Raw genomic sequence first — 67,908 nt, forward strand, 5'->3', positions numbered from 1 at the left:
TTAATAGATTTTAAAGGGAAAATTAATTGCATTCCCGCCTGTTTAATGTGCGACACAACACAACGGTCCAGCACGACGGCGGCGTCTAACGCACAAAATTAAATTAAATTTTCGACAAACGATACATTTTCGCTAAAATGTTGATGTTGCATTTGACAAACGGCAATTATGACTTTGACTTGCATGATGATTTAATTTAATTTAATAATTTTTTTTTCTAAATATTTGGAGCACGATGTTGTCAAAATTAATTTTTAAAGACACTTTTTTTCGCTAGTTTTGAGGCAAATAAAATGTTCGACACACTTTCACATTAAAAAAAATTGAAGACGAGGGAAAAATTACTTGAATTCATGTGTGAAAACGAAAATTACTTTGCAACAATAACTCTCGCCATGCAAGCGAGCGATGTGGGAATTGCCAAGAAAAATTTGTAATAAAAAGTGTCTAAAATGCTATTTTATCATCCTCGGCATGGCATGTCGTCGTACATTTTGCTGTAATTCATTTTCTATTTAATTTCCTCTTGAATTTTTTCTTGTAAAATTTAATAAAATATTGTAATCGCCGCACATGTCTCGTCGTGCCGTGTACTTTGATCTTGCATTCACTTCCTCTTTTTCGTGTCGCGGCGACATTTCTCGTTCACTAGTTGAACATTTTTTTTTCGTTGATGTGAAATAAAGTTGTGTGTTGTAGAAATGCACCTGTCTATTAATATTAATTTTATTTTTAAACAGATTTTTCTAAACGGTGTGTCACGCTATAAATAACAGAACAATCAGTCGTGAACAGGCCAGATGCAAAATATTCAAAACATTTTCCGAACGTAAATATTTATTATTGGCAAAAAAAAAAGTTGAAGCTAATCACTTTTCAATAGATTCTTTTTGCGTTACGCACGAAATTTTCTATTTTTGTTTGTGAAACCAAAAAAATTAAAGAAAATGAAGAATTTTCGGTTAAAAGAATTTTTGTTTATATTTTTTCGTAATTAATTTATTTAAGCAAAAAATTAAGAAAAATGGAAAATTTGCTGCCTTTCATTTAAAATTACGATTAAATATTTGGCTTTTCACTCCAGTGAATAAAAATAAAAAGTTTGTAACGAAAATGCTTTTTTTCTTCGAGCTTTATTTTCGCTGTGTTTTCATTCTGTCTGGATTGTTTGCGTTTCTTGTTATTTTAATCCCTCTTCGATTTGTCTTGAACAGATGTAAGAAATCAATAATAGCGATTATAGTGACGCATTTAGGAATGTCGAGGATGTTATTTCAGTTTCTTGCTTGATTAAAGCTTTAAGTTGTATTTTCAGTAAAAATAACTCAGAAAATAAAATTAAATATAATTTAAAGGGAAAAAATTTGATTTTTGACAAAATTCTGAAATATTTTTATGAATTTTTACTCAAAAGAAGTATTTTTTGGAAAAACCTTAATTTGGAGCAATTTTATAGTTTTGATTAAAAAATTATAAAGAAAAGATTATAAAAATTAAAAAAATCATTTAAAAATAAATATAAAAAATTTATTTAAAATAAATTTTTATTTTATTAAAAATAAATTTAATTTATTTTAATTTAATTAATTAATTAATTATAATAATATTAATTGATTAATTAATTTAATTTATTTTTAATTATTTTTATTATTTAAAAATTATTTAATTATAATTTTATATTTTTATTTTATTTTATTTAAATTTTTTTTTAATTTTAATTTATTTTTAATTTTTATTAAATTATTTAAATGTAAGCAATAAAATTTAAGTCATTAAATGAGGCCAAAAAAATTTTTTTATTTAAATTTCTTTAAGCGTTAAATTTAAGATAATTTTTTTATTATAATTTCAGAAAAATCTATGAACAGAAATTATTTTCTTTACAAATTTGAATTTTTTTTAATTTATTATTTTTTTAATAATATTTTATTTTTGCAAAAAGCAGCTAAAATTTCGCAAAAATGTATTTTTTTACTCTGAGTAATTTTAAAAAAATAATTTAAATAAATTTAATTACCTAATCAAAAATTAATTTTTAATTTAAATTGCATTACAAAATTCTATTTTTATAAAATTTAACAAATTTTTATTTTAAATTAAAAAATCTTTTATTTTAGATTTATTTTATAATTTTTCCAGAACTCTCTCAATTTTTTACAATTTTTGGTCTAAAATTTAATTTTTCTTCAATTTCTACACAAAAAATAAAAAAAATGCTAGACTCTTCCATTCAACTTGTAGCTCTTCATTTTCTCTCCTGTCCATTCTTCCCATCTTTTTTATCATTTCATTTCCATACAAAAAAAAATTTAAAACTTCCTCCATTAATATATTAAAACAATTAAATAAATATGAAACTTTATCCAGCTCATAAATTTTCAAATAATTTGCTGCTGCACACGCACTTCACTGCAACTCGACAGAATACCGACAAACAGACACATAAACCATAATAAATGATGTCATTATTTAACGCAAACTAATAATAATAATAATAATTAAAACGACAACAATAAAAATAAATTCAATGTCGATATCAACATTTTGTGCGTTTGTTGCGTCATTTTCTCTCTCTCTCCAAAATTTGCATGAAACTCAATAAATAATGACTTCATTTATTCCACGCATCAATTAATGTCAAATATTTGCAAATATGTATGAGTGGGTTTATGTTCGATGGATAAACTTTTGGCTTTCAATTTCACATGATGATGATGATGAGATATTCAAATTTTGATTAAATTTCTCATGAAATGTCATCGATGATGATAATTTTATTACAGAATTTGTGGAATTTGGGATTAAAATTTATTTGCCAGGCGTCTCCATCGAAAATAAATTCACGGAAATGAGCTAAAAAATTGGCTTCTGTTTTTTCAGTTTTTTAATTGGATTTAAAATAAAAAGTTTTTTTTTGCACGGAAAGGGAAAAATAACAAAAATTAATCTCATTTTCATGGATTTTTAAACTTTTTTATGTAATCTCCATTCCAGGTAAAATCCATAAAAAGTTTACAAAATGAGAAAAATACTTGAACAAATAATGTGTTGTTATTGTGCGATTGAATTATTCCTCCTGGAATTGCTTTCACAAGAACTTTATTTATATGTTTTCCGAGCAACAACAACGGCAACAACAGACAGAGAGGAATTTATTGAATTCAAGTGATAAATGTACGGAGACACGTCGACTGTAAATGAGGATAAATCAAGTGATTTCTTGATTTTTATTTTTTTTTTCTTCGGTCATTTTGTAAATTTTTTTTATTATTTTAGGATTTTTTTTTGGAGTCTGAAAAAGGTGAAAAGAAACATGATCTAAAAGTGTTTGTTACAAAAATAACATTTCTGACCTTTTGACAAGAATTTGAGCACGACCTTTTTCGATTGTTTAAGGTATTTATGTTCACATGGGAGGGTGATGGGCATCCTCGCAGACACATGTTTCTTGGCGTTTGAATTTATTTCTTGTACAAAGTGGATTTTTTTCTCGACAATGAAAGGGAAATATCAGGAAAGGTTGTTGCTACGATTTTTCATTAACGTGGAATGAACTTTCGTTTTTTTTTTGTATGAGAGATATTTATTTGAATGTAATACAAAATTTCAATTTTTTATGAAATTAAATAAAAGGTTATTTTTTTGCTTTTTTGCCAAAGTTAATTTATGCAAAGGTCAAGGTTTATTATTTCTTTAGAAAAAAATTAATTTTTTTTTTGTTAATGTTCAAAATAATGTCTTTTTTTGTAATTTTGTTTTATTTTTATTTAAATTGTTGTAAATTATAATTTTATTTAAATAAAATTGTAATTTTTTAATAAAAACTGACAAATTCAAAAATAATAAAAGTTATTTAATTAATAAAAAATAAAATAAATAATTAAATAATAAAATTAATTATTAATTAATTATTTAATCATGAAAAATAAATTATTTTATATTTTTAATTATTAAATTCATTTAAAAATTAATTAATTAAAAAATTAAATTAAGTTTTTAAATAAAATTAAAAACTTGTACTTAAAAATTAATTCAAAATAAATAAAAATAAAAAAAAAATGTTTGTCAAAATATGATCATAAATGGCAGTGATTGGAACAATAATATTGTCAATACAATATATTGCCATAAATAAATTATTGTTTAAAAAATATATGGACAATAAATTATTGTTTAATTAAAATACCGACCATAAATAATTTTTCAATATATATATGGGCAATATATTGTAATATTATTCAAAAAAATGTTTTTTTTAAACTGAAAATTTATTAATTCACAAAATTTGACAACCAATTTTACATTTTTTTCCTTTAAAATTACAAAATCATGAAATGTGATTGTAAAAATGTGAATATTATTACAAATCTTTTAACAAAAAATCAAATTTTAGTTGAAAACTTACAAAAAATAAGAAAATTTTCAACAATATATGGCAATATATTGCAATAAATAAATTATTGGGTGAAAATATTATGGACAATAAATAATTGCCGAGAAAAATTATGGAAAATAAATAATTGTCGAGGAAAAATATGGAAAATAAATTATTGTCGAAAATATTTTTTCACAATAAATAAACAATAATATTGTTCCAATCCCTGATAAATGGGAAGAAAACCATTTAAATTCAAAAAGTTGCAGTAAAAAAAGCATGAAATTTATTTTTAAAAAATTAAAATATTTTTTTTTCTTCTTTAAAAATACACAAAATTTTTTTATTTTGGTTTCAATTAATTAATTAATTGGTCCAAGGTTAGCATCATGATTTTGAAAGGACCTCAGTCTTCGTCTCGGCTCTATTTATTTTTTAATTTAAATTTATTTTATTATTATATTTTAAAAATTTTAATTATTTATATAATTAATTATTAATTTATTTTTTTAAATATTTTCTCAAATATTGCTTGAAAATTTGATTAATTTCTTTTCAAAATTTATTTAATTTTTTTTATCATAAAAATAAACGAACTCTAAATTGAATTAAAAAGAATTGACAAATTTATAAAATATTTGATTGTCACCATTCACACCTTTCACAACGAAAAAATTAATATTATGAATTTCCGACCCATTTTTTCCATTCACCTTGAATTTGCATCAATCAACCTCAAATATTTTCCGTGTCATCAAACAATGGATCAACACTCGTGAAAAATGATCCAAACCTGACCCACTTCAACCTTTCTTCTCGTTTTTCTCCCAAAAAAAAGAAAGAAAGAAAAACTTTCCGCACCAATAGTTTCTTCGTCTCGCATAAAATCGAACTCATTCTTCCATCAAATTGAACAAGGATCATTAAGCTCTCCTTACCTTTTTTCCGCTGTGATTTTGCAGCCTATTATGTTGAGGAGATCTTTTGTTCGATGGTGTCACTTGGTTATCACGTGTTAGTTTCTTGATCCTTATTTTTCAATTCAGACAGCCCGAATTCAATTTTACGACCGAATTTTATGTGGTTTTGATAATAAAATATTTATTGCTGCTGTTGTCTAGCTTTTATCGTCTTTTACTCTTTTTTTGGCTTTTCATGCAATAAATCTAAATTTTTAATAAATAAAATTAATCAAAAAAAAAATTTAATCCTTTTTCTGGATAAAATCCATTTGTGTGACTTCTAATGGAATTGAACTTTGATACTTTTCTCGAGACGACAAAACTTTTCGAAAATGCACAAAAGAATAACAATCAACTTTTATTGTATTATTTCTGACACAGAAACCGCACTAGACACATAATGATCGAGATATTCAATGCATCTGTTGTTTGTTCGCATCAGCTTCGACAATGAATGTGTTCTCATAATCATTGGCAATTAGGCAAATCCAAGCCAGCGTCGAACAAGCAGACACTGATAAATGGATCGAAACGACACGAAGGAGATGAATTGGTTTCAATGTAAAATTATTTTTGATAGCTTTGGGCTGTTTTGATGCAAAATATTTACCAAAAGTATTCAAAGGAGTATTTGGTACAAAATAAAGGCAGAGAGATACCGACTCACGCAAACAAAGACCAAACATTGTGAATTTTTGCACATTTAAAGTGAGTAGGTGTCTGTGGGATGATAATACTTTAAGTATTTATTGAAACAGGAGAAAAATGTTGAAAATGCTTTAAAGAGGAGATTTTCCTTAAAATTGTTTAGAAAAAAATTTTTTCAAAGGATTTGAGTTACTTAATTTTTTTAATAAAAATTCTTCTTAAAATAGAAAAAAAAATGTGAAAATATCAATTGAGAATAAGTCAAATTTAATTATTTTATTTTTTTAATATAAATTTTTCATGATTATTTTTCCTTCAGGAAAAGCTTTAAAAAAATGAGTTATGCTGATTTTTTTTTTTAAATTATAGAAAATTATTCATGAGACATGACACAATAACAAATATTAATAAAAACTAAGATTTATGATAATTTTTTTACAAAAATCGTAATTTTCTAAGCATTTTGACCTGAAAACTTTTTAATAAGAATTGAAATTCTAAAATTTTTTATAAAAAATTTTTAAAAAATTAGAAGTAAATTAAAAATAATAATTTAATTAAAAAAATTCATTTTAATTATTTTTTTTAAATTTTTTTAAATAAATAAAAATTGAATTAGTTTTTTTATTATTATTGATTTTCATTAAAAATTTTTTTATTTTAATAAACAAAATAAATAATAAATTAAAATTAATTTTTTTTTAAAAAATCATTTTGACCTGAAAAGTTTTTTATGAGAATTGAAATTTTATTTTTTTTTTATAAAAAAATTTTTTTGTACTATTTTTTAACAAATTTAATTTCCGAATAATTTGAAAATCATTTTTATGTCATAAATTAATTATTTTAATTTATTATTTATTTTGTTTATTTAATAAAATAAAAATTTTTTAATGAAAATCAATATTTGTAAATTAAAAAAAAATAATTTAATTTTTTATTTATTTATTAAATTATAAAAAAATAATTAAAATTAATATTTTTAATTAAATTATTATTTTTAACTTACTTTTTATTTTTTAATATTTTTTTATAAAAAAAAAATTTAGAATTTTAATTCTTATAAAAAACTTTTCAGGTTAAAATGCTTAGAAAATTACGATTTTTTAAATAAATTATCATAAATTTTAGTTTTTATTAATGTTTGTTATGTATCATGTCTCATGAATAATTTTCTATTTTTTATTTTTTAAAAACTTTTTATTTAAATTATATTTGAAAATTTTTTCCTAACCTCGTCTCAGCGTTGCAAGGCATAAAATCTTCTGTATGACTTCAAATTTCTAATCAAGTTTAAAATGGTTTAAAGAAAAATATAAAATTTTATTAATAAAAGCCGTATTTCATGAAATTTCGTTAAACCTTCAAATAAAATCTCACAAATAACTTCATAAAAATCCAATAAAACACGAAAACCTCTTCAAAAATTCAATTTTTATCGCCTTTCAAAGAGCATTTCCGTCTTCTATTGAAATTTCTTCAGAAAATCAAATCAAACGCTTGAGTTTGCTATCAATTCCATATGTCATAATATAACAACAACAACACGACTCGTAGAAAAAAAAAACATTTCTAACTCATGATAAAATTTGCTGACGATTCGAAATCGGAGACGACGTTTGTTTGATTTTTCGATCGACAAAAGTTTTGTGTGTTTGTCTTGCATTGAATGCCAGAAATCTGCCAAAGTTTATTAGCTCAGATGGATATTTTATCTCGATGGAGACGGTTGGCACAGAAACTTTTCTTTTGTCTTGAGATTTAGTCTTTTGTGTCTTTTCATGCAAGTTTTGTCGTACAAATTGAAGAGATAACAATCTTTATTCAATTCAATTCAATAAAAAGCCAGTCGAAGAAGTAATCACATAACGTACTTTTTATTGCTGTGTAACGAAGATAAACTTTTTGTGTTACATTTACTCGAACTGTGCACTCATTCACACGTTAAGAATTTTATTTTCTTATTTTTTCTCTTGTTTATTCAGTAATTTGTAATTTTTTTTTCGTGTTCAAACAAAACATTTAATTTTATTAATATAATACTGTGTAAGGAACAATTTCGTTCTGTGTGTGTCGCTTTATTAAATATTCACTCGACGGGAGAAGTAAAAGTCTCTCTGACAGCGCGTGAGATTCCGAAACGTCCGTGTCTGATAAGAAGTCGTAATCAACTGAAAAGTAAGACAGCTGGTACTGCTAGTATTAGTTTTTTTGAGGTAGGTTGTGTGTACGACGGACGTTGCGGCGTGTAGTGAAGTAAGAATCTTTCGTGTGTACGAGAGAATCGAGATAATTTTGGTGACATGCGCAATAAAATGTGGTGCTGTGTGTGGCGAAAGACGTTCTGAATAGCTTTGCTGGGATACAAGAGATATTGGCGCGACTTTTGTACGGGAGTCTGTGTCGTGTGGATCTCTCTCGCGAACGTTCGGTGGGTGATGTTTTTTGACTGCAGTCCTGGTTTTGTGAGAAAGGATGTGGATGGAAATCTCTTGTGAATTGTTTTTGGAAGATCTTTTGGCGAATTAGGGAGTGAACAAGTGATTTTTTGTTTTATTTTTGACAGATGTCATTTTTGACGTTTAAATGTGTCAAAATTTGATAAAAATTATTGAAATTTGTAAAATTTGACATCTGTCAAAAGTGACGTTAATTTGACAAAATGTCAAGTTTTAGATTTTTTGACCAAAAAGGGAATTAATAAGAGATTTTTTGATTTTTTCGTGAGATTTTGTCTTTAATTTTTTTTTATTTTGACAGATGTCAAACTTGATGTCAATTTTTTGAAGTTCAAATATTTTTTCAAGTTTTAGAATAAAATTTTTTTCTCAAAATTTGTTCGAAATTTGAATTAAAAATGAAAAAGTTGACATCTGTCAAAACTTAAAAATGTCAAATTTTCTTTAAAAATTTTAAGAATTTTTTAAAATTTTTGAGAATTTTTTAAAAATTTTGAAAATTCTTTAAAAGTAATTTTTAAATAGTAAATACAAAATATTTCTGAAAAATTTTGTTAATTTTTACAATTTTACAAAAAAAAAATTTTTTTTTCAATAAAAAAAAACTAATTTATTAAAAAAATAAAATTTAATTTATTAAATTTTAATTAAATTTTACAATTACAAAAAAAAATTTTTCAAAAATTTATGAAAATGTCAAAAGAATTTTTATTTTTTTTCTAAATGTTCTAAGTTTTAAAATGTTCGTTACAAATACATGAAATTCTTAAATTTTAGTTCAAAATAAAATTTTAACTTTCAACATGAATTTCTTTAAAAAAAAAAATAAAAAATCGAATTTAAAAAAAATTAAATTCAATAATTCGTTGTTCTAAAGAATACTTCTAATGTCAAAAAATCATTGAATATTTAAAATGTTTGTCCTTAAAAATCAAAATTTTTTTTATCTAAAATTCACACAAATGACAAATTTTTCTTAAAAATAATAAAAGTTTCTTCAAAATTTGTCTTAAAATTTAAAATTACTTAAAATTTTTGATTTCATAACCACGTGACCAATTCAAATCAACGCGCCTTTTTTCTTGAATCAGCGTATGGCGATTTTCATTATCACTTTCATTCGTCTCATCCTCTTAAAATTTGTAAACAATCAAATCAATATACGGGTTCTTCGAAAATCTTCAAAATACTCAAGAATCCCGCCGAATCTCCATCAAAATTTAACAAAAATCAATCTGTGACTAATCTCACAGCAAATTTTAATCTAAAAATCGTGCAATAATTTGAATTTTCATCAAAAATCTTCATAAAAATGTCTCCCGATCCTCCCACAATCGACTCTGACTCACCCATCCGCTGTGCAAACAACCTTCAACATCCCGCCACAAGCGACGAATCCGAAGACAATGAAGAACAAAATCATCACGAGGGCTACGAACCGCTAAATATGAACGAAAATCTCGTCGACAACACGGATAATTCGCTGATGGATGTCGATGATGACGACGTTGAAGCACCAAATAGACCTCAAAGCTCCTTCACTGCTGGATTGGACATGATGGATGAGATTCAAGACTTGAATGTCGGTTGCAAAGCAGAGGAAGAACCAATTAGCGTAGAAGCGGAAGTGATGGCGGAAGTGTGGAATCAACCGCGACCCGCAGAACTGAACTTCGAATTAGACGTGAATAGCCAAGAATTGATAAAATCCGTGATGAGTAGTATTCAGTTGCCTTCATTGGCGGCACCAACATGGGCTGCGGGCTTGTCAGACACAGATTTGAAGGACACGGTGCTGCAAAAGCTGCGAAAAAGAAATTCTGGACCAAAAACGGGTCAAAGCTCGAAATCGAAACAAGATTAGGACTAAATAAGAACAAATTTTGAATTTAATCGACGTACATTCTATATCACAAGACGCTTAGGACATTAAATAAAGAGTTATGATAAGATTTTCTGCGCTTTTTGTAGAATTTTATCACAAAAACTTTTCAAATTGAGATCGAGCAGCAACTTTTCGTCAGACATTTGCTTCAAAACTGCTGAAATTCGGTCCAAATCGTACTTTAAATGGCTCTCGTCGAAGACAAATTCATCGCAACTCGTTGAAATTTCGTCATTTTCCAACATTTTTGCTCTTTTTTCAACGATATGCGAGAGAATTTTCAAAAATCCCTCATAATCCATGCCAAAAAGACTCTTCACCATTACTTGACATTGCTGATCAAAGCCTTCCATGTCGCTACAATCACTAATTTCCTTCCGACAACTCTCTTCACATGCCTTTAACGCATCATAAATAGCTTTTAAGTTGGCTCCATTGAACCAATTATGATTAATTGACACCGTATCGACTTCATTGGTGACTTGGTGATGCCAATTGCTGGGCACAAAAATCGCATTTCCCGTTTCTTGCGTCACAACAAAGTATTTAACGTTTTTTTCCCTCAAAATTTCCACGTCAATCGTGAATGGGAGACTTCCGAACTTGTCTTTGAGCTTTTTTTCCTCGCCGGGCGGCACAAAAATCCAAGTTTTCCTCCCAAAGATATTCACAGACCACGAAAATGAGGAAAAAACATCCGCATGAAAGGGAGTATAGCTGCCTGCGGGACCGATATAGACGAATTTGTAGTCGTCCTGTTGCGTATCGACGAGATATTCGTTCAAAAAGTCCGAGGAAAAGTATTCAGGTACGTGGTAAAAGTTGTAATCAGGTAACTCGTGTCGTAAATGCCAGTCTTTCAGGTATAAAAGCTCCGTGGGAGGCTTTTCAGCGTCACGCGACTTCCAATAAGTCAGGAAATCATCAAAAGACATCTGGATTTTGCGATGCGAATCGAAATATTGCTCCTCACACTTGGCAATTGGGACTTCCGGTAAGTTTCCGAGGCGAGATTTCAAGTATTCAACGTTCAAGGATGTTCGATCGGGCGAGATCCAGTTGTTAAAAGAGTCCCATTGACTCAAATCGAGACTGATGATCACAGGTAAGTTGCGCGTCATGTATTTTGAGAAGAAATCCGAGTACGAAAGAGTGTCAGATGATTCTTTTGGGATTTCTGACCACTTTTCATAGTCACAAAACGGCTCCGAATGAATTTCGGTTCCAGAAATCCTGATTTTTCGTGAATTTTCCATTTATTTACATCAGAAAATTGCGTTCTAAAAACAAAAATAAATAATTTTTTGACATTTATGACTGAAAATGTTGATAGGGAACACGAAAAATTTCCATTTTGTGTCAAATTTTAATTTTTTTTTATTCATCAAATGCCTTAAAATAGATTTTTTAAATGAATTTTAAAGATTTATCGACGCGAACGTCTTTCATGCCTGTCGCGGGATCGTTCACGATGCCTTTCGCGATGTCCCGACCTCGAACGTGATCGACTACGGCGTTTTTCGCGGTCCCGACTTCGTTCTCGTCGTCGTTTACGGTCTTCTTCACGTTCACTTTCGCTACTGCTGCTACTTGACGAGCTGCTGGAACGACTGCGTTTCTTCTTTTTGCTACTTTTTGACTTTTTCTTGTGTTTTTTCTCCAATTTTTTCAGTTTCTTCAAGAGTTCCTTCTTTTGTTTCGTCGTGAGTCCTTTTAAAAATTCCGTTTCTGCTGCTGCAGCGCCATTTTGGGGTCTTTCCACGTCTTCCGTGATCAATTTGTGATGCGTTCCCCGTTGTTGTTGCTGCGTAAAGGCGCTCAAAACGTTTCGTTTCATCGCGAGACCATCTTCCTGCATTTGTTTCTCCAAAATGTTTTGCGAAATAATTTCCTGCGTTTCAGCTTCGGCATGAATTTTCTTCGCCTCTGACATGGACAAGCTGTACATCGTGCATTCCTTGTCGGTGTTGATGTGACCCCATTTGTGACACTTGATGCAACGAACGTTCCTGACTTGGATCCCGAAAGGCTGATCTTTGATGTCGCTGTCGTTCTTGCAGTAACTTTCACGAGGCGCGTTGTACTTGCGTTGCCACTCGAACTTGAATTCGGGCTCGTTTTCCTCCTTTTCTTGGGTGCGTTTGATGCCAGGCGGGGGCTCGTACATGAAATTCACGGATAACTTGGCCTTGGATTCTTTTGAGAGCATCGCTTTGCTTTCGTGGAGATCTTGTTCCTTTTCGTATTGAGCTCGGAGCTCTTCTTGTTTTTTCTTGTAGGCGTCGGCTTGTTGCTCTGCCATCCATACCTTTAAAAAAAACAGGAAATTCAATTTATTGAAAAAAAAACAACTTTCTAAACGTTTGAAACTTACTCTCTTCAGGTTATCTCTCGACGCTGGATGGAAGAATTTTTTACACATGTAATTGTTAAAGCCCTTTCCCATGTTTGCTGCTTTAAATTGTCTAAAATCTCTTGAAAATTAATTATTTTCTTTAATTTTGCTCCAATTTGTGTTCTTTGACTTTGTTTTGTTTCGTCTGAATAGAGATTGCAAGTTTAAGGTTGTTTGAATCTCGAAAGTCGTTAAAAGCTCGAAGTTGAGCATTTTTTTTTATATTTATTGAAATTAATCACAAATATTTTTATTTATTTCAGATAAGTTGATATGATTTATTTTCCTCAAATAGAAAATTCATCCGAAAAATTAAACTGTTTTTGGAAGTTTATTGAGGATCTCAAAGGTACGCTAATACATTCATATTCTGACTTGTGACTGATAGCAGACCATAGCTGAAACCCCTTCGCCTCTTTCTTTTTAAAGATAAATCATGAAAATGCATTAGACAAACTTAAACTGAACACAATCTCTCATCTAGAGTACCAAAATACTTCTTTAGAGCAAGAACACCAACAATTCGCAGAACTCGTTATAAGATCCATCGTAAGGAGCCGTCATTTTCATTAAAGAACAACAATTTTTACAATATCAATATAAAGGAAGAGTGAAAGGTGTTTTTCTACAAGGCTTACAAACATAGAAGGCGAAAAAATAAATCAAAAAGAAGCCAGAGAAACATTAAAAAAATTTTTTGAAGTAAATCATAGAATAGAAAGTGAAAAATTTGCCTAAATTTTTTTAGTAATTTTTTTTTATTTTTATTTTTAATTTGATTTTTTATTTTAATTGGAAATTTTTGAATTAATTGGAATGAATTTTTACTTATACACTAAATGCCTTGTTTTTTTACTATATGCCAGGGTTCGCGGAAACAAAGTTGTGTTTGAGTAATATTACTTCAAGATTTTTTCTATCGTAAATTTATAAAACTTCATTAAAGGCTTATTTTCCTATAGAAACTTAAATTTATGATAAACATAAAAACAGATCAAAAACTTTGATATTTTTAAAAGCGATTTTTAAAAAAAAAATTATGAAAAAAATTATTCGAGCTTGAAACTCGAGCTTTGAAAAAGTCGAAATATTGCAAACTCTTGTCTCGAATGTCAAATGGGAAGAAAAAATCCCCAAAGAAATTCAAATTAATTGTCAAACGCATTTTCCAGATGCGAAAATACCAAAACACGGAAATATTTCATCATCATACACACGGTAGTTTTCAGTGAAAATCGGTGTGACAGTGTTATCTAATCATGTCCGCCTCCACAATGGCAATGAATTCCTTAGAAAATGACGATTCCTTCGTAATTTTGGGATCAAGTCCTCCGCAGTCCTTTTTAATGGAAAAGTCAACGATTGGCACTTCGATGAGTCTCATTCCATCGCCTACTCCGCAAGCAGTTTCAATTCAACCGGAAAATTCCCCGAAGAATTCCTTGCAAAATGGCGCAGTTGGTGGACAAGAAAACAAAGAAAAAAGTTTTCAAGGCCATTCAACGAGTACAAAGCCGGTTTCGTTGGATAAAAATTTCGCTACAAAAGTAATTCTCGGTCAAATTGACCCAAAATCGATGCAATCGAGTCTTTTTGAGCAGTTTCCAAGTTTAAATGCGTCGCAAGTGCAAGTTGATGACATCATGAAATTATCATGCCTCGTAGAGGAACATCAACAATTGAAAGGTGAGTCATCCACAAATTATCAACTTCTCGAGATAATTTTAATTTTTATTTGTAGAAAACTTGGAAAAGACAAATGTGTCGATGCGACGTCAATTCACGGTGTTGCAAGAATGGCAAGATACCGTCAAGCGACGTCTCCGTGAGAAAAATGACGAAATCGAGAAACTCAAGAAGGACTTAACAACCAGTCAAAACACAAACGATCGCTTAACGCAAGACTTGGCAGAGCTAAAACACAAATACGATGAAACTGTGGCGCAATTTTCCGCCTTTCAGGTTTCCGCAAAGAAGGAAATTGCCGATATGACAATGGCCGTATCGGAAAAAGACGCGATTATCAAGAATATTCATGCGGAAAATGAGCGTTTGCAGTTGGAAAAGGCAGATTTTGTCGTTTTGAAGAACAATAAGCCGGAACCCGCTGTTGATCCAGTGGATTTTGTGCGAAAAACTGAACATGAGGCGAAAATGCGGGAGATGCGACATCAATTGAACGAATTGGCAGCGAAAAATTTGGAATTTGAGGACATGAGGAAGACATATACGGATGAGTTGAGCTGCTTGAAAGTTAATTTGACGGCAGCGGAGGAACTACATCGCGATATGAGAGATACGATAACGACACTGAGACTCAGAGATGATGAAACGCGCAAGAGGATGGATGAAACGACGACTCAATTGCAACAAATGCAGGACGAGAATGCACTTTTGAAGGTTCAGGTGAGTCTGAAAATCGAAAATTCTTTAAAATTTCATTGAAATCTAACAAAATTTTGAATTTTTAGGTCGAAGTGTATCAAAAAGACTTTTTGATGGAACGTGAAGCACGTGAAAAATTAGTGACTGAAAAGGAAAACATCTTGTCAGAGCTTCAATTGCTAAAAATGAGGAACAAACAATTGATTGATCATGAGCAAGAAAGGTAACAATTTATTATTTTTACTAAAATTGCTCTGAATAAAACTCAAAAATTAAGTCTGAAGCTCAATTTTCAAATAAAAAAAATCTGAAGGGAAAAAAAATTCGAAAAAATTGAAATCATGATCAGAATTATCCGTTTTTGTGCTATTTAAATTTTTTTTACTAAATTTTTCAAAGTTTAAATTTTGATAATTTTTTTAAAATTATTTTATTAAAAATTTAATTTAATTTTTTAATTAAATAATTTGATTATTAAATTTAAACTCTTATTAAATTTTTTTTCATAAAGAATTTTTTTTAATTATTTTTTTCAATTTTTTTTTAATTTTCTTCTTTTTTATTTAATTTTTGCTAGTCTTATCGTAAAATTTAAAAAGAAAATTATTTTTTATGGGAAAACATTTTAAAATAATTTCTCTGTTAAAATTTTTTCACCAAATTTTCCACTTGAAATTTTTTTTCTCATTTTATTTTAAATAAATTTTGCTAAAAAATATTAAATTTCAGACCCAAAATCCATCAAAAAATAACGAAAATTATCTATTTTTAGACTTTCAAACGAAAATGGCGGCCCATCAACGCCTCAACAACCCCCAACTGACTCAACATCGACTGGAGCAACCCGAAAATCAAAGTCAAAAAGCCCTGAATCCGATTCTCTACCCATCCGATACATCTGTCCCGTGTGCAATCACGAACTGAAAACATTACGACTCCTCGAGCAACACATCGACATTTGCTTGAAGGACTAAATTTGGGCGAAACGATGACGAGAAGTGCCAAAATTTGGATCCAAACTGTTTTTTTAGAGTGTAGTTAGTGCCATTTTTAACGATTTGAATTCATAAATTCACCGGATAGTGTCTTTTTAGCCTTTTGCGACAATTACAGGACTTGGTGTGAGTTTTTTTTTCTTATTATCAAATTAATATATTATCCGTAAAATATATGTTACAACTATCAGTATCAAAAAAATTTGAAATTTTTCTATCGTTTTATCAAACTATTTTTAATTTCCGTGTCTTTGCCGTCGAACAAAATTGTCTCGTACATGAATTTGCGATTGGCGCGACATGTGGGTCCACTAAAAATATAAAAAATCCTCATTTTAGATGAAATTTTAACAAAAAAATCAATTCTTACCATTTATTACTCTTACAACTTTCGCATGGAAAATGACATCCCGGGCAAACCATGTCGAGACAATCGCAAATATCTAATCCTGTCTCTCGATGGATGCCGTTCTCGTCGTATAATGCCCCGGGTTTGCAATTTGACGTCGTCGGAGGGCCCGTTTTCCGTACCATCTTGCGGCGTTCTCGAATACTGTGTTCAGGATCGAAGTCAGCGAGGAACTTTGAGCCGGGATCGACGAGTTTTGTGAGGATTTTGTTCTGTTTGCGCCAATCTTCGCCCGAATCGGGGGTCGTAACTGACGGAGAAGCCGGTTTTACGGGAATTTCGGCATCTGTTTCAATGGGAACGCCAAGTTTGAGCTTCATCGATAAAGGTCCAGGACGATTTCGCGGAGGAATTTGTTTGCCATTACTCGTATTTTGAGCATTTTGTGGCTTTGGGGTTGTTTCGGCGGGCGTTGGAGCTGAATTTGTTGCTAAAGGGTTCTCTTCTTCGTCTGAATCGAGCAATTCGACGACTTCACAACTCATTTTAGCGAAGATTTTAAGTTTTTTTGAGGGAATTTTGTTTATGTCGACCGATTTTTGCGAATAACTTGCGAGAGATGGGTAGAAAATGTCAAAAAAGCGGGATTTTCAGCCAATCAGAACGAAGCAAATGCATAGGAAATGCCAGCTGGGTATAAATATTTTGACAGTTCCTTCTTTTTGATTGCGAACATCTTTCAAGGCAGACAAAATGGTAACGTGCCACATGAATTTAATCAAATTTTCGAGGTTTTTGTGAGTTTCCGGCATCAAATCGAGTGTCAATTGCCAGATTAAGGCCTGTTATAAGGAAATTTACGAAAATTTCGAGATAAAAAGTGCTCGTAACACAAAAAAAGTGAAATGTTTTGCGAGCACGTTTGAGGTTATGGCTCTGTACGATGAAATTTCTAACAAAGATGTCTTTTTCCGTTGATTTTTTCAGGTAAACGTACCAAAAACCCGTCGTACCTACTGCAAAAAATGCAAAGTGCACCGCGTTCACAAGGTGACACAATACAAAAAGTCAAAGGAACGTCACGCCGCCCAGGGTCGTCGTCGTTACGACAGAAAACAACAAGGTTTTGGTGGTCAAACTAAGCCCATCTTCAGAAAGAAGGTAAGAATTTCCGCAAAAACCATGAAAAAACGTGAATTAACGTCAATTTTTCTCGATTTAGGCCAAAACCACGAAGAAAATTGTATTGCGTATGGAATGCACTGAATGCAAATTCCGCAAACAATCACCGTTGAAGCGTTGCAAGCATTTCGAGTTGGGCGGAGACAAGAAACGCAAGGGACAAATGATTCAATTCTAGATGAGTTGACCTTAATTTTCCAGTTTTTACGTTCAAATCATCTCAAAAAATGAAATAAACAACAACTTGGATTTCATTTGCAAAAAAAAAAAATCTGTATTTTGTGAAAGACGCGAAATCAGTCGGAATCTGAGTCAGAATCTGTCTCGACAGCAACGGGTTCGATTACGCCATCAGGCAAAATTTGATCGGGATTGTCCAAGATGTCGGGATCCATGCCTTCAGCTTGCACTTTTTGCTTTACTGCAGCGGCGGGCACTCCAAAATGCATCATTTTAAAGTATTTTTTGTAGCGATAGTCGTCTTTGGCTTTCACGCCGTCACTTTTTGTCTCAGTTTCTGCAATTTTTTCTTCTGTTTTTTCTTCGGGCGATAAATTTTCCGTGATTTCATCACTTTTACTCTCATTTTGAGGCTCTTCGACTTTTGTTTGAACAATCGCAGGTGTTGGAATTGGTTGAGAATTTTGTTGTCCAGCAACGAGAGGAACTGATTCCAATTTGGCTTCAATGAGTTTTAATTGGGTGTCAACTTGTCGCAGTTTTACTTCGAAATTCATGAGTTTATCTTCGCATTGAGTGGCAAAGTCCTCGAGAAATGTCGCCGTTTTGATGATGAAACTGTTGACGAAGGCATTTACGATTCGTTTTTGATGGATTGGGGGAACCTGAAAGATGGAAAATTAAGTTAAAAGTTGAAATTGAGGCGGAAATCAGAAATTAGCTCACCTTTGATTTGTCAACATTTGTTCCAAAAAGTGGGAGATCAGACATTTTGAGTTTTATTCGTTTAAATTTTTAAATGTTAACTTTTTTTACAACATTTAATGAGTGATTTTTTAGATATTTTTAAAGGCTTGAGGTCATTTTGGTACTTTTAGAGCTTTTTCGAAGAGATTATCACAGATTTTCTGAAATGTTTACAAAAAGATTACTAATTTGGCTTAAAATTAGTTTGTTTGAAATAGATGTGAGCGCATTTTTTGGTATAAATTTTAAAAATATTAAGATTTTGCTATTTTGATAACCGAAATTCGTAAAAAAACATAAAATTTGAACCGAAAAAGGAAACTCTAAAAAATTTTGAATCTTCCATGTTCTTAAAAAAATTGTTATGTTATTTTTGAGTTTTTGTCATTACTTAAAAGGTAAAAATAAACCTATTTTACTTTCTAAAAAATTTTGAAAAAAAAAATTTTGAAAAAATTTTTCAGAATTTCTAACACAATTTTTTTTTTCAACTAGTTTAATATTCATTTTCAATTAAAATATTTATTTTAGGCCGCTTCAAATTTTTTTCGAACTTTTTGTCCCAAAAACTTTTTTTCGAAATGGGGGGGGCAACAAAAAACCAGATCAAGCTGTATCCGTACAGCGTACGTTCAACGGTACCGCATTTCAGGTGTATAAGTTTAATGTTGTTATTTAATTGGGATATTTTAAATTTAATTTTTACCCGGAATAAATCCCATTTTGAGTGCATTTTGAGTGCATTTTGAGTACATTCCGGCTGCATTCCGGGTATATTCCGACATTCCGATGACATTTCGGCTGCATTCCGACATTCAAATATTTGCATTCCGGCTAAATTTTTTTCCGATTGAATTCCGGTTGCAGTTTTGCATAAATTTTAAAATTTAAAATTTCCGACATTCCGGCTGCATTCCGGCTGCATTCCGACTGCATTCCGGCTGCATTCCGCATTCCGGCTGCATTCCGCATTCCGGCTGCATTCAGCATAATACCGCATTTTTTCTTCGAAATGCGGTTTTGAAATACTTTTTCATTTTTTGTTTCTTATTTTTGATTTTTCAACTTAAAAATTGAAAAAAAATAAAAATTCATAAAAAAAAATTTAAAAACATGAATTTAATAATTTTTGAAAAAAATATATTTTTCAATTTTAAAAAAAAAATTTGAAAATTTTAAAAAATTATAAAAAAAAACGGTTTTTAAAATTTTCAACTTTTTTTTTATTTTGCCCCATTGGATTTTCGGCTTTTGAAATGGGGCATGGGACAAAAAAAAGTTAAAAAAAATTTGGAGCGGCCTTATTTATGAAAAAAATTTGATTTTTGAAGAAACATTCAATATATACAAATGCGGAAGGACATAAAAACCATTTCAGAGCAAGTTTTAACACAAAAACGTCATTTGATACCCGATGCAAAAACTTTTAGACATTTGTTGGAAGAATCCCTTTCCATGTTTTGTTCAAAGAAAAGCGCATTTATCGAAAAAATTAAAAAAATGAATTTTTTTTATCAAATTTTTAGTTTTAAATTTAAACAATTAAAATTTCATTCAAAATCTTTGCCAATAAATATTAAAAAGCTATATAACACGAAAATAAATCTTCACTGAAAGGGATTGGAAACAAAAAATAACTTCCAATATAAAAATTTCCACGAAAGAAAATGAATGAATTTTCTTTCTCATGAATGAAAAATTTCAGAAAATGCATAATTTTTTTTTTATTTTTTGCAAGAACGTAAACATTGAAAAAAAAATTCTTGAAAATTCACCCTTTTATTACTCTGGATTAAATTTTCTTTTATTTTTCAAAAATTCCAAGAAATTTTTTTACTCCCGTAAAATTATCCTAAAACAATATTCAGGTCACTTTTAATCTTCGCCACAGGTAAAAATGCCCTACAACCCATTGTTTCAATAAATTAGACCGAAATCCCTTTCAACCAACTTTCAACAAACAAAAAAGGTGCGAAAACGGGAATTCCCGCCAGAAAAATGTTTGGTTTCAATTCCTTTCCTCTTTAATCGAACACATAAAATATTTGAAAATTTCTCTTGAGAATCGCCCTCGTTCCGCTTGTGGCTCAACCTTTATCAATATTCTCGAGCCATGCATTATTGATGATGTTGATCCACATAACATTACAACCAAAACTCGGAAAAAGTCATAAAAACGACATTTTATTAATCGGAACAACAAGACGCTAATCACCCCCTACACTTACAACAATAGACTCCCTACTTTTCAATACTATGTGACAAAAACAAAAGCAAACATTCGATGAACCGAATTACTAATTATGTAATTTTCCATAAATTTCACTCCAAATAATGATTCGTGAATGTGTGGGAAGGAATTTTTTAGCAAATTTAATAAGGATTGACACTTGAACCGGCTTTCATAGCAACAAGACTCTTCTGATCACACCTCTGACTCATGTTTTTAGCACTCCAGCGATGATGATTTTCTACAAACAACGATTATTAATAACTCAAGTGTGTGAAATTCTACAAAAGAGAAGCAGAAAATGGGAATTCCGAGAAATTTTGTATGAAAACTTCCGTTCTAGATGTTTTCTCTTCAGAAAATTTTCCACAAAATTTCCGATTTTTATCGCTGGAGATAATAAAAAAAAAGTCATATCATGAAAAAACATTCATCGAAATTGCAATTGATTACCTGTAGTAGTAGTAACAACACAAAAACGCCGAACAGGGCAACTTACAGCTCCGTACATCACTCCAAACAGCGTACGCGGCGCTACACATCCGCACACATTATACTCATGAAACCCACTTACCCAAGGCATCTTCTCTATTTCGGCGTCGCCTTACTTCAACCGACATTTGGCGTGCTTTTCAAATTTCGCATCCGAAACAAGTCCCTGCCTCGAATGTCGTTCGTGCGGAAAACGACCAAAATCGACGTTCGGCCCGCTTTCGTGCCTCGTCGTACCTCAGGATTTTCCGTAGAAGCTGTTTGAATTAGCACGCGGGCGATTCGAAGCTACGGAGAACGACAAATAGCTCGCATCGCATGAAAACAGTTGTCATTGATGTTGGGTGTTTGGAGAAAAGAAGCGAAAAAAAAACGTACATTTTATGTGTGTAAACATAAAAAAATATGTGTGCGTTCAAAAATTTTCATTGAGCTTCCTTCACCTTTCTTCTATGGCAATACAACTACTACTACTACCATCTTCTTCTTCTTATTCTTTTCAGTATCGTTGCTAGCGTAAAATAAAAATACGAGAAAAACTCCACTCCTTCCAACGATGATGCGGATATTAATTTATTAGGGGCGATATTCGATTTTGAGTTTTATTTAAAAATAAAATAAAATCTTGATCGAGATGCAGATCGAAAAAAAGGGTCGGAAAATTTTTTTTTTACCTATGATGATAAATAGAGTTGTAACCGTAATTCATTAGAATTCAAAAGTGGCTACACGATTATAGGCAAATAAAATAAGGATCTGAATGGTTGTCGTGTAGCATTGAAAAAGGTTCCTTGATCGCTTCGCTTGTAATCGAGTGACAGGATATCGCACGTATGATATATGCTTTCATATGTTATGAAACATTAAAAATAGAGAAGGAGAATTAAATAACAGTGAAAAATGATCAAAATTTTAATTACTTTGTGATGTTTTTCAAAAGGAGGAGGAGTTTTGATGAGTTTCATCATGAATTCCGAATGATTTCAAGGCTTGTATTTTTGAAAATTATTAAAACTTTTAGAATTTTGAACAAAAGTCGTTCGGAAATTCTTGAAATTTGATTTTTATAATTCAGAATAAGACTTTTTTGAGACCGCAGAGGAGCTTTTGTTTACATTTTTGATTAGGATGAAAGTATTCATGAATTCCAGGTGATTTCCAGACTTGATGTATCAGATATTAATTGAGAAAAACCGACGAAAAATATTTTAGTACTTCAAAATTACTTGAATTTCATTTTTGAAAGTTTTTTTTTTGAGACAGCGGTGATGATTTTTTTTATATTTAGGCAGTTCCCTATGAATTCCAGATGATTTCCAGTCTTGATGTTTCGGGTATTCATCAACAAAAACTGACAGAAAATATTTTAGTACTTCAAAATTACTTAAATTTCATTTTTGATATGATTCTTTGAAGACAGCGATGATGCTTTTGTTGATTTTGAAGCAGTTCCTTATGAATTCCAGATGATTTCCAGGCTTGTATTCACTAAAAATAAATTTTTCATTAATTTTTGAAAGAAAGTTTTAAAACTTACCTGAAAATACATCCAAATTTCTTTTAAAATTAAGATTTTTGGTTTATTTTGGTTTTTTTTCAAAATTTTAAACAATTTTAGCTCTTTTTGAAAATAAAATAATCACAAATTTAAATTTTTTTAAAAATTTCCTGAAATATGTATTCTAATTTTTGAACTTTTTCAAATAAATTCATAACAAATTCGCTCCTGACCTGTAAAAAATTAAAATCTGATAATTTATTCCGTTTTTTGAGATGATTCATATAAACAAAACAACTTCAACCTTGACTCATTTACGTTTCAAACTTCAAAATTTTTGACCTACCTCAAAGTTTCGCTCAAAAAATTTGCATAACCTCGAATTCACTTGAGCTGATTCCCGCACCAATCTCCCAAAATCGCTATTCGCTCGCTTTTAGGATTAAATTTTCACGACATTTGTTCGTCGTCCTATCAGCGTGGCTCTGTTGCGAGTTTTACGCCAGCTTGTGTCGCGTCAAATAAACAACATTTGGTTTTTGTCTCATTCCCACTTTGGTAGAGTTGTCCCTTTCGCCGTTCCGTATAACTGCCACTCGTGTACGGGGCACGACAAGGATGGAAGATGAAACAACTAGAGTCCGCCGTGTGCGCTCGGTACGATTCGCTCTCCAATTTTGCTGGCGTGTATGCATAGAAAACGCGTGCAATTGCGGTGCCCAAAATTGAGGGTTTCTTGAGTATATTTGAGCAAGCTTGGTTCGAACGGTAAGAGTGAAGCTTCATCTCTAACCGAAATTACATGTTCGTTCATTTGTGTTTTAAACTTTGACGAGTTCACATCGTGAGCAGCAAAAAAGCCAGCCGAAGTATATTATTATACAAATAACCTCTCTAAGTCAAGACCACAGTCTCTTGTTAATATTTAACAAAAAAGAAAAAATTATTTAAAAAATAATTTATAAAAATCTTCGGAAAAACTAAGATTACCTTAGAGTATTTATATTAATTAGTTTCTGACAAAAACAACAAAAAAAAAACAGTTACAAAATGAGTTCAACAGAAAACAATGCTGAAGTCGCTGTCGAGAAGCAGGTCGATGCCGTCGAAGCCGAGGAAAAGACAGAAAAAGCCGAAGTCAAGGGAGCTAAGCGGCCGGCTGAGGTAAGCATCATTTTTCCCCCCATAAGAAAAAAACTTTTTTTTTTCATTTCGCACGCGATTCTTCTCATTTCGTCGAGAGATGCGAAATTCAATCAGGATAAAACGCGGGCTCTCACACTTTGCGGCCCAAGCACACTCGTGCATCGTGTTCCAACAACACGCCGTAGCTGCGCTACACACCACACGCCAGCGACGACAACGACGACGATGAGCGTCTACGGCTTTGCGAATCGTGTGTTTGTGCTGTAACGCTTGCTGCATGCACTTGTTGGAGCCCAGTACATTGGCTTGGGTCGATGCCGATTTTATTATTGATTTTCCGTACGACGACGACTCCTCGAAAAAAAATCAAAAAATTCAATTTTCGGCGGGAAATTTCCAAAATTACCTCCACAAATCCCCAAATTTGCCAAAAATTCGACATTTAATACATAAATTTACACTTTTTCGACTCTTTTTTTCCGTCATCATGATGATTGTTTGTCGCGTACAGCATTTTTCGGCGTCGACGTTGCTTGTGTGTATGGGTGATTTAATGCCGGCCGGTGGTACACCAATACATACGCAAAATAAGGCGACGCCTTATTCTCTAAAAGTGTGAATTTCTGTATTTTTCACGTGAAATCTTAAAAATTTTGCGAAAAAAAATCATTTTTTTGGCGGAATTTGTTCCATTTCCGGTCAAAAAATTCCAAATGCTTACAAAGATGCATCTGTCATTGTCATGCATTTCCCTCCGAAAATCATTTTAAGGCGCACAAACAACTTCAAACAATAAAACGACGCTGCCAAGAGATAACAAAAAAATATTTTTGTTATTTTCTAAAAAAAAAAGCTGTTTATGGCAAACTTGAAATCCAGCAGATAACAAAACACACGTAAAATGTGATTTGAGTTGTTCTCAAAAAAATGAAAGGCAATGCCTTATTTATTATTAAAATAATCGTTTTGTCGAGTATCGTAGCGAGAGTAGTAGAAAAAAAAAGTGAGCTTGGCGTCATTTCTTTTCCATTTCAATAATAGAGATTTTTTTTCGTGTGTATCGTAGCTTCCAGTGTCGTCATAGTAGGAGACTTTACGGGATGCTACGAGGGTCTCGATTTTCTTGCAAGTCAGTCCGGCTCTTTGTCACGCCGCCAGAAACGCGAGGTGATTGACTACATGTACGACAAAAAAGATGCTCGCGAGACAAAATCTTGTTTATTGCACGCGAGCTGACTCATTTTCTCTCGCTCTCGGTCCGTGCAAAAAAATAAAATATTTCGGAATCATCAAATTTACGCGAAAAATTTTAATTTTAGTCGCATAGCGATGTTTTTTAATGAGCTTACCTTGACGATAAATGACGAGAGATGGAATTGTTGAGGGGTCATGGCCCAAATTTATGTCTTTTTGCTCCGTTTCCGATACGAAAAACGTTCTATTTGGATTAGTAGAGCAATCTCAGCCAATCGTACTCACGAAAATCCAAGCGTAGTAACAATCTTAAGAACATTCATCAATGGCAGTTGCTCGTTTTTGTGTTTTTTTCGTACAAATACACACAAACCACGTTTTTTGGCGCTTCTTTTTCATTCCCTTTCATTACGATTTTTCGTCTTTGAAGCTCTGGTGCGTTTGTTACCACGAATACCACACACACAGGCACGAGCATCGTCTTCTTCCCACGTAACGAAAGGTACAAGGGCCCGTTATGCAATGGGCTTTACGCATGTGTCGCTACGACGAAGAGTGGCAAAGGAGAAAGGAAGAAAAATTCCTAGAAAAGAAGAAATTTCTAACGGTCAATTTTTTTAAAAAGAATTTTTTTCTTTGAAAAAATTTTAAAAAAATGACCTGAAATGACCAAAAATTGAAAAAAAATATTTTTTTGAACAATTGACGTCATTTTACGTCATTATCTCTAAACACAAAAAAATTATAATGATAAAATTTTCCAGATTTTATCGCTTTTTTTGCTTCATTTTCCCCATTCACACACGTAAAGTACACGAGAGAGCAGAAAAAAAAGGAAAATGATAAACCAGAACTGCTACACACGTTTTTCTCATGCTCTTTTATCACATCACATGTAAAATTTTATCAGCTTCTGCGCATTTTCCTTCAGAGTGTAGTTGTTGTACTACGTGCAGATCCATTTTTATTGGATATTTAGGTCAAATCAAATGAAAATGTGTATCTTTTATTTATCCTTCCCGTCCTTTCTGTACGTTCCCATACAAATGTCGTAGTACGGAAAGTATGTTTTTACTTATTAATGATCGTGACCGTTATTTTTTTAATTTTTATGAAATGTCGGATCCTTCGAAAAAATATTCAATTTCATTTTTTAACGAATTTTTTAATAAAAAAATTTTTTCTATTTTTTTGCAGGATGTGAAAGAAGACACAAAGAAATCAAAGAAAGAAGAAAATGGTGACGGTGAAAATGACGAAGAAGTCGGAGACGAAGAGGACGTTGAGGAAGAAGAATACGACTTACCTTACGGCGAAGACGAAGATATCGAAGGAGAAGGTAATTTTTTCAAAAATTTTCAAAAAAAAAATCCGTTATATTAATAAAAATTTATTTTTTTAAAATTATTATTAGATGAAGAAGAGGAAGATGGCGATGATGACGACGGCGTGGAAGAAGAAGAAGAAGCGTAATTTGCATAACGTCCCCCTCCCCCCAAAATTAATTAATTAATAATGTAATTTTAATTTAACACAAAAAAAAAACAAAACAAAAAAGTATAAAAAAACCTAAAAAAAAAAATTAAAATCTTCAGTAAATAAATGATTAAAGTAATTGATAAAGTAATAAAATAAAGAAAATCCCACACAACAAAAAACTACAACTCTACTATTATTATTATTATATTATATATAATTAAAATAATTAAATGATGGCGTAAAAATGTGCAGTGACTGAATGAATACAAAAAAAAAATAATAATTACAAGATGAAAAAAAATTACAAAAAACAATAAAACCAAAATTTCAATATTGTAAAAAAAAAATTGGACTTTTTTTTTCTTAAAAATTGGCAATCAACTTTCCTAATTAACATAAAAAAAAATATTTTCTGTGTGTATCCTTAATTATTAGTAGGAATTTGTAAAAAGTTACGCAAGTTTTAAACATTAATAAGAGAACGCACTACCAAGAACGACTCAGTTAAAAAAAAATAATTAAAAAAAATGAAGATTTAAAAAAAAAACAATAAAAATATAAAGTTATAAAAACATTTTCATTCATTTTTTTTCATAAAAAAAATCATTTTTCATTAATTTCCTTTCATTTATCGTTCGTTCGTTAAAAAAATCCCATTCCATCCCATTTTCGTTCGAGGCTTTCAGGCTTTTGTATTTAGCAATTCATCATCAATTCAGTTTTTAACTCTTTTTCGCATGTAAATATAAAAAAAGCATGGAAAATCAATTTTTTATTTTTTTTTTGTAAGGAGCAACGACAACTCATAACTTATAAATATTTAAGTTATTTAATTTTTTGTATAAATAAAAAATATTTTTTTGTTTAATTTTCTTTGATATTTAAAAAAAAATAATAATTATTAAATATTTAAGTCCCCATGAAAAATAAAAAAAAAATAAATGAAGAAAACTTTTTTTTACTGAACGTATAAAGTATAAAAATATATTATATATATATATATTATAAATATATATGAGATATATTAAATAAATAAAATAAAAAGAAATAATTAATTGTAAAAAAAATTGAAATATTGCTGATTAATTGTGTAATGATAAAAAATAAAGATGGTTTCTTTTCTCTCAGAGGTGATTTTGGATCGACTCAACTTGGATTTTTGACAGATTTTTAACAGTTTTTGGGTTTATAGTCGATTTTAAGTTTTTACTTAATAATATTTTGAAGTTTTTTCAAAAATTTTTTAAATTTTACATTTAATTTGATTTTTTAATCAAGTAATTTTAATGGAATTTAATATTTTTATCGCATTTTTTTAATAAAATTGTTGAAAGTACATTTAAAATAACTTAGAAAATGAACATTTTAAATCTTTTTCATAAAAATTATTAATTATTTAAAGCTTAAACATTAAAATATTGCTTAAAAGTTCTCAAAAATTATTATTTATTGCTTTAAAATTTAATATTGACTCAAGTTTGATATTCAAAAGTATTTTTCTTGAAGAAAATTTAAATTTTTCACGTAATTTTTGATTAAAATTTTAATTATTATTTAAAAAATTACGTCAAAAAAATTAATTTTCTTCAAGAAAAATATTATTAAGTGTCAAAAATTGGCTCGAAATTCAAATCTTTATTACTCAAGATTTTATTACTCTTTTATTTACTCAAGAATATTGATTTTTGAGTACTTTTGAGAAATAATTTAATGTTTAAGCCTCAGAAAATTCAATAAATTTCATGACAAGTACACAAAATGGTTATTGCAGAAGTAATTTTAAACGTACTTTTAACAATTTTATTCAAAAAATGCGCTAAAAATTTTTTTTCTCATGAATTCTTTACTTTAACTTGAAATTCGGTTCCAATTTCATCATTTTATTCAACTTTTAATAATAAAATTTTAATAAAACATTCAAAAAAATCAAAATTTGAAAGAAATTTTTTAAATTTTAGAAAAAAATCATAAAATCTAAACATAAAAGTGACTTTTGATTCAATTTCCATCAAAAATTACAAAATTTTCTTCAAATCCAACATCAACAAACCGACTTCTAACAACTTTTTGCATACAATTTAGTCCAAACAACCAAACGAACGCCCTTCCATCAAACGACAAACGCATCATCACGCTTCACTCTCATGTTCGCACGCACCAAAAGGAACCAAAGCATAAAGTATTGAATAGAGAGGGACCCTTTTTTCGCAAAACTTCCATTTATTTTTATACTTTTACCGAAACAACAAAAACTAACGAGCATACAATGTGAACGAACGACGACGATGAAGAGAGAAAATAAAAAAATTAAAGCGGGTAAGCTTGGATTGCACTTGGAACTCGATGAATCGATGAACTAAACATGAACATGAAGGTAATAAAAGCAAGCGTTTGTCCTGTTTTAATATTTTACATCTGTCGAAGCAAGTTATCATTCATTGAACAACAGACACGACTTTTACTCACTTAGCAGACGGCCCGAATTAATTTCTTTTTTTGTTTATTTTGAGCACACAAAATTTTCTCTTTCGAAAAAAAATAATAATTTATCAATGCACGTGTCTCTGCCAATAGTTAGCTAAAGTCAGTCGATAGCGCAGCCTTGAAATAACTCGCAGATACGGTGACAATTGTCCTCATTTTATGTCTATAAAAATTAAAAATGCGAGAAATTATCAAAGAAACACTTTACAAAGTCTCACGTACTAAAAAAATATTTTTAAAAATTTTTTTTAGCGTCTTCCGTTCAAAAAAAATCAAGTTGCCAAGGACATTTTGAGGACATTCCCTGCGTAAAGGGAACAAAATGCGAGGAAAACTTCGGGAAAATCTAATTTGTATGAAATGCCGGTTCCTGTACGAGCGCGTAGACGTACGCAAGCACATACGCCTTCATTTTCTATACAAACACGAGCAAAGGAAGCATAACTCTCTAACGAAGCGTTCCAACATAAATCATCATCATCATCGTCATTACTCAACATTGAGAAATCCAATGACGAGGCAGATGTTACGAAGCGCACGTAGAAAACAGAAATCTAGATGCAAGTACTCTACTGACGATTTCACATGAATTTCATTAAAAAAAATTCTATTGTTTTAATTTTTTTTCGTAGTTCTTGCTTGCGAACAAAAAATAAAGCTGTGTGAATTTAAGGCGACGCCTTAAAAATAAATTTTGTTTGCCAGAAGGAACGAAAAAGCACATGGTTCAACTTTGGCTTGGCTTGTCGTGTGTATCGATGCGCTGTGACGCTATATGTGTGGCACTGTGAAGGTGTATGAGTCAAGCGAGGCAAAGTAAGCGTCATCATAGGAGGATGTCTCGTAGTACAATCGCATATCGTTTTGCTCGGTATTTAGGTTTTTTAGTTGAGGGTAAATACGATTACCGAACGTATGGATGATAATCAGCTCGGTGAATGCTTTGTTGAATTCTACGATGAGCGAAAAAAACAATGTAGAAGCAGGGACGGGAATAAGGGAGGGTTTGAATTGTATGCGGAGGGAAAAAAATAAAATTTTGATTGATTCGTGAAATTTTTTGTTTAGATTAAAAATTTTCAATTTTTTTTACGAATTTTTTGACCCATGGGAAAATAAACATTAAGCAAAATTAAAAAAAAAAGTTAAAAAATTCATTGGTTTTACCCACATTTAAAAAAAAATTTTTCAATTAAAAAAAAAATTAAATAAGGGGTTTTGTGCAAAAATTTTTTCAACTAAAATAAAAAATTTTTTTATAAATTTTTTTTTCGAAATTTTTTATTTTTTTTTCAAAAAATTTTTGTGATATCCTTTTTAAAATCTGTTTTGTAGAGTCCCTTTATTTATAAAATTATTATGTAACTTAAAATAAATTTTTTTTAATATTTTTTATTTTTTTATTGTATTGTATTTAAATTTCAAATCATTAAATCAAGGAATTAAATTTTAAAGAAAATCAATAAATATGGGGTTGTTAGTCAAAAATTTTTGATTTTTGATTCTTGTTTAATACTTTTTAGCTCGTTTTCATATCCTATTTTGTGGTTTTTAGATCTTGAATAATAGCTTTTAAAAATATTTCTAAAAAAGTTAAAGTTATGGCAAATTGAAAAATATTTAGCTCTTTTTGTGACATTTTTTTCAGTTTTCATATCTAATTTTATACCTTGTAATTAATTTTTAATCCTTATTACCCATTTTTGAGGTAAAAACAAAAATTTTTTTTAAATCGAACGAAATTTTTAGAAAAAAAATAAGATTTTTAGCAAAAATGCGAATAAACCATAAGAAGTTTAACTCTTTTTAGATCAATATCATTTTTTGTTTAGTACTTTTTAGGACGATAATATTTTAAAATTATTTAATTTTTTATATTTTTAGACTTTTACTTTTTGTGAAAAAAATATTTTTTTTAATAATCTGTCAAAATTTTAGAAAGAATTTTATTTAAGAAAAATAAATTTATTTGATTTCTTGTTTTATGCTTTTTAGGGTGTTTAAAAAAATTCGAGAAAAATTGCTTATATTAATATTTTATGAAATTTCAACTCATTCTTATCCCTTTTAATTTACTTTTCATCACAAAAAAATATTATTTTCGGCAAAATTCATCAAAACTTGAAATTTTCATCTCTTTTGATTAATTTTTGAATATTTTTATCTCATTTCTTACCCTTGTTAAATACTTTTTAGGTCGAAAAAAAATTAAATTTCAATAAATTTATGTAATTTTATAAAAATTTTTAGATTTCGAGTAAAAATTTGCAATTTAATTTTAAAATTAAAAGACTGTGAACCCAATTTTGTACAAAAAATTATCTCTTTAATTATTCTTTTGAAGCTCTTGGCTTTTTTAAATCTTACGAAAGGAACATTTCATATCAAAAAATCATCTTAAAAACTATTTGGTGTCTCAAACTCACACCAATTGCATTAATTTAATTAAGAAAAGACGAAAAACAATCACTTGTTGGAGTTCAAACGCATCTGAACCTCACGACGCTCATCACGATCAACTGCAATGACAAAAGTCTTGTCAACCGTTGCCTTTGGGAAGTACAATTTCGACAAATTTCTATAAGAAAAAAAATAACTTAACCTCAAAATTTTCGAAAAAATCTCAAAACTCACGTCACATAATCCTTTTGGAGTTGATTATCGCGACGATTGCGATCAATTGTGCGGCTCCGAAGATCAAAAAGTGGCTTGCGATCTTCCTGGTTGCTCATTTTCCAGTCCATGCGTTGCTGCGGACGTGATTGCTGGCGTTTGTTTTGATATCCGAGACGATTGTGAACTTGCGACTTACGAAGGCTGCTTTTGTAGACGTGCTTGTACCACTTCCGTTCGAGTTTTGGCTTCTCATCGACCTCCATTCCAGCGTCTTCTTTGTCATCGACGTCGGTATCCGTGTCGTTGGCGGCTTTTTTGCGGTATCCGGTGAAACTATCGTCAGACATCTTTTGTCGGATCTTGTCGTCTGTGGATGAAAATTGAAATTTCGATAAAAATTGGCAGAAATTCGCGATTTTATGAGGAAATTTGATAAAATTGTGACGAAATGTGGTCCAAAGATGAAAATTGAAGCAATTTTTTGTATTTTTCTTACCTTTTACACACGAAATCAGTCAAAAATTGAAGAAATTCTCCTGAAAAGCTGAGAACGCCGTTAGATTTTGACAAAAATAATGTCTTCTGGGATCAACTGATAACGAAATTTAACACAAAGAAGATTTTTTTCGAAGAAATTGGGAGCTCTTTTACCAAATTTTATGATTTTCCTTGTAAAAAAGTGAAAAAAATCGAAAAATCTTGCTTTACAGTCTTATCGATATATATTTTTAATTAAATTCTGTTAAATATAAGAAAGTTTTCTTAAGATTTTGACACGTAATAAGTTCACTTTTTAAATTATAAGCTAAAAAAAGGTAAAATTTAGTGGTAAATATACAAAAATAATATTAATCACAACAACAAAGCCCCAATTTCGAGACTTTCTTCGAAAATTATTGCTATTTAATAGAAATTAGGTCGTTTTTTGTCATTTTTCCCTAATGATGATGTCCCATTGTCAGCAGTAACGGCATCAGAGCGCCACAAATCAAGATCAGCAGTTCGCTATTTTGCAGTGTTGTGAATCCGGGCGAGGATGTTTTGACCATTGGCAGTTCTTGCGAGCTCAGGGACGAACTGCTTCCATGAAGTCCGCCATGCGAATGCCCACTTTGCGTCAATTCGGGCAAAACGTGCACTGTGGCGACATACAAAAAGGTTCCCGCGGAGAAAAGCATGGCAATTCCGGTGGCATTGAAGTCATTAAGGGTCTGTTTCTGCTCTTGTCCGATGCAAAAGTACGTAATTAGCGTCAAAAGTGGCGCTGAAACGGAAAAAATTCCGAGATGTTTGCGGATTCGTTGCCGATCGATGCCTTCGTGGAGCAAAAATGAGACGAGACCGAAGGCAGCGGGTGCTTTGTGCAACATAATTGCGAAAAAAACGATCATTTCGACGTCATGATGGCTTGTTGTCGCAGCAGCACCAAGAGCAACGCCATCAGCTAAAAGAAATTTTTGATGAAAAATTTAATTTTGAGCAAAAATGATAAAAATCGTACCTGCTGCATGCACAACGAGCCCAATTGTCGCCGTCGCACTCTTTTTTCCGTGCATTTCGTGACTCGTGCGACTCGAAATCTGATCCACGACCATCATAAAGACGAATCCCAGCACTAAAGATAATCCAATGGTCGACGAATACTCTTCTGAATGTACATGATGTTGTTCGGTGGTTGCATCTGCCTCTCCGAGAGCGGGCGTTTCTGGAGCATGCCTCTTATGTGGTTGACTATAAAGCGAATTTACGCCTTCGGGAATGATTACTGTCAATGCGGTGCCAACTAGCAGTCCAGCGCCGAATATCGTGATGACTTTCAACTTTCTCTACAAGAAAAAAAATTCAAGGAAATGAAAAATTTTCAATCAAGCTCTGAAATTTTCAACCTCTGATAAATTAAGAGAAAAGAACTGTCTTTAGTAGAACATCGAAGATATTTAGCATTAAGAGATAAATTTAATAAATAATTGAAACTTGCTTTTCTATATTGGTCCTAAAAAAATGCGAAATTCAGTGATGAAAAATGCGAAATTCAGTGATGAAAAATGCGAAATTCAGTGATGAAAAATGCGAAATTCAGTGATGAAAAATGCGAAATTCAGTGATGAAAAATGCGAAATTCAGTGATGAAAAATGCGAAATTCAGTGATGAAAAATGCGAAATTCAGTGATGAAAAATGCGAAATTCAGTGATGAAAAATGCGAAATTCAGTGATGAAAAATGCGAAATAAAATTAAAAAAAAAGAAAATAAATAAAAAATACAAATAAATACAAATACCTCTGATAAATTAACAACTAAAGGAATGTTTCCGGCAACATAAGAGCCAATGAGCATCACAAGTGACAGCAGAATCAACATAAAAGTCTCGTCCATCGTGAAGCACGTTCACGACTAAAAGCCTTGTTTGTGCCGAAAGAGAGTAGGAGAAAGCAAACAATTTTTTGATGAGGTGGCTGTTGATGTTTTGCGATTGTTTCGAACCACCTGTCGCTAAGCAAGCAAAACGAATTCAAGGTCTGCCGCGACAAAAGCTTACAATTTCAACGGAGTTTGTGTGAGTTGTGCGACCTTAAATTCATATTTCTGTGAAAAAAAGTTTTTTTTTCAAGTTTATTTATGTTTACGACGAGACCTTTTTATTTGTGTAAACGTCACTTTTGCTGTGAAAAATTCGTGTTTCGCAATGCGAGATTTTTTGCGATAATTTTTGAAAAATGTAAAAATTGATAAAATTCGTGTTTTTTTAAATTCTTTTAGAACTAACAAATGATATTTTATTCAAAAAAAAAATAAAAATTGTAAAAAGTAATTTTAAATTTAAGGAAAATTTTTTTTTGACATAGTTTTATTTTGAAAACTAAATCAAGAGCAAAACTGTGTCAAAGCTGTTTTTGTCAAATCTTGCTCCAAATGGATTGAAATTTATCAAAGGGCTCTAATTTATCATTTTTAATCATTTTATAACTCAAAACTGCCAAAAAATTGAAACTGAAAAAAAATTTTTTCTTTGACATAGTTTTGTTTTGAAAACTAAATCAAGAGCAAAAAAACTGTGTCAAAAACTGTGTCAAAGCTATTTTGTCAAATTTTGCTCCAAATGGATTAAAATTTGTCAGAGGGCTCTAATTTATCATTTTTAATCATTTTATAACTCAAAACTGCCAAAAAATTGAAACTGAAAAAAAAATTTTTCTTTGACATAGTTTTGTTTAAAAAACTAAATCAAGAGCAAAAAAACTGTGTCAAAAACTGTGTCAAAGCTATTTTGTCAAATCTTGCTCCAAATGGATTAAAATTTGTCAGAGGGCTCTAATTTATCATTTTTAATCATTTTATAACTCAAAACTGCCAAAAAATTGAAACTGAAAAAAAATTTTTTCTTTGACATAGTTTTGTTTTGAAAACTAAATCAAGAGCAAAAAAACTGTGTCAAAAACTGTGTCAAAGCTATTTTGTCAAATCTTGCTCCAAATGGATAAAAATTTGTCAGAGGGCTCTAATTTATCATTTTTAATCATTTTATAACTCAAAACTGCCAAAAAATTGAAACTGAAAAAAAATTTTTTCTTTGACACTTTTGTTTGAAAACTAAATCAAGAGCAAAACTGTGTCAAAAACTATGTCAAAAACTGTGTCAAAGCTTTTTTGTCAAATCTTGCTCCAAATGGATAAAAATTTGTCAGAGGGCTCTAATTTATCATTTTTAATCATTTTATAACTCAAAACTGCCAAAAAATTGAAACTGAAAAAAAATTTTTTCTTTGACACAGTTTTGTTTTGAAAACTAAATCAAGAGGAAAAAAACTGTGTCAAAAACTGTGTCAAAGCTATTTTGTCAAATTTTGCTCCAAATGGATTAAAATTTGTCAGAGGGCTCTAATTTATCATTTTTAATCATTTTATAACTCAAAACTGCCAAAAAATTGAAACTGAAAAAAAATTTTTTCTTTGACATAGTTTTGTTTAAAAAACTAAATCAAGAGCAAAAAAACTGTGTCAAAAACTGTGTCAAAGCTTTTTGTCAAATCTTGCTCCAAATGGATAAAAATTTGTCAGAGGGCTCTAATTTATCATTTTTAATCATTTTATAACTCAAAACTGCCAAAAAATTGAAACTGAAAAAAAATTTTTCTTTGACATAGTTTTGTCTTAAAAACTAAATCAAGAGCAAAAAAACTGTGTCAAAGCTATCTTTGTCAAATCTTGCTCCAAATGGATAAAAATTTGTCAGAGGGCTCTAATTTATCATTTTTAATCATTTTATAACTCAAAACTGCCAAAAAATTGAAACTGAAAAAAAATTTTTTCTTTGACATAGTTTTGTTTTGAAAACTAAATCAAGAGCAAAAAAACTGTGTCAAAAACTGTGTCAAAGCCATTTTTGTCAAATCTTGCGCCAAATGGATAAAAATTTGTCAGAGGGCTCTAATTTATCATTTTTAATCATTTTATAACTCAAAACTGCCAAAAAATTGAAACTGAAAAAAAATTTTTCTTTGACATAGTTTTGTTTTGAAAACTAAATCAAGAGCAAAAAAACTGTGTCAAAAACTGTGTCAAAGCTGTTTTTGTCAAATCTTTTTAAAATTTGTCTCAAAACATTTTTAATCATTTTATAACTCAAAACTGCCAAAAAATTGAAACTGAAAAAAAATTTTTTCTTTGACATAGTTTTGTTTTGAAAACTAAATCAAGAGCAAAAAAACTGTGTCAAAAACTGTGTCAAAGCTATTTTTGTCAAATCTTGCTCCAAATGGATAAAAATTTGTCAGAGGGCTCTAATTTATCATTTTTAATCATTTTATAACTCAAAACTGCCAAAAAATTGAAACTGAAAAAAAATTTTTTCTTTGACATAGTTTTGTTTAAAAAACTAAATCAAGAGCAAAAAAAACTGTGTCAAAAACTGTGTCAAAGCTATTTTTGTCAAATCTTGCTCCAAATGGATTAAAATTTGTCAGAGGGCTCTAATTTATCATTTTTAATCATTTTATAACTCAAAACTGCCAAAAAATTGAAACTGAAAAAAAATTTTTCTTTGACATAGTTTTGTTTAAAAAACTAAATCAAGAGCAAAAAAACTGTGTCAAAAACTGTGTCAAAGCTATTTTGTCAAATTTTGCTCCAAATGGATTAAAATTTGTCAGAGGGCTCTAATTTATCATTTTTAATCATTTTATAACTCAAAATTTCCAAAAAATTGAAACTGAAACTTACCTGCGAACCATATATTTTTCACAATACCTTTTAATTTCATCGCAAAATGGGCATGGGGACAAATTCAAAGCACAAATCGTTTATTTGATGATTTGAAATTAATTTCTTTATTATACGTCTGAATATAAAACTAAAAAAGATACTTTTAACCGTTCCGAATGCCAAGCGCTTGCTCCAATTCCGCTCTCTTCTGATTGACTTTCGTGAAAAAGTATCGCGACACCGCCTCGTTTGTCCACGGCTGATAATAAAACTCTGCGCGCCTCTCTTCTTCCGGATTTCCGACGACATCTGACATCGTCTTCAAGTCCCGCGACTGCGACACGATCCACTTGTGAATGAAAGTTTGCGGATCTTTCGCGAAACTCAAGAAAAACTCGCGATTCGTCTTCAGTTGATTAATCGTGTCGACCGTTTCGTGAATTTTCGAATCCAATCCCTGGATTTCCTGCTGACTTGCCGTGCTGAGGAGGAAATTGTTCATTTGATTCTTCAGGGTGTCGTCAACTTCGACATCGATGTCGTAACAAGCGGTTTGTTTCGTCTCCGTGCCTCCTTCGACAGTGATGACGTGATTAATGACAATCGGATCTGGCGGATGCAGCAAGGGGTTCAACCGCTGTGGAATTTCGGCGAATTTCATCTTGGGACAACCGAATATCTGCTCGAGATACTTGTCGCAAGCGATAAATTCGCGTTCATGGGGGTCCTGGAGCTTGTGCGTTTTGATGTATTGCCACAAGGCGGAGATAATTACGGGTCGCGTTTGGGTATGAACGCCCAAAAGACGTGCGAGACGCGGATCTAGCTTGAATTGCAACGGTTGGTAGTCAAGTAAGAGCAAAATAGTGCAACGAACGTTTCGATCTCCGGGTCTTTTTACTTGAAAACCGTCAGTTTCTTGCGTTGTGTGGGTGCGATGCCATTCTACCAAGTGATTATCGGGTCCGTAAAGCTCTTTATCGAGTTCAATGACCAAAGATTTGAAAAAACTCGAGAATTTTCGTTTAATTTTGTTCGGATCGCTTTTGTTGTCTTCCAGCAAACGACCTTCGACACGCAACTCCCATGACGCAACTGAACCTTCTGCTGTGCCATCATCGCCTGTTGTCTCCTTGCTCGGATAGAATGTGTTTGAAATGAAAATTCGCAGCTTTCGTTTTTGTTTCATGGGACGTTTGAGAGCTTCTTGGATATCCAAACGCTTTCGCATGATGGTTGCGTCAAGTTTTCGCTCAAAAGCCAAGAGATCCATGTACGCCTGAGATTCGGGGACCAAATCTCGAACTTTTTGCGGCAAAATTTTATCAGCTAATTTCTTCTTTTTCTTCGGAGGCTTTTGTTGAGGCGGTCCTTGCATCGGAGGACCTCTTCCATCAGGGGGACGACGATCGCCTACACTTGGTCCCATAGGGCGCATTCCGGGTTGCATGCCCGGCGGAGGTCCTCCTGGCGGGCGTTGATGCATTGAACCACCCGAAGTTGCTGAACCAGGACCTGGCGGAGGCGTAAATCCACGTTGCTACAAAAAAACGAACAAAAATCGTTAGAAAAAAATCGTAAAAAAGACGAAAAATTTTTCATTCATTGACGCGTTTTGGTAGATAATCAAACCTTCCACCAAAAATGATAATGGAAGTGCTGAAATTGATACCACTGTTGTATCTGATACAAACTCACCGGGTAGTTGGGATTCGGGCCAGGCGGATATGGACCCGGGCGTGAGGGGAAATTTGATCCGGGAGGCCTAAAAATCGAAAAAATATTGAAAAATTTATATTTTTCATAAACAAAAATGGCTGACGACGACGCCGCTTTGTCACAGAAGCACTTTTCTCACCTTGGAGGAACATTCACGCCAGCCGGCGAAGGCGAAAATCGTTGAGACATGTCAAGCTTCGGCTGTTCTTCACTTTTTCCACGAGCTACGGTGAGAATTTCTCCCTTTTCACTCCAATTTTTGTCTTTTTTTGTTCACTTTTGTCCTTTACAGCCGAGAAATGCAAAATTAAGTAGCTGTCAAACACGCGAAATGTCGATTGGGATAAAAAATTAGTGACGTCATAACATTTTGTGTTGTTTTGAAAATCAGCAGGTTTCTAGAACTGCGACGAATTTCATCATAAACGTGAAAAAAGCTGAAAATACCAAAAGAAATTGACAAAAATCGAGAAAAACTGTAAAAATGTCGGTCAATACTGCTCATGCCAATAACGGAGTGTTAATTCACGCAGGAGAATCGTAAGAAATTGAATTTTTTCGTCTTTCAATGACTCATCGAATAATTATTTTTTGATGTTTTTTTCAGAATTCTCCTCTACAGCGACAATGTCTCGATGGAATTTAGTGGTCAAGGCGATTCCGTGTTCAGAGGCACAAAAAATGGAAGGGTGAGTTGATTTTTTTTTCCAATTTTTTTTTTCGTGATAAGATAAGAAATTTTTTTTCTAGATTTATCTGACGACACATCGAATTATTTTCAACGCGAAAGATTTTCGCAATGATTTCAAGTCGTTCAGTGCCCCGTTCGTGTCGATGAATGAAGTGAAGTTGGAACAACCGACTTTCGGCGCGAATTACATCAAAGGCATCATTTGTGCACAGCAAAATGGAGGATTTACGGGCGAAGTAAAGTTTAAACTTTCATTCAAGTCGGGCGGCGCGATCGATTTTGGTCAAGCGATGTTACGTGCAGCGTCGTTGGCGAAAAATAACGCTGGCGGATACGCTCCGCCGCCATATGAGCCTCCAACGGGCAATTGGTATCAAGCTCCGCCACCGGCATACACGCCAACAGCAGCTTATGGATGGCTCCCGAACAATCCCGCGTTCACAAATGGTCCGGATCCCAATACGGTGTTTATGCACGATCAGCCGCCTCCATATCCAGGAGTCAATCCGAATCCGCAACAACAACCAGCGTTCAATCCGCACTTTAACCCGAACATGCCTGATCAGTTTGGACAACAAAACGGCGGATATCCTCCGTATGGGGGACAACAACCAAATGGAATGTACCCAAATTTGCCGACAGCGCAACCAGGATATCCGCCACAGACAGGATATCCTCAGCCAGGCTATCCGGGACAAGCGCCGTACCCGAATGCGTATCCCGGAGCGATGGGAGGATGGGCACAACCGCCAGCTTACAACAGTTTGGACAAGAAACAAGCTTAAAGAGACAGTCCCGAAAGTTAAGACATTCCTTCACTTTGTTAATATTTTTATCCTTCATTGTTATTCACACCTTTACACACAGCAAAAATCACAAAATCAGCTTAAATCCTTATTGTTGAATGTATTTTATGGAAAATTCTAGTCGGTGACTTGATTTTATTACGACTCGAAAAAAAATTTTAAAAAATGTGAAAAAATTTAGAGAAATGTGTCTTAAGCAGGTTCTTGCTTCAAATCAAAAAAAAAAAAAAAAAGAAAAGAGTATTTAAAAAAAGCTACAATAAAAATAAATAAATAAATAATTAAATGTAAAATATGCAAAAATATAAATGTTTATTGAATTATAATAATTAAAAAATCATTTATTTAATATTTTATATCAATGTAGAAAATTATATTGAAATAATCATGAATTTAATGCAATATCAAAAAAATTGTTTGTTTTATTTATAACAATTTTATTCCCTGTATAATCAATATTTGGCCTAAAAAAATATTTATTTCCAAAGACCAATTTTTGTGAAAGGTAAAGGATTTTTTTTTGCAAATAAAAAAATTGTTTCCGAATTTTTAAAAGAGGATTTTCAGAAGTTTTTGAAAAAAATTCGATTAAAATGTATTAAAAATTGTTTAATTTATTAATTTATTTATAGTCTATTTTAAAAATTTCTTTAAAAATAATAATTTTCACTACATCCTTTGTGAAAAAAAAAATAATTCTTTAAATTTAAAATTAATCTTTTAACTAATTAAATTTATTATTATTATTTTTTTTGTTAAAAATATTCAACGTTTCTCGACTAAAAAAATAAATATTTTTGAATTTTTTGATTTTTGTAAAAAAATTTTTTCAACGTTTTAACGTTAAAAATTGATAAAACAAATTTTTTAATTTTTTTTATAATTTTAAAATTTTAATGAAGCAAAATAAATCAAAAAATTCCAAAATAAAAATTTTTGATTAAAAAAAAATTTTTATTTTTTCAAAAAATAATTTTTTTCAAATTTCAATCCGAATGTGGATTAAGCAAATTTCTTTATTTTTTGTATAATTTTACCATAAACAGTTTTTTCATGATTTTTTAATATTTCAAAAATAATTTTTTATGTAATAAAATTTTTTTCCACCTTAAAAAATTTATTCGAAAATTATAATTTATTAATTATTTTTTTTTATTATTAAAAATATTTGAAAAATATTTTTTTTCGTTTCTCGACTAAAAATATTTGAAAAATTGACAAATTTTCTTTAATTTTGATGATTTTTGTTCAAAATGAGTATTTTAACGAATTTAAATTAAAAATGTGGATATTTATAAATTTTATTTTGATTATTTTGAAAAATTTTAAAAATAAATTTTTTGATAAAAATTATAATAACCAATTTTTTTTTTTATTTTTGATTAAAAATCTTATTTGACGCAAAAAATAATTTTGATTTAAAATTTAATTATATTGAGTTGATTTAATTAAATTTTAATTTATTTTTTAAAAATTAAATTTTTAATAAATTTAAATAAAAAAATTTAAAGCCATGCTTAAAATAGGGATTTTTATTTGTTCAGAAAATTATTAGTTGAAGCTCTATAAATAACTTATTAAAAAAATTAATCAAACTTACCAAAAATTCAAGCTTTTTTTTAAATGTTAGAAAAAAAATTAAAACATTTTTTAAATAATTTTCCATTATTTTTTATTTACATTAAATTATCATTAATTTTAAATGTTTTGTTTGTGAGATTTATGTAATTTTTACATCAATTTTAAACGTAAAAGATACATGTTTTTTTTCTATAATTTATTATTTTTTTTGTTAATTAGGAATTTGTTATTTATTTTATTTTTAATTACTGCTGTGGCTTTGCATGTTGAATTTTTTTCCATTTTGGTAGTTCATTGTTTTGTAATTAAATCTATGTTTTTTAATTAATTAATTAATTAGTTCATTAATATGAGTAAATATTATTTTTTTTTTATCTAAAAGACTGTTTCTTCATTTATGTGTTTTTATTTCATGTTTTTATGTTTTTTTTTGGAAAAGGAAGCTTTAGCTGCTCAAAAATAAAATTTGTTTCGGGAAAATCAACTCGAATTGACAATTAATGTTAAAAGGCAACGTTTGTCGTCAAAAGAGAAATTTAATCAAAAATAAATGATTACCTATATTTTCGTGGGTTTTTAACATGCCTTTTAATGTGTAGGATGGGAATTTAATAATTTTTTTTTATCATTGGGTAAGAGGTGTGTATGTGTGTGTGTGTGTGTCAATGTATGTTAAGTAAGTGCACATCTAGAATAAAATTTTCTCTTCCTTTTTCCTATCGACAATTTTTCCTTTTGAAAAACTGTGTGTTTGTGTGTATGTGCTGTCTCCTACCAAGCTAATTTAATTGCGTCCGGATGGAATATTTTTAGATTAGAGCAAAATTTTATTTATATTTTTCAACGTACGAGTGACGCGGCATGGCGCCTATGAAAGGTACACACGTTCAAGGTGGATTTTTTATCACTTTACCTCGTCGTCGTATGTAGTGATAAATTTTTCTCATTTTTCGGTTACGTTAAAGAGTGATGATGATGCTGATGAAGATGAATGAATAAGATGAGTAGTTTTGAAGGTCTCCGAGCGACAGATCTGCGAAAAAGGCCATTGATAAGGTCGTGCCAAAAAGAAAAATCGAGAAAAAAAAATTTACCTTAACCGCTCTTGAACAACAAAATCGCGACTTGTCCCAAGTAGAAGTAGATAAAGTGGCGGGTCTCGTGAGTCACGTAGCTTCCAAAGTTACGTCCGACGATGCAATGCCATGTTGGGTTGTATTTTTTGTCGAATTCCTTCTTGATAAATGCAGCAATGTCCTTTTCGATGTTGTACTTCTCGAGAGCCTGCGAAGCACAATCGACGGCATCTTGTTGCATTTCTTCGCCCATGTCGGCATTTTTGATAACTGCTTTGCGATCACTCATTGTCTGGCTGGCTTTTGGTTATTTAATCGAGGAAAAAATTGGTTTTTTTTCTATTAAATTAATTTTTTTTCGCAGCAGTAAACTTTTGCTTCTAGAGCTGTCTGTTAACACACGAGTTGCTATGATTTTTGAATGCTTTTAGACTGCTTCCAATAATGAAAAAGTTTTTTGCAGTGGGTCTCGTATGCGGTATGTGTTCTATGCTGTTTTCACACGATGTGTGATGGTGAATTTTTTTGCCTTGGTCAAAAATTGGATGAAAAGCTTGAATGAAGGACTTGAAATGGGGTTCGAAAATTCTTTAGAAAACTGAATGCTTTTGCTTAAGTTGGCTTTTGACTCAAAAGTAAAAGCAATATAAGCTAATTTTCTTTTTCTTAAAAGTCTTAAGTCAATTAAGTTAAAATTAAAAACTTAAAAATTCTAAAAAATTATTTTTTTTTATAAAAAAGCTTTTTTTAATTCGCCAAAAATTAGTCTTGAAGACAAGAATAAAAGTTTATTTACGAGTTTTTATGAAAAAAATTATATTTTTGAAAAAATTAAAAAAATAATTATGACTTAATTGACTTAAGCTTTTGACTTAAGAAAAATTAATTTAGCTTATTCAGCTTTTAATTTGAAATTTTTAAGCCAAAATTCAACTTAATTATTCTCAAGCAAAAGCAAAAAGAGTTTTTTGATTCAAAGTATTTTCGACCCTACTCGAAATTTTGATTGGTTTTTTAAAAATTATTTTAAATTTATTAATTAATTAATTTAATTATTTTAATTTCTTAAAAATAATTTTTTAAGCTGAATTTTTTATAAAAAAAAAATATTCTAAAAACGACTCACGATTTGAAATAAAAATTGTAGAAAAATTTAGTTTTCCTTCGAAAAAAATTTTTTTTTCAAAATCCCTTTTTTTTCGAATTCTTTCAACTCCATAAAACGTAAATTTTGACACTTTTATGGATGTCGCGTTAATAAATTATACATAAAAATAATTTTGATTGGATGACGCTGATTATTCCCGCAAAGTTTCTTCTTGCAAAAAAAAAAAAAAAACTGAAGCCAATTTTTTGATGTGAAACACTGATAAAATTTTTATGGTAACGTGTGTCTATAAATTTAATTTCTTACTGTTTATCTTGTGAGATTTTTTCGTGGAGATTCTGAGTTTTTTTTTTCGAACGTTGTTTAACCGGTTGATTTGTCATACAAAAAAAAAACGACAGCAAAATATATTTGCATACCTCGCCATATAAATACTTAATAATTTGTCAAATGGTGTGAAATTTTTACAATGTGCAATTTTGATGCCGTTTTTGATGATGATGATGATCGGTATCACACACACACGATTCTCGAATTTTACGACTTTTGAGAGGGAATTCTTTGCTATTTGATGAGTTAGATTAGAAAATGATCGTTGACCTGTTTATTGATATTTGTTGATTGATCAGTTTAAATAATTTTCGAAGCTTATCGAACGAACCCAACAGTAATTGATATATAAGTTCGATAAGCTTCTTTAAAATCCTTTAAAGTAATTTTTGAGGTTATCGAACGAACCTAATGATAATTCTTAGTCTTGGGTTCGTTCGATAACCACAAAAATTTTGAACATGTCGTTTTCAGGTTTTAGAAAGAGCTTATTGAACGAACTACTTAACTTTGGCTTTTCAGTTTATCGAACGAAGCATTTTTCGATAATCGTAAAAAAAGTTTCGTTCGATAAACTGAAAAGCCGATAAACTGAAAAGCCGATCAATAAAAAAATAAATTCGTTCGATAAGCCTTAATTAAGAAGTTTTTGTGTTTATCGAACGAACCTAAATTGATCGATCACTAAAGCTTGATAACTGATCGATCAAATTTAGGTTCGTTCGATAACCACAAAATAATTTTTCGCTATTGAAGTAACTCATCGAACGAAGCTCCTTTTTGTTGATCGATCAGGTTTAAGTTTGTCTTTCAACACAAGTATTCAAAGACAAACTTAAACCTGATCGATTCGAGATCCATCACAACAAAAATAGCTTCGTTCGATGAGCTACTTCGAAAAACCTGCGTTGTGGTTGGATCAATCATCCATGTCGTCAAAATAAAAATCATGAAATCGAGTAACATTAGAATTGTGAGACAATCATTTCTATGATTGATTCTACGAATTAATTTCAAGGCAGGCCAAGTTATTGTGGTAAAAGTGATCAACCACAGCCAGCCAACGTTATGCATTCCTACAAACCCATCCATCTATTCATTTTTTTTTGTATCTAGGAAATGCACGGGCTTCTTTCTTTCTCTCGTTTGTTTTTTTTTTCTTATTTTTGTTTCTTTCACGCTACGCCAGTAAATAACTGACAAGAAAAACCACACAAACGCTCGTCTCATACAATTTATGAAGTTTAAATAGTAAAAAAAGTACAATTAAAATTTATTGAAGGAAACTTCCTTAGAATATTAAATTACTCGCAACAAGCTACTTCTTCTTCATCATCAACAACATCCATCGACCGACGTAAAGAAAGAAAGAGAGACATATGCGATGCGATCCAATAAAATTTTTGATGTTTATTCAATAAAATTCACGTCTTCCTTGTAAGTTCTTGTTAAATTTTTGTGTGAGAAGTTTATTGAACCAAAACTTTTTTTTGATACAATTCCGAGCGATGATAAAAAAAATAGACCGCAGTGACCTTGTTGAAAAGTTCCATTTCAAGTAAGGGAGACAAATCGCACCTGGCGATGATAAATTCGTCAAAAATTTAAAAAATCTCGACAAAACAAGGAAGTCACAATTTTTTTTATATTAAGAAAAAATATATAAAAAAAGTTTAAATCGTTAATGACTGGCGTTTGTTTAATTTTAATTTTATTACGAGATGCTTGTTAAAATGACGCGCGTGTCCCATGGGACTCGTAATTCATCAAAAAAACGATACGATGGGAAAAATGAAGACAAAATCAAACAACTACTGAGGGAAAAAATGTTAATTAATTGCTCTAATGATGTCTGAATCATTTATCTTGAAGGCACAAGAGCACAAGTGAGACTAACTAACTGCTTAGAAGCAAGTTTAGAAAGAAGGTGTTAATTTGATAAGTGAGTGTCCACGTCTTCGTCTCTCCACTGATGAGGAACGTAGATACCTAAACCTACTTTAGATTAATGATCGGGTAATTTAATCCACATTCACATCAATTTGATCACTTTTTCTATCCATCTTTCGTTGCTAAAGACTTGAGTCACAGAAACAAATTAGAATGCAATGAAGATGCAAATCAAAAAAAATTTTTTTTTTTGAAAAATGATTGAAATTTTTTCTCGTATTTTAGGTGAGAAGAAGACACAAAAAGTTCCCACACTCCACGCAACACCACAAATATTTAATTTATTTATTACCAATCAAAAGTCATAAGAAACGTTAATGATATTTATGTGATGTTTCGTTATTATTTGGCATTTTCAGTGAACACACACTGGTTGTCCCGTTCTCGAGGCAGAAAAAAAAGTTAAACGCTTACAAATTGATGACAATAAAATAAAAACATAAATTCATTTATCATTTGGACTGGAGTCGTATTTTTTTTCGTTCTGTGAGTTTTGTTCTCTCTCTTCGTTTCGCGCAAAAAATTTTGTTTTTTGCAATGTAGAATAGTTTTTTTTAACGCGAAGAAGAAAAATTATCAGAAAGTCTTTTGAAATTTTTAATTAGCTTCGTTCGATGAGAATCGAGAAATGATCGAACGATCTGAAAAGCGATCAGTAAATTTAGTTTCGTTCGAAAAAAAAATAAGAAACTTGTGAGGCAATTGAACGAAACTAAATTGGATCATTCGATCTTTTCTCGTGTCTCATCGAACGAACCTAATATAAAATTTCAAAAGAGCCTCTGATATTTTTTCTTCTTTTTGTTAAAAAAAACTATATTACATTAAAACTTCATTGAACGAAACTCTCTTTGAATTTCTTTGAATAGGTAATGTTCATATCTATCGAACAAACCTATTGAAAGAGATTTTGAGATAAAAAGATTCGTTCGATGAGATCTGAGAAAATCGAACAAATCTAAAACTGATCAGATCCGTCATAGATCCGAATAAGCTTCGTTCGATTAGAGCTGAGAACATCGAACAAAGCTAAAACTGATCAGATCAGTCAATTTAGCTTCGTTCGATGAGCTACAATATGGTACCTTGGTAAAAAAAATTATAGCTCTCGAACGAAGCTAAATTGACTGATCTGATCAGTTTTAGCTTTGTTCGATGTTCTCAGTTCTATTCGAACGAAGCTTATTTCGAAAATGCTCGATCAATTTACTTCGATTTTCGAATATTTATCGCAAAAAAGGTATCTTCCATTAAATTTATAGCATATAGAATTTTATGAAATTCTTCAAAGCTCGAGTTTCAGAAATGTTTAGCTTCGTTCGATAAACAGTCATTAGATGAAGATTTTTAAAAAATAGGTTCGTTCGTTTGTTTCAGTAAGTTTTTCCCTCACTGTGACTTATCTCGCCTCTCTCACATGATTTCATAACCCTCCTCTTTTTTCTTCGCGCTACGCATATCAATTGCTGCTTTGGCGACAATAATACTAATTTACCTTATAGAAAATGTGTAAAACACAACAAAAAACAACTCACATTCGAAAAAAAGCAAAAAAACAAAAAAATCGATGTCTTCTTAAATTAAACATCAGGTAAATTTAAATCGGAATCAAATTCAATATATATTTGGATCGATTATCAGACATGTATAAAAGTGTTTTTAGATCGTTATTTTTAATGGCATGTCGTATTTTTTCGTTTGTGTTTCTTCGTTTTTATCTTGTTCCTTATTATATCATAGCCACTATTTTCATGTTATTTTTTTTTATCTTGGTCTTTCTCTCGCTGGTTATCTTTACGCGTGTGCTTATTATTATTATTATTGTTCTTGTAGATGACTTGTGTACCTACAAGTTCAGGTGACAAATATTTGATCATTTTACTCGCGTTAAACAGCGAAATTTGTTGCGTTCGACATTAGGGTGGTCACGTGACCACAAAGAAAATTGACATAAAATTCTTCGGAGATTAAGATCGGTTCCATCCTACTTTTGTTGCCCGTACATATTTCACGCGCGACACATCGCGTTAAATGCACAATTTTCTTTCTTTTTTCTCACCATTGTACTGTTTCGCTGCTTCGTGGTGGCATTTTATACAAGATCAAGATAAAGACAAATATGTACATTTTGTCTTATAATACGGCTGGTTATGCTGGCGAGTGTATTTCTTCGTCTTCTTCTTGTTTTTTTTTGTTCAATTTTAAATTTATTTTGAAAAAAATGTGTTTTATGACATCGTATTGTCCGTCTGTCCGTAACGCCATGTACATTGAATTAGCAGGTTGGCGAATTCTTCTTAAATGACAAATTTACATGAGGAGAGTTTAATTTTTCAAAAAATTTAGACGTTGAAAAATTTTAAGTAATGTCAAAAATGCAGATCCATAAAAAAATTTTAGAAAAAACGGAAAATTAATGGAAAACTTCCGGAAAATCGAAAAATTTGTAGAAAATAAAAAAGGAAAAATTATCAAAAAAATTTGCGAAAATTTGTAAAAAAACAAATTTAAATTCATGGAAAATCGGAAAAAAAATTAAAAAATTTTTAAAAAATTTAAAAAAAAATTTTAAAATTCTTAAATTTTTTTGAATAACGTAAAAAATTAAAATTCGTGAAAATGCGATTAAGCTTTTCTTTCAAATGAATACTTTTAAATCTCATTTTATTAAATATTTTTAAAGTTTACTATAAATTACTGTAGTAACTCACACATAATGTCACAACATAAATCCGAATGAGGTACGACGATCTCCGTGTTTTTTTTTGTTGTTGTCTGAGAATTTCAGTAGACCTTTTGTCTCCTAAATCTCATTAGAATAAATAAAATCTGCGAAACCCCAAAAGAAAACGTATGTTGGTCACGTGTTCACCCCGATAACGTTCTTATCATCAATTTTTTTGACATAATTACTTCTGACGTGCATAAGCTCATCAAATTATCTCAAGCAATTTCCGTTACATGGCAACCCCCTTATGTACGTTGAACGGAAAAATACCGGGAAACATAATTTAATTAAATTTAACAAATAATAGCGGAAGATCGACTTTTACCGACTTTTACTAATGAACCAACAAAAAGAAAAAAGGAACGGGTTAAAAATTTTTTCTGTGAGAATTTTCGTTAAAATCGGTTAAAATTGATATTTTTTCCAAAATTGAGTAAAAAATATTCAAAACTCATGAGAAATTTTTTCGTTTCTTTGTTTAATTAAGATTTTTTTAAACCCTTTCGGTAAAAAAAAATTAAAAGAAATCAACTGAAAAAAGGGTTAAGCCACACAAGACGTTAAAAAATGACCTTTTTCTCATAATTTCACAGCAAATTCACACAATTATGAGGGAAAAATTGATTAGAGGTCGTACGTGAGATGATGTCAAAGGTGCAAAAGATCAATAAATATTTGCAGAATTTTTTAACACGTAAAAAATTGGCAAAAAAAATGTATTAATTTACGGAAACCCTTTTTTTTACGTAAAGCAGGTAAGAAACCTCAAAAAAATATTTATTTGAACTCTAACCCGGCTGCGTGCATTTGGATAAAATTTATAAAAAAAAAATTATTAAAAAAAAAGGGGAAAATGCATTTCGAGCATTGACCTCTTTTTTTAAGATGAATTCCGGGCGACGGCGTTTTTCCAAGAATTTTTAAGATTTCTTTGAAATACTGACCTTTAACATAAATTTATCTCTTTTTATTTTTTTTTTATTTTTAGATGAAAAAGATGCATCTTCATGAAAGAAGAAACAATTGATAATAATTTAACGTGACATTAATTCAATCAGGTGTAAATTAATTGCCAGACCTGCTGCTGTTGCTGAACCTGCAGACAGAGACACAAAAGTGAAAGACGTCGTCTGTGCCATTTTTTATGCGTTTTTCTAACTAACGAGGTCGATGGACGATTCATCGCAAAAAATGTGATTTATTTTTGGTAAGATTTTTATCGCACAATTTGTCATTTTCAGCAGATTTTTGATAACGCAGGAATTTTTTCCACGATTTTTTGTGTGAAAAAAATTCTAAATTCAAAAATAATTTTTTTTTTTTGAGTAAATCCAAATTAAGCTACCAAGTTACACTTGGCGTACATTCTTAATCGCATTTCATCATGTTGTGTACAAATCATTGCACTAAATACTTTGAACATCATGCACGGTCCAAACTTCATCAGTTATCGTCGGTAACTCTCGTCGAGTTAATGGGATCAAAATTTTCCGCCTGACTGACGATGCACTCGTTGTTATGCTGAAGGAAGATGATCATTGTTGTTTTATTTCATTTTATTGAGGTTTCTCGTTAAAAATGAGAAAAAAGTGCATCAAAACAACAAAAGATGCAGTCAAAAAATTCTGTGGAAGAAATTTGTGGTCGATCAAGTGAATAAAGTTCCTTTTTCCTTTTCATTGTTCGCTTTTGATATTTTTTTAAAAAAAATTTCTTCATGAGAGATTCTCACAAAAAGCTAATGAATTGCCTTCGTGGGCAATAAAAAAGAACACCCACATAATTAAACGGGAGAGAAACCATAATTTAATCATATCATTGCCTATTTTTCCTCTAATAAGGTACATTATTCACTTTATCTCTCGTCACCATCGTCGTTGTTGTAAGCACAAGCCACTTGAATTCAATTTAACATGACATCAATATGTTTCGGAAAAACGGGGAGAAACGGCTCTCTTGGGACCAAATTAGCACATTTTTTGTTTTTATAAGTGCCGCAGGAGGAAAGTGAGTGTAATAAACAACAATTTTACATACAAACACTTTTTATTATTGAATGATGATGAGGAATAATTTAATGTGTTTTTTTTTTGGTTAGGAAATCTAACACCTCGCCAGCAGTATGTCAAGTTTTATGAATTTGGTAAGGGTGAACAAAAAGTTTGAAGTTGAATTTTGACTCAATTATTATTTTTATTGGAAAAAATAATAAATAAATAAATAAAATTTAATTAATTTAATTAAAAATTTATTAAAAATTAAATTATTTAATCAAAATTATAAATTAATTTTTAAAAAATCAATAAAAATTACGCTTAAGTTTTGAAGAATAAAAATCTTTTTAAACATTTATTTTATATTTTTTAAAATTATATTTCGTTTTAAAATTTAGTTTGAAAATTTATTGTTCAGTCGAATTTTAGTACAAAAAAAAAAAATAAATAAATAAAAAAACAATTTTTAATTAAACTAAAGTTTCAAATTTAATTAATTAATTTAATTAATTTTTTTATTGAACAGCAAAAAATTTTCAAAATAAAAAAAAAATTTAATATAAAAAAAATTAAATAAAAAATTCAGAAAATTTGAGCTAATCGGAGATTAATTAGAGCTAATAAAAATATAAAATATGAATTTTTGAAATGAATTTTCGTTCTAAAATTTGAATAAAAAAATTTTGATAAATTATTAAAATTAAAAACTTAATTTATTTAAAATTAATTTAATTTTATTAATTTATTTTAAATTTAATTTATTAAAAATTTCACTTTATTTTTCATTTAAAAATTTATTTAATTTATATGTTTAATTAATTTATTAATTTTAATTAATTTAATTAATTATTTTAATATTATTTGATTTAGGCCGCTCCAAATGAAAATCAAAAATAAAGTCCAAAATTTTTTTAAAATAAAATGGGGGGGGGGCAAAATTTAAATATATTTTTCATATAATGAAAAATTTTATAAATTTTAATTAAATAATTTTTTGATTTTTTAACTATTTACTTTGAATTTGCTTATTTAAAATTTTTTGGAAATTTTTAAAAACTATTACATCATTTTTGGTTAAATTTTTAATTGGGTTTTTGACTTTTAAAATTAATTTTATTTTTGATTTTCATTTGCCTTAAATTATTTTTTGAAAATTTAATTAGGTAATAGGCATTTTTTACTTAATTATTTTATTTAAAATTTAAGATTTTTAAAAATAGAAAATTCATTTTAAACTTATTTTTATTTTAAAAAATTTTTCAAAGTTGAAATTTTTCATATTTTTATCATTTTTTGTTCATCCTAGTCACCCAAAAATTCTGTCAAATCTGATTTTCGATGTTAGATGTGATAAATTCCGCAATAAATTTCCCTCAACTCACCCACAAACAAAGAAAAAAAACTCAACATATTGAAACACTTGTGATCCAAAAAACGAGCAAAAAGCACTTTATCACACAAGCCCTCTCCGTTCGTTTTCTGCCATTCTCTTGGGAAAAAGGATAATAATAATATAACAATAACATTTTGTTCGCACTTATTCCATCCTGTCTGCGCTCCGAGAGAGCATCAACAAACAACAAAAACACCTCAAATTACAATTGTGCATGCTTTGATCCTCGTCGTCGTTGTCGTCGTCAGGCAACCTGCTCTAAATAAATTAATTCGAGTCGAGTGCGTACTCGAACGACTTTTAAATGATAATGTGGAAAATTGAAAAGTCACATGAGACGGTGTCAGATTATTTGTCGTCATTAAAGGATTTTTGCTTGAAAAACGAGGGAAAATCGTTGTTGGACAACTACGGAATGTTTTTCATTAAAATTTCGTTTGTCTTCGAAACAAAGCAAAAATTTGCTTTTGAGAAACGGAGCGAGCGAGAAACACAAAGAGGGAGGTAACTATGGCAATGCGAAAATATTTATCTACCAGCACAAAATTGCTTCTGTTTTGATGTGAAATAACTAAATTGAAGACATTTGATATCTTTCACAAATGAATTTTCTGCTGAAATGAAAGAAGAAGGAAAAAAAGTAGACGACGAAGAAAATAACAATGCATTAAAATCATCATAATTCTATTTTTTCTCCTATTATTTATTTCGTTTTATCTCATCTTCGAGACTGACAATCGTCAAACGAGCACAAAACAACAATAGCAGCCGATGAATGGAGTTTTGCTAAGATTACGTAAAAAATGAGATAAAATGGAAGATTTGCAGAAGAAAGGAACAAAAAGTTTGTTATTTCTTCGGTGATTCGGACTTTTTTCTAACGAAATAATTTTGAAGACAAATTAAGAGATAATTAGGAATTGTTATTCGAATTTCAATGAAAGTTTGAAGCATCGTAGAAAATCTTATAGTTCTTCGAAAAAATTTTAAGAAAAATCTTTTAATTAAATATTTTAATAATAATTATAAATTATTTATAATTTAAAATTATTAAAAAATTTAATAAAAAAAAATATTAAGATTTTTAAAAAATATTTAAATTTTTTAATAGATTAAAAAATTAAAGAAATAAGAAAATTTTTCAAGAAAAGATAAAAATTATTATTTTATCATCAATTTAATATTTTTATTTAAATTAAATTAACTACACAAAAAAATCTTTATTTTTTATATTCTTAAAATTTTTAGGAAAAAAACACAAAAAGTTTTATTTTTATTTCGCTACTAGTTTCGAACGTTCCTTACTTTGCCCTTCAATGAAAAACGTTCAAAATTAGTAAATAACGAAACAAAAAAAAAGATTTTATTCGTAAAAAAATTTTAGAAATTTAAAAATTAAAAAAAAAATTGTGCAAATTAAATTAATTTTTTTTAAATTATTTTTATTTTTATTAATATTATAAAAAATTTAGAAATATTAAATTAAATAAAAACATTTCAAATAAATTAAAAAATAAAAAATATTTTTTTTAATTTTTATTAAAAAATATTTTTAATATTTTAATATCTTAAAATATTTTTTTAAAATAAAAATAAAAATAATTTTTATTTTTAAATTTATTTAAAATATTTTTATTTAATTAAAATTTAAATTTATAATTAAATAAAAGTCAAATTAAATTCTAATAAAAATTTATTAAGAATTTAAAAATCATAAAAATACATACCTTATGGGACAAATTGTAATTGTCTTCAAAAAATTTTCTAAAATGTCCTCTAAATTGGTTTAAATACTTAAAAATTACAGAAAAAATTATAATTTCATTTTTTTGTATAAAAATTATTTTTAAAAATATTTTGTTTCTTAAATTAAAGAAATTTTTAGATTCTAAAATATACCATTCGTCAATTTTTAATGGAAAAAAATTTAAAGAAAAATTTTTTGAATGGCTTAAATTTAGTTTTAAATTAAACCTTTAAGCTAGAAAAAATCCAGACCAAAAAATTTCGGTATCATCTCCCAAAAAATTCCGCAATTTTATCACAAAACATCCGTAATCCAATTAAAACTCGATATCAATTTCCCTCCACATTAATATTTTTTTTCATGTTTTATTGCCCAAAAACACACATTGAGGTCATTGATTGCTTCCACATATTTTTTTTCCTAAACAACGAATTGGAATCAGAAATTGAAAATATCCATTACTCAAATTTACGACTCGGTATTGGATTTCGCTCTTTCTCTATTTTTAGGTCCATCACCGAAAATAACTCGGGGGCCTTTTACATCAATGTCGATCTGCTCATTCCAGAGGGTGTTTCGAGTGCCATTCGTGATACATTTAATTAAAAAACAAACAAACCAATAACGTATTATTTTACAACGACGACGGGCGACACGCAGCGAAGGATGTGCAGTAATGGCAACCGCAACCACGGTGATTTATCTCTGCATTGTGAAATACTTCCCTTTTGGTAAATAATAATGAGTTTAATGATGAGGTAATGTGTTTGTTTTTGTCTTTTTCAGACGATTCAGGAACAAAAAAGTTGAAAGGAAAGCGAAAGGAAGTCGCTGGAGCCGATGGATTATCGTGAAAAGTCCTCTTGAGACGTCGGCATGCGCCACCCAAAAAGAAGATCAAACGATTTTTGTGAAAGAGGCCATGAAAAAATATGAAAAGAAGACAGTAAACAACAACGAGCTTCATTTGTTGTCTGTTGACTGACATGCCAAGTGACAGCCACGCATTGAACGAAACAAATTGAGAAATGTTACAGACCACGATTTGATAATTATTAATTTTTTTGGATGAAAAAATCAGAGGAACATGTGTTCAGTGACAGACGAACGAGGAAAAAATGGGTAAAAAATTCTTTCTTAAACAAAAAATTCGATTTTTTAATAAAAAATTCAAAAATTTTCAAAAAATTATGAAGAAAAATCAAATTTTAGCGAAAAAAAAAATGAGCCAGGATGTCATTTGTCACATTTTCATGCCCTTAGAAAGTAATTGACTCATCATTTCGTAAGAAAAACAAAGGCATGAAAAGAGTAGAAACAATCCAAGCACTTATTTAAAATTATTTGATTGACATTTCTGTATTTTTGAAACATTTTAAAATGTTAATGCATCTCATCTGTTCCGAGCAAAAGTTGTTTTTTCAACTGCAACTCATTTTTTTTTGTCTTAAAACTCAAGAAAAATCTTCGAAAAAAATTTTTAAAACATTTTTTGTTAAAAATCGAACAAAAGAAGCTCCAAATGTGGGAAATTCAGATATTTTACGACTCAAACAGTCGCATAACTTGCCGCGACATGACACAACACGACATCAACACACACTTCAAACTGCCATAAATGACCGCTTCTATAAATTTTGCGCTCAATTGTTGACACATGATCTCCCTTTTGTGATCATATTTTGATCACTCTTGATTTCAACGCGGATCAATTTACGAGAGAGACACACAAAAAAATCAGTTTTAATTCAGAAAACAATTTATTTATTATTTTTCCGTTGGTCTGTGTGGTTTGTGCTCTGTAATTGATCCGTCTGCCAAATAATAATTGGAACATGTGTGGCTAACTCTTTTTTTTTTCATTCGTAAAAATAAATTTTGATTCGTAATAAAGTTGTAACGTAAAATAAAAAAAAAATTGATTGCCGAAATTTGAGTTTTGAGCAATTAATTGTATCGAATACGTGGCATGCGCCTTCAAATATTTACTCGAAGTCACTTAGATGCGTGTAAACACACGAAAAATCGATCGATCAGCCATTAACGAAAATAGCAAAGAGAACAAACAAAAATTGTTTTTGTCGAAATGACTCGACTCGACTGAATGATTGAAAATTGTTGAAAAAAATATTGGAAAGGTATTGAATTACGAGTTTTTCATTTATTTTTACTTTTACGATGAATTTATATTATTTTTTGGGGAAAGAGTAAAAAACGAGGTGGCTCGCCCGTTAAAGTGCCGTTCATTGACATTTATTCGGGTTTAAATTTAGACAAATGTGTTTCTAATGAAGCGTTGATGCGTTTGTGGGAAACAAATCAATTGTGCAGTTCTGAGAAGATGAAGAAACGAATTAAGAACCACAGAAAATGGTCATTCAATGGAGTTTTGATAATCGATTATTGTTTATGTGACTGGGGTAAGTTTGTGAATTGGAAGAAAGCAAACCTTTTATAATAAATTTTTTACAATTTTTTAAAAATTATTTTAACTTTCGCAGAAATTGTTTTATTGATTATTTTCATTCTTTGCTAAAATTATATTACTTTACTTAAATTAGATTTTCTAAAAGTTTGAAGTCAATTCGTTATTCAATATTTCTTGAATTAATTTTATTAACAAATATATCTATAGATTTTTCAGCGACCCAAAACTATTTCAAAGATTTCAACACGAAACTTCTCAAAAGATTCAATAATGATCCTAGCATCTGGTAAGTTAATTTATAATTTTAATGAAAGAATATTCAGTAACCTTTGGATCAAGAAGACTTAAAAGCTTTTGCACATCAAACTTTTCAAAATCGCGCTATGAGAATTATTTTGGGATGTGACAGATACGTTAGTGTACAAACAATGTTGGAAGAAACGCGACTGCTGTCTGTCAAGCAACGAATCAACTTTAACGTTCTGCTGATGATCTACAAGGTACAGCATGGTCTATTGCCAAAGTATTTGTCAAGATTTTTTGCTAACGTTGGCGAACGACAACACTATATGTTGAAAAACTCCCATAAATTAAGACCTCAAGCGTGCACTTCATCAATCGTCCATAACTCCGTTATTTACAAAGGTGTTTTGTTATACAATGTAATGTCTGACGAAATTGATCACCAAAATGTTAATAACTTCAAGAACGCACTAAAAGACTATGTGAAATCTATGAGTTGACAAAAAGAAGAAAAAAAAGAAAACCCAGTGAAAAATGAACCAAAAAAATGAAAGTAAAATAATTAGAAGAATGACAATCAAAAATAGTGAAAAAAGAAACGAAATCAGGTGTGAAACCGCCCTACATGAAATATCATCGAAAGATGGAGTTCCAAACAACAACAACATATTAGTAATGCATTTGAATTAAAACTAACGACCTATAAGAACTATACAAAATTATTCATTGCTTCGATTTAATTCAATCTGTGATATGAGTGATATTGATTTATCAAAGATTAGCTTTAAGAGGACATTTAAGCTATTTTTTGCACATTACAGTTGTGTGAGAATAGGCGAGTTGAAAAACTGAGTTTTGAAATTCTACGGGCATTACTCCATTTAGAATAAAAGTTAGACCCATTCTCGGCGTTTACTGAAGAAGCTCAAAATTTAACAGTATGAAATGCAAAAAGATTCTTCAAGAGACCTTTTCAATTCATTAAAAACCCTACCCTTCATTATTTGAGTTCACCTTATTCACAAAAAACCTTCAACCACAATTTTCCAACTATTTAACTGCCAAGTTCAAGTCTAGACGTCTCTCCTTTACTCATAGAACGGTAAAAATGTCGTTCATTTCTTTCTTTTCATAAAACAGAAACAACATTAATGCGATATGTAATGCTTTAAGTCAATAAATTCCTCGATAACTTGTTTATGGCTTCTTGTCCGGATGTACAGCATTTAACGTGAAATGCTCAACCACAACGAGGTACCTTCATAAAGTACAAACTTTCATAGGACTTCGACTGCTCATTCTTTGTAATTTTCTTCAAAAAACATGAATTTATCAAAGACATCAAGTACATGCATCACAAAAATGAGCAAGCTACTTGATTTTTTTGTTCTTTTATTTCAATTTCATAAGAAGCTGATCATGTAAAGAATTTCGAATTATTTCGATAATCCCTAATTTAGTCCCTTTTTTTATTATTTATTAACTTGACATTCACATACTTCATTGAATCAAGAAGAAGATCCCTTAAATAAATACTACATGAGAGGGAATTAAACTTTTATATCGTTTAATTTTTTTCCTCTTCATTGCAAGTAACAAAGTAAGTGCACCTTTTTTTATAAAAAAAAAAAAAAGTAGAACTAGATTATAACACAAGATTAATGAAATTAGGAGGAAAAAACATGAGTTTTGAGTGTGTACCTGTCCTTCCTTGCTACTTACTTACTGAGAAAAGGAAAAAAAAATTAATTCAAATCGAATGATTTTTATCCTACGGGACATCAGAAATTGTAAGAAAAAAAAGTTTTGTAAGTATTGATGATGATTTAATGATAATGATCGAATTTTGTTCTTTTTTTATACCTTCGAGTTCCTGAAATTAGTTAGAAAATTGTGTTAAAAAGGACTTGGCTTGTCAGTTGGTTGTCATGTCACAGCTACTGGAAATATTTGTTGGATGTGTCATCGGATTTGAAGGTGTTTTTGGTTTCATTTTTATTATATTTGGTAAGTTTTTAAGATATTTTGTTAATAAAATGAAATTTATAGACTTTATTAGGAAAAAAAAATATTTAAAAATCAAGAAGAAGTTTAAACAATTTGTTTTCAATATTTTAAAATTTAAAAAAATTTTTTTTTTTTAAATTTTAAAAATTTAAATATTTTTTTAATACAAAAAATATTTTTGATATTTATTTTAAAATTTTAATAGAATTTTTTATTTTTTTAAAAACTTTTTTTGGCCCGGGAAATATTTTTTATTAATATTCAAAAAAAATTTTAAAATATTTTAAACAATTTGTTTTTAATATTTTAAAATTTAAATAATTTTTTTTTTTAATTTAAAAATTTAAATATTTTCTTTTAATATTTTAAATTAATTATTTTCATTAATTTTTTAATTATTAATTTATTTATTTTTAATTAACTTAGACTTAAGGAATTATTTTTTTTTGGAAGTTAAAAAACGAGGCTAATATTTTTAATACATTCAAAATTTAAATAATTTTTTTATATTTTAAAACAGATTAAAACTTTTTTAATAAATATATACTTTTTTTTAACCTAAATGGGAATTTTATTAATATTTTTTTAAAAACAGCAATTACTAATTTTTTTGAGGAACTAGACCAGAGGAGCTCTTGAAAGATACAAAACGAGGCTAAAAATGATACTTTTACATTACCATCATATGAACCCAGATTAAAACTTCTTAATATGGATACACTTGAGAAAATAGTCATCAACTCCAGGTTCGCTTTTGACCTAATCAAGAAAAAAATCAACTGTCAACAACTGGCTTGTAAGATCACGAAAAATCACGAAATATCGTACAATTTAAGACAACTTCAATTTTTACATGTCCCATTCCATAACCGCCAGTTTACTTCCAATGAGTCTATCAACAGAATATCAAGAACATTTAATTATTTCATAAAATGAAAAAAAAACTTCAAAAATCATCAAAGACAAAACTTTGCCCTCAAGTTCGCCACACGTTCAAATTTTGCTCATTTAGTTGATTCCTGAAAAGTTTTCAAAACAAATCCAAGAGATTACTAAAAATAACAAAAAAAAATGCATCTTTAGATGTCTGCACAAGTTAACTTTGTTGCGCTACTGTTTTGTTCCAGCTTAACATGTTTTTGTATGGTTGCACTTCCTTTCGATTGCAATTTTTTTTTTTTCAATTTTGTTTTAAAAAAAAGGAGAAATGAATTTTTAAGCTGCTTAACTTTGTTATTTTTACAGCCGTAGCAGTTTTTGCGTTACTTTAGCCAATAATGTTTAAACAACAAAAATAAATTAAAAGTGCATGTGTGTAATCAAGCGAAATAAGAACGATAGCATGACAGACACGCACTTTTTTTTTGCAACATTGTCCGAAATGTCGATGATTTATCAGTTAATGACATCCATTTGTCGAGACTCGCACATTTTCTCTCGTCCTGAATTGAACTAAGTAATGCACAGGCGCAATCCGCCGTTCAACTGACGAAGACGATCCGCCTATTTATCCAAATAACGCACAAAAAAAAGTAAAATGTACGAAGCATCCGCCTTTATTATCTCTCTATCTCTGCACGGTATTTTGGGAAAGATCTGCTCATCATCTTTTTTCTTCGATATTGAACGTTTTTCAGGCATCGACACAGCTACGAAGTGTGTTTGTTTGGCTGGGCGGAGCTATAAATGACAGTCATGATAATTTATTATCTCTCTGTACGAAACCGGCTTCACAGCTGCGCGTTTGAATGAATGAACAACACAGAATTTTTCCATGGTGTGGTTGTGTTTGTGTTGTTTGAAGAGTTGGAGATGGTAACACAACTGAAGTTGTTATCTGTTAACAAAAAGTGTCGATAGTGAAATGAAAGCGTGGAAGGGTAATGAAACATCACAAGGTTGTTCAAAATTGATTAAAATGCTTCATGTGACATTCAATTATTGGAACATTGACTCCCTTTACAGCAGTTTTAGAGATATTTTTATTGAATATTGCTTTGAGTGGGTTTTGATCACTTTTAGGGATCGGTTGTCCTTTAATGGAAAAAAATTTGATTTTTAATATTTAAAAAGTCGAAAATGTGAAAAAAAAATAATTTTAATTAAGTTAAGTTTGCAAAAATTTTTTAAAAATAATTTTGAGCTTTAATAGAGTTTTTGATGATTTTTTTCATTATTACATATTTAAATTTTTTTGGCTTTTATTATTTTTTTAGAATTTTATTAGTCATAAAACTTTAATTTTTTTTATTTTGAATTTCGACTTTTATAGAATTATTTAAAAATTTTGAAAATGGAATTCGAAAAATTAATAAAAATAACATTTATGAAAAATCCTTTTTCGATCATTTTTAAGAAAGATTATTTTTTTTAATTCCGCCAAATAAAAAATTGTTATTACACTTTTGTATTTGACTTAAATTTTTTGCCTAAAATTAAATAAATAAAATTTAAAATTAATTAACTTTCAACTCAAACGCATTTTTGGCCTGAAATACTTGAAATTTTTTATATCCCTCTTTTTTGCTTAATTAATTCAATTAAATTTGTTTATTTAATAATTACAATTTTTTTTTACAATTACAATTCAATTTATTTGTCTTAACATTAATTTCTTAACATATTACATAACATATATTTGACCTTTTTTTCGTCTAAAATTTTATTTAAATAATTAATTTTCACATAAATCATGACTGACAATTAATATGTAAGGGAAAAAGAAAACAAAGTGAAAATACGATTCATTTCTCCATTGATTTTGGTGTTGCTGTGATGATGATGGCTGGAACCTCGGGGACATTAGGCATTTCATTTAGTGTTGGTTACACAGATATGGAATGAAAAAAAAACGACATATGAAAAAAAAACGACATACGTTTATTTAATATTTTAATTTAAAAATAAATAAAAAAAAACAGCTTTAATACTTAAGATTTTTTTAATATCAACTTTTGAATAAATTTGATATTTTATTTAATTTTTAAAAGATTTTTTTTTAATAAAATTTCATAAAAATTAAATTTCTCCCACATTTTTCTTAAAAAAAAATTTCTCTTCCAACATCGAAAAAAATCTCACCATGAATGACATTCCATCAGACGTCAACATTCCCGACTTGCCACTATCATTGCACTCCGTCACTACATCAAGTGTAAACTGGCATCAAATTATATTGTTATTGCATTCTTTGCTCTGGTTCACATAAAAAAATCAATTAAGATATCTCCTTTCCACGACGACGACGCTTTCATCGTGCCCGTCATGTGATATCTTTTTTCAAAACTTCCACATGCTTCTGGCGTAAATAAACCTGAAATTATCAATTACACTTTTTTTTAGGTGAGATTTTTTTTTCTTTGCAATTTTGTCCTTGAACCGTAATTTGACCCTCTTCTCCTGTGAATTTTTTTGAATCCTTCGTGAAATTAAATCTTGAAACATTAACATAACAATAAATTTTATATAAACTTCACTTGTTGCAATTTTTTATTGGCAAGAACTTTTTATGACTTTGCGGATTCCTTTTTTTATTGTTTTTTTCTATAAAATATTTTTTTTATTTATTTTATTTTTATTAGTAGAACAAAAAAGTTGCCAATCAAGTAGTTTTGTTGCAAATTTTTTCGTCATTTTTATTTATTAATTCCTTTGTTTTTTCCCAGAATCGCCTTTAAACAATGCTGAAGCAACGATTTTTGCTTAAAATTTAAGGTAAAAACATTTACACGAGTTGTGTGCAAAAAGGGGGCGTTTATATGGTATTCAAAACATCGTATGGAGTCACATCGATAACAAGAATGAAATATTATCTGCTTACAACAAAAATTTATTCAACAAACTTTTTTTTTGCAGTAGTAGACGATAAAAAAAAGTTTAGATCGAAAAATTACCAGAAATATATTTTTTCTGACTGGCAGACGTTTTTTTCGATGATAAATGATCGTTGATGACTGCAATAATAATAATTAACAAACATCGGATGTGACGGAGACCATCATCATTCATTATCTCAAAGTTGAAAAGTGAATCGAGTTGACGATTATTGAAGTTAGTTTATAAACATCGCAAGTCGTTTCAGTGGAATTGTCGTCTATTTATTTTTGTTTGTCATGCAGTGTTTTTGTTAAGGTTTTTGTTTTGAAGTGAAAACAAACAATTGCCGACGATTGCGATGGAGACTTATTAATCGCTCTATTTTGACTCGGAAAGAAATTCAAAGAAATGCGCCGAATGAATTTGATTGTTATCATTGAAGCCATTTTAGGGAATTTTGAGTCACAAGCCATTTTTAAGATAAATAAAGAAATCATTAAAAAAAACGCACCGCAATCGTTAAGTACAGTAGTAGTAAATTTAAAATTAAAAATAATATTTATGTTATACACTTGCGTCTCTCAAAATCTTTTATTACTGTAAACAAATCATTGGCACATACGATTTTTTTTGTGAAACGTGAGCTAATATTAAAGAAAAATAAATAAAATTCGAAATTTAATTTTTTTATGAGTTATCTGTAAGTCTTATCGGTATTTTTGAAAGATTTGATTTTTTTTTATGTGCTTTTAAATTCCTATTTTGTTTAGAAAAATTCTTTCAATTTTATTTTTAATTCTTTTTTCCTTGCCTTTATTAATATTAACTTTCAATATTAATATTAAAATTTTATTATTATTTCATTATTTTAATTTAATATATTTTTTTTAATTAAATTTTATTTTTTTTATTTCATGTAGTAAATGTTTTAAACTATTTATTATTTTAAATATTTATTATTAAATATTCAATCATTTTAAAATTATTTAAATTAAAAATAAAAAAAAAAAAATTTTTTGATTTTTTATAAAAACTCCTAAAAGTTCCAATAATTAAGACAAAAATTTATTTCTTAAATTAAAATATGAAATAATTCAATAATTTATTTAATTTTAAATAATTTTTAGGTTTTTAGTTAATATTTTATTTTTTTGACAAAATTTGATAATATAAAAATATTTTTTTGAATTTCTTTTTAAACTTTTTGACATTAAAATTTAATTAAAATTATATGAAAATAATTATTCATGAACTTATTCAAAGTTATATATTTAAATAAATAAATTAAAACTAAAATAAATAATTTAACTTTAAATAATTTTTAAAATAAAATTTAACTGGGTATTTCAGTTTATATTTATTAATTTTTTGAAATTTTTTAATATGAAAATAATTAATTTATTTTTTTTTTAAATTCCTTTAAATTTGTTATCCTTTTTATTGAAAAATTTGTGTTAAATTATGAAAATAATTATATTTTTTTTTTATTTAATAATTTAATTTTTTTTCTCATAGAATTGGCAAATTTTAACCAAATATCTATTTATGAAATTATTAAAACTCACTTTCAAGATTAAAGATTTCATTAATTTTTTTATTTTTTAGATTTTTATTTTATTTAGATTTTTTATATTTTTTTTACTTTAGTTATCAAAAAATATTTTATTTAAATTTAATAGTTTATTAAATATTTTACTAATTAATTTATTTAAATCGATTTTCAAAAATTTTTTTAATGAAAAGTTTTTTTTTATTTAAAAAAAAAACATTCAATCAATTTATCCAGAATTATTTTTTTAATAAATAAAATTTAAAAAAAATTCGAAAAAATTAATTTTTAATGAAAAATATTAAAAGAAAAAAAAATTAAAAATTAATATTTTTATTAAAAAAATCCATCAAACAGCTAATTTTTCAATAAATCCATATTAATAAATTTATCAGTGTTACCATTACTTCATACCCAACATTGTATCGCAACTCCGAAATAAATCTCGTTGCACAAAATGAACAAGCGAACAACATTGTTCTCTACATTGAATTGCCCAACATGGAATAAAAATAAAATAATAAATAAAATAAAAAGAGCAAACAAAACAATTTTCCTTTGTAATGCTCTTTTTTTTATTTCCACATCCATTTTATTCATCGCACACACGAAAAAAAAAACTCGAATGAATCAAAAGTATAGCCGTCCTTTTCCCTTCAAAATATTCTGTCTGAATTATTTTCTTCTTTCAACATTTTATTCTTTTTTTCTTCCCTACGTGCCGCTTTGTACGACCATTCATTCATTCGCCGCACAACAACACAAACACACAGACACAAACGCAGACACGAAAAATAAAAGAAGGCAAATATAAATTCTATATCTACGATTTGTTGAATTTAACCAAACAAGCAAGAGCTTGAGCTCGGTCGTACGTCGTGCGAGGCTGGCAGTTTGTGTTGCGCTGTTAATCGGTGAAGAAGTCGTCTTCGCTGCGTTACATTAATTTTTGTTTTCAATTCAAATTTTTGCGTCAAAAAAAAAATTATTGATAAAAAAAAATTGTGATTTAATACTTTTGACTCGGATCGCAACACGGATCACAGACATTCAATCTCCATCGCATCTCAATTTACACAAAACAAATAAACAACCAGACTTTAAAGTGAAAGACACCAACAACAACAACGAAAAATTGAATCATCTGATATTTGAGATTTGAACGACTTGAAGCTGAAATTACACACGACAAGTTGCAGCTAGAATTTCCATGGACTAGCTCGAGCGTGATCATGAAGTGACAAAGACCGTCGTCGTCATCTACAGAAAAAAAATTGAAATGATCAAAAATACGAAGAAAAATATTTAAAAAAAAAATTATCAGATTTAAATCAACTCAAGAAAAAATTATAAAAGAGATCAAGCAAAAAAAAAGTGTCAACACACAAAAAAGTGAAAGAATAAAAAAATAAAAGGAATGCATAAAAATACATAAAAAGTGTGATGAATAAATAATAATCCTCAAAAATATTGAAGAAGAAGAAGAAAGGAAGAAAAATGTTTCAGTTTTGATTTTTAAATATTTTTTTTTGAAGTATTTACACACCACAACAACGAAACAACAACAAAATTTGCGAAAAAAGTTATCACAACATTTATTGAAATATTTCTTTATTGAAAAAAAAACTAACAAAAAGGTACACATTGATTGATCTGCAAGAGTTCGCTCTACCTACCTACTTTTCTCTCTTTATTTGTTGCTTTTTAATGTTTTTTTGTTTGAAATCGGGCGAATGTTTATTTTGGCAAAATATTTGTAATAAGGAACCAACGCAAAATTTATTGTGACTTGACTTTTCAATGAGTTAGAATCAAAAATTTTTAATGGTTTGAATGAAAAATGAAGTAAAAATGGCTGATGTTAGAATTGCGATAAAAATTGTTGAAGCACGATTTTTAAATTAAAATTTGCGATTTATTGTACAGTACTACAATAAATAAAATTTTAAAAATTCTACATAAAATTTTTATTAAATTCAAAAGAAAAAAAATATTATTAAATTTTTAAATAATTTTTGTATGAAAAAAATTAGCGACGGCATTTTTTAATAAAATTTAATTCAAATTTAAAATTTGAGTTGACTTTTGAGCTGCTAAAATTATTGTGAGTCTCAAATTTAATATAAAAATAATTATTCAAAATCTATTTTTTAATGCAAAAATCGTAAAAAAATGTTTCATTTAATTTTTAAAAAATTATTTCTTTGTAATTTTGAATATTTTTCAATGAACAATTGAATAAAAATGATAATTTAGAAAATTTTTCGTAATTTTGATAATTTTAAAATATTTTTTATAAAAATTAAAATTTAACTTTTTATAAAGAATAAAAAAATAAGGAAATTTTGATAAAAAATATTTTTTTCGTATAGTTGACAATTGAAATAAATAAATTTTAAAAATAAATTAAATAAAATATAAAATTATGATCATTAATTATTTTAAAATTTATTTTAATTTTTTTTTTAAATTTATTTTAATTTTTTTAATTTATTTTAATAATTTTTTAATTAAATATTCATATAGTATTTTTATTTAAAAGTCAAAAGACAAATTTAAATTTTAAATAAAAAAAAATAAATATTTTTTTTAAATTAAGTAATTAAAACAAAAAAAAAATAATTTTCAGAATTCTTTCATTTTTCAACTTAATTATTTTACTAAATTCGATAAAAAAAAATTTAAAAAATTAATTCTTTTTAATTTTGAAAATAATGTTATTTTCCTCATTTTTTTACAATTTTTATTTAAAATAAAGTTTTAAAATAAAAAAAATAAGGAAAATTCAATTTGAAATTAAAAAACGACTCCTTTATGTTTAAAAAAATTACTTGACTCTTTTTTGATTCAATATTAAAAAAAAATATTTCATCAAAAAATTTATATTGCCAACCACCGTTACATCAAATCTTCACAAAACAAGCAAAAATTCATGTTTTACATCTTTTTGAACAAAAAAAAAAAAAAAAATCTAACAACCACACACAATGGAAAAAAAGTAATCGAACAACGAACTAAACACGCACATTAATTGTTTTCTAATAAATTTCCCGTTTAACAAACAAAACATCAACCAAGCTATCTTCCAAATCAAATCTAAATTACGATGACAGCTAATCATGAATTAAACATCGAACCTACATCGATCTGATATCTCGTGTGTTGTTGAAAGAAATGATGACAATCCCTAAAAAAATGTTTTTTTTTATTCTCTCACCTTATTTTCTCTTCTTTTTTTTAATTTTACAAAAATTCACATAAAATTTTTTTTTTCTGTGAGGTGTCATATTCGTCAATCAATTTTTTTCTGTCCCAAATTGTCTGGCAAATTCCTGGATTTTGTCCCCCGAGCTATCAACAGTTTCAATCAAACAAATAATAAAATAAAATATGAATGAATCACTCGTCATCAGCAGCTCGAAAGGCAGAGAAAGAAAGAAAAATGTGAGGAATTTGATCGTAATCGTAAATAAAAATAATAGATGTTCCTTCCTCGGATCTTTTTTTTTCTTTTCTTGTCATCACCGTTCGTTCTTTGAGTGCAACTTGACGAGAAATCGTCATAAAGTCTAGTAGAATTTTTCAAAGGTGTTCAAACAAAGTCGATAAAATGTTGCTACAGGATGAGTTAAAAAAATAATTTATTTCCCATAAAAATTAACTCAAATTATCTTTAATAACGACACACTTGAGTCGAGAGTTGTAACTTTTTTTTACGAGCAAAAGTACGAAAAGAACGTTAAAATGCATGAAAATGCGTAAGAAGAGAAATGAAACGATTAAAATATTTTTTGTTTTTATTTTAGCATAAATAACGATTAATTTTTACTGCAATTTCA

At 29.2% G+C, this 67,908-nt stretch overlaps 13 protein-coding genes and 1 long non-coding RNA gene across 15 annotated transcripts; 5 read left to right on the forward strand and 9 right to left on the reverse strand.

Annotated features, from left to right (window-relative positions):
- Nucleotides 1-9,587: 9,587 nt before the first annotated feature.
- On the forward strand, nt 9,588-10,308 carry LOC134829553 (uncharacterized). Its single transcript, XM_063842656.1, has one exon. It carries the CDS (start codon nt 9,757-9,759, stop codon nt 10,306-10,308), a length of 552 nt encoding a protein of 183 aa, XP_063698726.1. The 5' UTR covers nt 9,588-9,756.
- A 77-nt stretch (nt 10,309-10,385) lies between these two features.
- On the reverse strand, nt 10,386-11,627 carry LOC134829552 (2-oxoglutarate and iron-dependent oxygenase JMJD4 homolog). The gene has a single exon (XM_063842655.1). It carries the CDS (start codon nt 11,583-11,585, stop codon nt 10,386-10,388), a length of 1,200 nt encoding a protein of 399 aa, XP_063698725.1. The 5' UTR covers nt 11,586-11,627.
- Nucleotides 11,628-11,687: 60 nt separating this feature from the next.
- LOC134831287 (corepressor interacting with RBPJ 1) lies at nt 11,688-12,859 on the reverse strand. The gene is made up of 2 exons (XM_063844983.1): nt 12,704-12,859; nt 11,688-12,637 (listed from the first exon to the last, which is right to left on the reverse strand). The coding sequence occupies exons 1-2, from the start codon at nt 12,773-12,775 to the stop codon at nt 11,756-11,758; spliced, it is 954 nt and encodes a 317-aa protein (XP_063701053.1). The 5' UTR covers nt 12,776-12,859; the 3' UTR covers nt 11,688-11,755.
- A 1,020-nt stretch (nt 12,860-13,879) lies between these two features.
- LOC134832537 (NF-kappa-B essential modulator) lies at nt 13,880-16,083 on the forward strand. Its single transcript, XM_063846597.1, has 4 exons — nt 13,880-14,410; nt 14,466-15,130; nt 15,196-15,332; nt 15,882-16,083. Exons 1-4 carry the CDS (start codon nt 13,984-13,986, stop codon nt 16,081-16,083), a joined length of 1,431 nt encoding a protein of 476 aa, XP_063702667.1. The 5' UTR covers nt 13,880-13,983.
- A 198-nt stretch (nt 16,084-16,281) lies between these two features.
- On the reverse strand, nt 16,282-17,081 carry LOC134832538 (ARL14 effector protein). The gene is made up of 2 exons (XM_063846598.1): nt 16,475-17,081; nt 16,282-16,415 (listed from the first exon to the last, which is right to left on the reverse strand). Exons 1-2 carry the CDS (start codon nt 16,996-16,998, stop codon nt 16,319-16,321), a joined length of 621 nt encoding a protein of 206 aa, XP_063702668.1. The 5' UTR covers nt 16,999-17,081; the 3' UTR covers nt 16,282-16,318.
- Nucleotides 17,082-17,102: 21 nt separating this feature from the next.
- On the forward strand, nt 17,103-17,896 carry LOC134832540 (large ribosomal subunit protein eL42). Its single transcript, XM_063846601.1, has 3 exons — nt 17,103-17,209; nt 17,441-17,614; nt 17,676-17,896. Exons 1-3 carry the CDS (start codon nt 17,207-17,209, stop codon nt 17,811-17,813), a joined length of 315 nt encoding a protein of 104 aa, XP_063702671.1. The 5' UTR covers nt 17,103-17,206; the 3' UTR covers nt 17,814-17,896.
- On the reverse strand, nt 17,881-18,749 carry LOC134832539 (WASH complex subunit 3). Its single transcript, XM_063846599.1, has 2 exons — nt 18,542-18,749; nt 17,881-18,480 (listed from the first exon to the last, which is right to left on the reverse strand). Exons 1-2 carry the CDS (start codon nt 18,584-18,586, stop codon nt 17,932-17,934), a joined length of 594 nt encoding a protein of 197 aa, XP_063702669.1. The 5' UTR covers nt 18,587-18,749; the 3' UTR covers nt 17,881-17,931.
- A 3,194-nt stretch (nt 18,750-21,943) lies between these two features.
- Nucleotides 21,944-23,290, reverse strand: LOC134831786 (uncharacterized). The gene is made up of 3 exons (XR_010162018.1): nt 23,129-23,290; nt 22,822-23,015; nt 21,944-22,772 (listed from the first exon to the last, which is right to left on the reverse strand). It is a non-coding gene; the product is annotated as an uncharacterized LOC134831786 (long non-coding RNA).
- Nucleotides 23,291-23,588: 298 nt separating this feature from the next.
- On the forward strand, nt 23,589-26,911 carry LOC134829987 (bacchus-like). The gene is made up of 3 exons (XM_063843312.1): nt 23,589-23,946; nt 26,320-26,461; nt 26,537-26,911. The coding sequence occupies exons 1-3, from the start codon at nt 23,833-23,835 to the stop codon at nt 26,593-26,595; spliced, it is 315 nt and encodes a 104-aa protein (XP_063699382.1). The 5' UTR covers nt 23,589-23,832; the 3' UTR covers nt 26,596-26,911.
- Nucleotides 26,912-31,397: 4,486 nt separating this feature from the next.
- Nucleotides 31,398-32,323, reverse strand: LOC134829781 (uncharacterized). The gene is made up of 3 exons (XM_063843033.1): nt 32,198-32,323; nt 31,720-32,068; nt 31,398-31,663 (listed from the first exon to the last, which is right to left on the reverse strand). The coding sequence occupies exons 2-3, from the start codon at nt 32,046-32,048 to the stop codon at nt 31,552-31,554; spliced, it is 441 nt and encodes a 146-aa protein (XP_063699103.1). The 5' UTR covers nt 32,049-32,068; nt 32,198-32,323; the 3' UTR covers nt 31,398-31,551.
- A 67-nt stretch (nt 32,324-32,390) lies between these two features.
- LOC134829782 (zinc transporter ZIP9) lies at nt 32,391-34,341 on the reverse strand. 2 transcript variants are annotated; one of them, XM_063843035.1, is made up of 4 exons: nt 33,982-34,341; nt 33,588-33,694; nt 33,203-33,527; nt 32,391-33,145 (listed from the first exon to the last, which is right to left on the reverse strand). In XM_063843035.1, exons 3-4 carry the CDS (start codon nt 33,297-33,299, stop codon nt 32,640-32,642), a joined length of 603 nt encoding a protein of 200 aa, XP_063699105.1. In that variant the 5' UTR covers nt 33,300-33,527; nt 33,588-33,694; nt 33,982-34,341; the 3' UTR covers nt 32,391-32,639. The 2 variants fall into 2 exon arrangements, with proteins under 2 accessions (XP_063699105.1, XP_063699104.1); XM_063843034.1 differs by lacking the exon at nt 33,588-33,694 and having other exon boundaries at nt 32,392-33,145.
- A 2,645-nt stretch (nt 34,342-36,986) lies between these two features.
- On the reverse strand, nt 36,987-38,928 carry LOC134829461 (brahma-associated protein of 60 kDa). The gene is made up of 3 exons (XM_063842532.1): nt 38,762-38,928; nt 38,602-38,668; nt 36,987-38,443 (listed from the first exon to the last, which is right to left on the reverse strand). The coding sequence occupies exons 1-3, from the start codon at nt 38,809-38,811 to the stop codon at nt 37,067-37,069; spliced, it is 1,494 nt and encodes a 497-aa protein (XP_063698602.1). The 5' UTR covers nt 38,812-38,928; the 3' UTR covers nt 36,987-37,066.
- A 52-nt stretch (nt 38,929-38,980) lies between these two features.
- Nucleotides 38,981-40,493, forward strand: LOC134830090 (WW domain-binding protein 2). Its single transcript, XM_063843456.1, has 3 exons — nt 38,981-39,162; nt 39,230-39,311; nt 39,373-40,493. The coding sequence occupies exons 1-3, from the start codon at nt 39,107-39,109 to the stop codon at nt 40,096-40,098; spliced, it is 864 nt and encodes a 287-aa protein (XP_063699526.1). The 5' UTR covers nt 38,981-39,106; the 3' UTR covers nt 40,099-40,493.
- A 1,351-nt stretch (nt 40,494-41,844) lies between these two features.
- On the reverse strand, nt 41,845-43,203 carry LOC134832924 (dynein light chain 2, cytoplasmic). Its single transcript, XM_063847149.1, has 2 exons — nt 42,795-43,203; nt 41,845-42,733 (listed from the first exon to the last, which is right to left on the reverse strand). The coding sequence occupies exon 1, from the start codon at nt 43,063-43,065 to the stop codon at nt 42,796-42,798; it is 270 nt and encodes an 89-aa protein (XP_063703219.1). The 5' UTR covers nt 43,066-43,203; the 3' UTR covers nt 41,845-42,733; nt 42,795.
- Nucleotides 43,204-67,908: the final 24,705 nt, after the last annotated feature.

Source organism: Culicoides brevitarsis, chromosome 2, assembly GCF_036172545.1.
Source record: "Culicoides brevitarsis isolate CSIRO-B50_1 chromosome 2, AGI_CSIRO_Cbre_v1, whole genome shotgun sequence".
Lineage (NCBI taxonomy): Eukaryota > Metazoa > Arthropoda > Insecta > Diptera > Ceratopogonidae > Culicoides > Culicoides brevitarsis.

What these genes read in the sequence shown, in the direction of transcription:
- LOC134829552 (XM_063842655.1), bottom strand. Translation starts at nt 11,585, where the DNA reads ATGGAAAATTCACGAAAAATCAGGATTTCTGGAACCGAAATTCATTCG.
- LOC134832924 (XM_063847149.1), bottom strand. Translation starts at nt 43,065, where the DNA reads ATGAGTGATCGCAAAGCAGTTATCAAAAATGCCGACATGGGCGAAGAA.
- LOC134832539 (XM_063846599.1), bottom strand. Translation starts at nt 18,586, where the DNA reads ATGTCTGATCTCCCACTTTTTGGAACAAATGTTGACAAATCAAAG. An exon ending in CAAATGTTGACAAATCAAAG is followed by an intron (nt 18,481 to 18,541) that starts GTGAGCTAATTT and finishes TCCATCTTTCAG; the next exon opens with GTTCCCCCAATCCATCAAAA.
- LOC134832538 (XM_063846598.1), bottom strand. Translation starts at nt 16,998, where the DNA reads ATGAGTTGTGAAGTCGTCGAATTGCTCGATTCAGACGAAGAAGAGAAC. An exon ending in AGTTGTAAGAGTAATAAATG is followed by an intron (nt 16,416 to 16,474) that starts GTAAGAATTGAT and finishes TTATATTTTTAG; the next exon opens with TGGACCCACATGTCGCGCCA.
- LOC134832540 (XM_063846601.1), top strand. An exon ending in AGCCCATCTTCAGAAAGAAG is followed by an intron (nt 17,615 to 17,675) that starts GTAAGAATTTCC and finishes TTCTCGATTTAG; the next exon opens with GCCAAAACCACGAAGAAAAT.
- LOC134829987 (XM_063843312.1), top strand. Translation starts at nt 23,833, where the DNA reads ATGAGTTCAACAGAAAACAATGCTGAAGTCGCTGTCGAGAAGCAGGTC. An exon ending in GAGCTAAGCGGCCGGCTGAG is followed by an intron (nt 23,947 to 26,319) that starts GTAAGCATCATT and finishes ATTTTTTTGCAG; the next exon opens with GATGTGAAAGAAGACACAAA. An exon ending in CGAAGATATCGAAGGAGAAG is followed by an intron (nt 26,462 to 26,536) that starts GTAATTTTTTCA and finishes AATTATTATTAG; the next exon opens with ATGAAGAAGAGGAAGATGGC.
- LOC134829782 (XM_063843034.1), bottom strand. Translation starts at nt 34,077, where the DNA reads ATGGACGAGACTTTTATGTTGATTCTGCTGTCACTTGTGATGCTCATT. An exon ending in TAGTTGTTAATTTATCAGAG is followed by an intron (nt 33,528 to 33,981) that starts GTATTTGTATTT and finishes TTTTTCTTGTAG; the next exon opens with AGAAAGTTGAAAGTCATCAC. An exon ending in GCTCGTTGTGCATGCAGCAG is followed by an intron (nt 33,146 to 33,202) that starts GTACGATTTTTA and finishes AATTTCTTTTAG; the next exon opens with CTGATGGCGTTGCTCTTGGT.
- LOC134830090 (XM_063843456.1), top strand. Translation starts at nt 39,107, where the DNA reads ATGTCGGTCAATACTGCTCATGCCAATAACGGAGTGTTAATTCACGCA. An exon ending in TTAATTCACGCAGGAGAATC is followed by an intron (nt 39,163 to 39,229) that starts GTAAGAAATTGA and finishes TGTTTTTTTCAG; the next exon opens with AATTCTCCTCTACAGCGACA. An exon ending in GAGGCACAAAAAATGGAAGG is followed by an intron (nt 39,312 to 39,372) that starts GTGAGTTGATTT and finishes TTTTTTTTCTAG; the next exon opens with ATTTATCTGACGACACATCG.
- LOC134829553 (XM_063842656.1), top strand. Translation starts at nt 9,757, where the DNA reads ATGTCTCCCGATCCTCCCACAATCGACTCTGACTCACCCATCCGCTGT.
- LOC134829781 (XM_063843033.1), bottom strand. Translation starts at nt 32,048, where the DNA reads ATGTCTGACGATAGTTTCACCGGATACCGCAAAAAAGCCGCCAACGAC. An exon ending in CTCCAAAAGGATTATGTGAC is followed by an intron (nt 31,664 to 31,719) that starts GTGAGTTTTGAG and finishes TTTTTCTTATAG; the next exon opens with AAATTTGTCGAAATTGTACT.
- LOC134829461 (XM_063842532.1), bottom strand. Translation starts at nt 38,811, where the DNA reads ATGTCTCAACGATTTTCGCCTTCGCCGGCTGGCGTGAATGTTCCTCCA. An exon ending in GGCGTGAATGTTCCTCCAAG is followed by an intron (nt 38,669 to 38,761) that starts GTGAGAAAAGTG and finishes TTCGATTTTTAG; the next exon opens with GCCTCCCGGATCAAATTTCC. An exon ending in GCCCGAATCCCAACTACCCG is followed by an intron (nt 38,444 to 38,601) that starts GTGAGTTTGTAT and finishes GTTTTTTTGTAG; the next exon opens with CAACGTGGATTTACGCCTCC.
- LOC134831287 (XM_063844983.1), bottom strand. Translation starts at nt 12,775, where the DNA reads ATGGGAAAGGGCTTTAACAATTACATGTGTAAAAAATTCTTCCATCCA. An exon ending in CGAGAGATAACCTGAAGAGA is followed by an intron (nt 12,638 to 12,703) that starts GTAAGTTTCAAA and finishes TTTTTTTTAAAG; the next exon opens with GTATGGATGGCAGAGCAACA.
- LOC134832537 (XM_063846597.1), top strand. Translation starts at nt 13,984, where the DNA reads ATGTCCGCCTCCACAATGGCAATGAATTCCTTAGAAAATGACGATTCC. An exon ending in ATGCACTTTTGAAGGTTCAG is followed by an intron (nt 15,131 to 15,195) that starts GTGAGTCTGAAA and finishes TTGAATTTTTAG; the next exon opens with GTCGAAGTGTATCAAAAAGA. An exon ending in ATTGATCATGAGCAAGAAAG is followed by an intron (nt 15,333 to 15,881) that starts GTAACAATTTAT and finishes ATCTATTTTTAG; the next exon opens with ACTTTCAAACGAAAATGGCG.